Here is a 72,089-nt window from a genome sequence, read left to right as displayed (position 1 = left end):
GAGGAGGGAGGAATTCTGGGCATGGAGCTCTGTGACTGGGAAGAGGGAACTGGAGTGGTGACGCTACTTGGCAAACGTTTGCTGTGAGCTCTGTGTAGTTTACCTCATTTCATCCCCAGAGCAATCTCACGAGCAAGGAAGGACCAGGACTGGAAAGGTGGCGACATGACTTCTCATTTGTGGCTCACCACTTGCCACTTTGCTAAGTGTCTGTGCCTCCAAATTTTCTCATGTGCAAAATGGGGCTAGTGACGCTTACATCTGGTGTGCTTCTAGGGAGTTGGTGCAGGTCCCCTTTGGAATCTCACACATTCATTAAGATAATAAAGACAGGGCTTCCCTGGTGGCGCAGTGGTTGAGAGTCCACCTGCTGATGCAGGGAACACGGGTTTGTGCCCCGGTCCGGGAAGATCCCACATGCCGCAGAGCGTCTGAGCCCGTGAGCCATGGCCACTGAGCCTGTGCATCCGGAGCCTGTGCTCTGCAACGGGAGAGGCCGCAGTGGTGAGAGGCCCGTGTACCGCAAAAAAAAAAAAAGATAATAAAGACAAAGGACTGTAGAAAAAAAATTTAAATATCATGTGAAGTAAACACACACATAGACATAAATGTGCCATGTCACTGCTAGATATAATTGGTCCAACTCCAGATGGGAATGGTCATGGCAAGGCCCTGCAAACATGGGTAACTATTTATCTATTTCTCCCCTTTATAAGTTTCTTCAGGTGGATGGCTCAAGACAACAAATTTAGCATATTTTATACTCTCTCACTTTTGATAGCCCATTACAATTATGTGAAAGGAATAATAAAAGAAATTAGCTTCCTTGCAAACTATTCTATATAGAATGGATAAACAACAAGGCCCTACTGTGTAGCACAGGGAACTATATGCAATATCCTGTAATAAACTATAATGTAAAAAGAATATGAAAAAGAATATATATATATAGGTATAACTGAATCACTTTGATACAGAGCAGAAACTAACACAACATTGTAAACCAACTATACTCCAAAAAAAAAAAAAAGAAATTAGCTTCCAAAGTGAAGAAGCTTTAAGGGGGTCCTTCAGCATGTATGAGATTTCAAGAATCCCAGGAAGTTGGATGGGGTGTGAAGCATGTTGAGGGGAGGAAATAGGGAGACGGAAGCTCCAGTCCAGAGAAGCTCAGGGGGAGGCTGGCGGGGGGGTGGCCATGGTGGGGTGGGTAGGATGGAGAGGGTGTGTCTAGGTCTTCCAGAGACACAGAGGTTTAGGCTCAGAGTCAGCAGGCTGGAGGGTGGGAGTTAGAAGTGGGGTGGAGACACGGAGATTTGTGGAAAGTCTATTTGGGGTAGGAGCAGCTCCTCCCCCTCCTGATCTCAATCACCCCACAGAACTTTGGCCCAGGGACAAAAAACATGTGGCTGTATTTAGGAATATTAAGAAACCGTGTAGGGCTTCCCTGGTGGTGCAGTGGTTGAGAGTCCGCCTGCCGATGCAGGGGACACGGGATCGTGCCCCGGTCTGGGAAGATCCCACGTGCCGCAGAGCGACTAGGCCCATGCCATGGCCGCTGTGCTCCGCAATGGGAGAGGCCACAGCAGTGAGAGGCCCGCGTACCGAAAAAAAAAAAAAAAAAACGTGTAAGTGAACCAAGGCTGCTAGTGTGGGAAGGAGTTTTTTTTCAGTAAAACCCTCCTCTCTCTGGGATTTTGGGGACCCATAGCCTGTCAGGAAGCTCCTTTTCCACACACCCTAAAACAGAGACCACATAATTCAGAATCACAGATCTCACAGCCAGATTTTTCCTCCCCAAAGAAAAGCTGATCAGGAAGCAGATAGATTCAGCAATAGAAGAGGAAGTTCTTAACAACCCTTTGGAATAATCAGCCTGGTCTTTCATTTTTAAATGTTGATAGACAACTGTATATGACAACCAAGTCACATATAAGAGCCATAACATGGAAGAAAAAGGCCAAGTTGAAAAAAAGAAAAAAACTAAGCTCAGCTAAAGAAACAGAAATAAATAAGAAAATAATTTAAAACAAAGGAACAAGGCAGAATCTTAATATGTTCAGAGATTTGGGAAAATATTAAAACCATAAGATAAGAGTAGTGTGCTATGAAAAGGAAAAACAAATAATAAGCAAGAATTCTCAAAAATTAACAGTATAATGGCCAAAGTGAAAATTCAGTTAAAGAATTGAAAGTTAAAGCTAACGAAATTCTCCTAGACTCAGGGCAAAACAAGAGAGAAAAGATGAGCCATGACTTAGGAGGTCCAACTAGTGTGAATTTCTCAAAGACAGAACAGGGAAGATGGAAGGGAGAAAATTACACGTAAATTACATGAAGGAGATAAAGAAAGAGGAAATAGTCCAGAGCTAAAAAAGGAATATAGGCCTTCAGACTGGAAGGCTGAATTTAAAAAATGCATATATCTCTATTTTATATAATTTCAGAGCAACAATGATGAAGAGAACATTTTTAAAAGCTTTCAGAGACCAGTGGGTGTGGGGTGAGCCATAGGGGCACCTTCTACAGAAGAGTAAAATCAGAAAGGCATCAGAACTCACATCAATAGGACAGGATGCTAAAACACAACAAAGCGGTGCTTTCAAAGTTCAGGGGGTGGAGATGCCCTTGAACCTTTACTCTTACTCCTGGCTGAAAGAGCAATTGACTACGAGAGAAGAATAAAGACATCGAATAAAGACATCTCTGGATACATACAGACTCAAAACATTGAGTTCTTAAAAACAGAAGAAAGTTCTTGGAAGATAAAATTTGCCAGACAAAGGAGAACGCCATGACGGAGGAGCCCTAGGATCCAGGCGATGGTGGGTGTGGCTGGAGGGCAGGGAGGTTCCAGGCTTTCCTTTCCTTCTGGGGGTTCATGAACTTCAGGAGGGGTAACGCAGTAGGAGAAAAGATGCCTGAATAGCTGGATACACCTTAAAATGTCATGAAAATGCATACATACCTTCTCCACAAGGAAAAAAAAAATGTTGGCTGAAACCCCAGGGAAACAAACAAAAATCTGTACAAATAAGTCATGGTCCAAATATGAAGCCAACTAAAATATGGCATCATTTGGGGTCATTTATGGAAGATGAGAAAAGATCATTCATTTTGCCACAAGTCTGGGGACATTCTCTTTTGAAAAATGCTGGGACCAAGATGTTGGACCCCAAGCACAGGAGGCATAGATCATCCACACCATAGGGCTCTGCAGTGGAAATGATTCTGTGGCTACCACATGAAGGCATTGTTAATTGGTATTCTGGTTCAGAGTAAGCCTATAGGAAAAAAGTAACATAGAAAACAACTGGGGTCAGGACACAGACTGCAGTTTTTGATAACATTTTGCAAGTGCATGTCAATCGGTGATGGAGGTAGAGGGGAAGGATGCTGGTATTTTTGATTGACACAGATGGCATGGGGGTGTGGATGGCATTTGATGACACAGGAGCACACCCTACACATTTCCTTAAAAGTTGCAAAGGCAATCAACCAAGAGAAAACCAAACATAATGATACAACTATTCGATTTTCGGAGAAAGAGGGGAAAGGAAATGGGGGTGGTGCCACAGTGCTAACCTACCATTGTTCTCAGGACCCTAGAGTGACAATGATGAAAGGCATGGGCTCACAGAGAATTTTGAGCATGGACTGGGTTAAGGGCCTCACTCCACCTGCCTCATGTGGGTGCCTTCTTTGGCTGAACCTAAATGTACACTCTGCTGATAAGCCCTCACAAGCAGTGCCCTTCCTCTGGGCATGAGTAAGGGGAGGATGGATCTGGGGTGGGCGTAAATAAAGAGTAACTGGCATGAAAAGTCAATATGCGTTGTCTGAAGTTGGCGAGTGAAAAACTGAGATAATTAATGTTTTATCTAGGAAAATGAACTCACCCACTGCAGACCTCCTATTAGCGATGGTGAAAGAGCCTTTTGAGAGCAGGCCTGTGCGTGGGGGAGTATATGGTGGGAGAGGGCTGCTTTTCAAACAAAAGCCCTCTGTAGTAGTATTTGAATTATTATTATTATTTTAATTTTTGAAGAACACTTGGGAAAACATAAAATATCAAAAAAACTTCAGCTGGCTGAGAAAATGGGCTTGACTTAGCAAGATGAAATTTAGCAGCAATTAATCTGAGTCTCTGAACTTGTTTCAGTAAAATGCACAAGGAGGCATAACTTAGCTCAGTCTCCCAGCTTCTCCTCTGCATGATTTAAGGGGAGGGGTCACCGGGGGGGGTTCACTATTGGGGAGGGGATTGCCATGGGGGTGGGTCTCAATCTCTGTGATCTCCTTGAAGGACTGGTCCTGAGCCTCCCCACCCCCCAAGCAACTCCAGGTGAGGCTCTAAGTAGAAATGGTAACCCACCTTCTCCCAATGGACCATCCAGATGAATACCATTGTGCATTCCTGCTTTACTTGAGTCATCACCCAAAGTTCAAGCTTCCCAATGTCTTCATCCCATCCAGCTCTTAATGTGACTCTGTTGCCCATTCCTTGTGATTCTCCAACGCCTTCCACCAGCGCTCCAAAACTCACAGTCCTACCAGCCAACTTCCCTGTATGCTGTAAATTTTTGTTAAATGTTATCTTTATTTTCTTGCTTCTTCAGGATCCAGCCTTTCTTTAAGGACATTTCTCCCTCTTTAGTCCTCTCAAGTCAAGATTTTTTTTTAATATTGTTTGCTTATATATCTACGTGTATGTCTATGCCTATATCTGTATCTATATCATCTACATCTATATCTCTATAGATCACATCTATACTTGGGAAGATGACTTTCCAAAGTGCCCATTTCCATTGTCACTAGCAGTGTATGGAGTTCTTGACACTCTACATCTTGAACACTTGGTATTTTGAATCTTTTAAATTTAGTTTTCCAGTTTGGTGTGTAAGACTATTTCATTGTGGTCTTCACTGACATCAGTCAATCAATCAATCAGATAAGATGATCAATAAAACTGAGCACCCTAAGAAGCTGGAAGGGGCTCATGGGCAATTAGATGGGCTGCTGGAACTGGGCTTGCCATCTATTTCTGGCATGGACTTAGTGACATTGGATTAGATACTTCCTCTCTTTGATCTGTAGCTTTCTCATATGTAATGTGGGCATAACAACTCCTACCTGACATATCTGTAGTGAGAATTAAAAACAATACATACATATATAAAGTGGCAGGGAAATACTAAGTACTCAATAAATAAGGATGCTTTTTCTTATTATCTTTACTCATTGGGTGGTAAAAGCCACCAAAACATAAAAAATCAGGAAGAGCTCCAGGGGACTGTGAGAAGGCAGCAGGGGCCTTGAGAGTTAAGTTTTGAATGACCCCCTGTGATAGCTTGTACTATTATCCAACAAATATTTACTTTTCCCTTCCCCAGCGTGAACCCAGTGTACTGCCCTGCCCTATGGGTATTGGGCTGGCTGTGAGATTTGTTTTGGCCAATGGAATGTAAGTGGACATGACCTCAGCCACATCCCAGCAGAGGCTTGGAATGTGTGCGCATAGTTTGACTTGGCCTCTGGTCCTCCAGCCCTCCACCATGAATGAGCATGCCCCGGGCAGCTGCTGCTTCTTCAGTCTGAGCCGCGCTTCTGGAAGCCTCACTGGCTCTTCCTATGCAGTTCTGATGCCTTGATTCAGCTGTGTACGACAGTTGAGAATTGCTGGCTGTGATGGCAGTCTGAAATGTATCAGGATTTCATTGTCTATGGCAATAATAAAAAAAAAATAAACAGAATAGATTTTCCTTACAGATAGAAATTAATATGACAGTGGACAGATCATGTTCCTTGATAAGTATATTTATCCTCGAAGCTGTTAGTGCTTGTTTTCTCAGAAACACAAAACAATAGATAAAAACGATCTGTCTGTTTTGAGAAGAGAGAAAGCAGCTAAAGTCAGTGGCACCGTTTTAGTTGTAGTTTTCTCTGTACTGGTGAAGCTTAAAGAGTAGAAATAAATTCCACAAAACTGGAATTTTAAAGGGTGGAAATAAGCAAGATGAGAATATAGAAATATTTGTAGAACAGTAAACTTTAGACATCATCTAGTGACACCTTCTCATATACATATAATAAGGAAAGGGTTAATAGTAGACCCTGCCATCCACCCATCTACTTGCCTATTCATCTATCCATCCATGGGTCCAACAATTCATGTATTCAACAGCCATTCACTGACTGTCCATTGTGTGCCAGACACTGATAGGTGTGGAGGATACAGAGAGGAATCAGATAAAGAGGGGCCTCGAAGAAAAACAGAGACAAACAGTGGAGAGAAACACTTGACCGGAAATTCCCACATGGTGCTCTAGATTCTGCCTAGATATCTGGGCAGGGCTCTTTCTTTGGGAGGCTGGAGCAGAGTGGACAGTGTTTCTACATGATGTCCAGACTCTTTGAGGTTAAGTCTTGTGGTTCTTCCCCAAGCCCCACAGCAGTTGGCACTGTGGAGCCCACAGAGATGGAAGGTGATTGAAGATACTTGGTGTGAATGTAGTGGAATCTTCTCCCATAGGTAACAAATTTTACGTGACTAGCACAGCCCTGTTGCTTTAGCCCTCTGTTTCCATGTTATGACCCTTGACCCACCCGGGCAACACATTCTGATTTATACCTCGTCTCCTTCATTCAGTCATTCTTTTTTTTAAAAAATTTTGCCTCTTCTATGTAGCATGTGAGGCAAAACAAGCACTATATTCCTTTTTGTTTTTTTAAGCTTTAATTTCCTACTTGAACTATCATTCAGACTGGGATATATCTATTACCTCTACGTCATTTGGAGAATTATATGAGTTAATACACATAAAGTACTAAGAACAGAAACTTAGCTAATATATCTTTGTGTGCTTTTATGAAAATTTCTGAATGACAGTCTTAACCATGGGATTGCTGAATCAAAGAATAAATAAATCTGAAACACAGAGAGAGACCTGCCTATTAACAATTTTCATTCCCAAGTCCTTAGGATATGAAAGTCCCATTTTTGCCATCATAGATCAATGATGTATTAATTTGTAACTTAATGCAATGTATAAAAAATAGCATTTTATTGCTATTTTAATTTTGCATTTTCTTGACTAAAAACAAGCCTGCACATCTCCAGATATATTCTTGTATTTGTGTTCTCTTTGTGAATTGTCTTTTAGATCCTTTGTCCATTTTTCCTTGGTGGTGATTCTCTCTATTCTTATTGATTTGTTAGAACTCTTTATATATTGTTAATAATGATTATATCTTGATCTGGGGATTACATGAGGGTATATGCATGTAAACACCCATAAGGATGTACTCTTAAGATTTGTGCACTTTACTGTATGTTAGCTATAATCCAGTTAAACACTTTAAAGATAGAAAATCAGACAATAGAAACAGACACACAGAAAATTCAAGTATTGGGCTTATTAGACATGAACTCTATAATTATACATTCAAGGAATCAGCTAAAGTGGAGATTTTTATCAGGAAACTACAAAGAAGATTATATGAACATTACAGAAATAAAAATACAACAACCTATATTAAAGAACCCAACAGATGAGTTTCACAGCAAACTGGACAAACAACAGAATTAGTAAGCTGGAAATCAGGTCAGTAGAAAATGAAGAGACTGAAGCATGGAGAGAAAAAAAGATGCAAAATACAGAAAAAGAATATGAGCCATGTGGAGCATGGTGAAAATATGGAGCACAGAATTATAATTGGAGTCCCAGAGAAAGAAGAGAATTAAATGGTAAAGAAGATATGCTTGAAAAGTCATGGCTGATAATTTTCCCCAAATGACAAAAGACATCAAGTCACAATTTCAAAAAGTGCTATAAAACTTAAGTAACATAAGTGCAGAAATAAACCTATGTTTAAATCTATCACAGAAAGACTGGTAAGAACAAAAGACAGAGAATCCTAAAGGCAGCTAGAGGAAAAGGACATGTTACCTTCAAAGGAGCAACAATTAGACTGAAAACTGACATTTTTTTTTCTTTTGGCAGTAGGATTAAACTGGATTTTCTTTTTGTCTGTGTACATTTTAAATATCAGCAGAAAATAATATAAAGCTACTATATAGGGGAAAATCCAGGTATAGAGGCTAGAACTATATTTCAGTGATATGGCTCTTCATGGAAATGATTTTCCAAATCATCTCAACTTTGCAAATTGTCTGTAGATTAATTTATATGCCACATAAGGAAAACCATTAAAAAGTCCACAAATAGCAAATGCTGGAGAGGGTGTGGAGAAAAGGGAACCCTCCTATACTGTTGGTGGGGATGTAAGTTGGTGCAGCCACTATGGAAACAGTATGGAGTTTCCTTAAAAAACTAAAAATAGAACTACCACATGACTCAGCAATCCCACTCCTGGGCAATATCCAAAGGAAACCACACATTGAAAAGATGCATGTACCCCTGTGTTCATAGCAGCATTATTCACAATAACCAAGACATGGAATCAATCTAAATGTCCATCAACAGATGAATGGATAAAGAAGAAGTGGTACCTATATACAATGGAATATTGCCCTGCCATAAAAATGAATGAAATAATGCCATTTGCAGTAACATGGATGGATTTAGAGGTTGTCATACTAAGTGAAGTATGGCAGAAAGAGAAAGACAAATACCCTATGATATCACTTATATGTGGAATCTAAAATATGACACAGGAGGACCTTCAAGATGGTAGAGAAGTAAGGTGTGGAAATCACTTTCCTCCACAAAAATACACCAAAAATACATCTACATGTGGAACAACTTCTACAGAACACCTACTGAACGCTGGCAGAAGACCTCAGACTTCCCAAAAGGCAAGAAAATCCCCACGTACCTGGGTAGGGCAAAAGAAAAAAGAATAAACAGAGACAAAAGGATAGGGATGGGACCTGTACCTCTGGGAGGGAGCTGTGAAGGAGGAAAAGTTTCCACATACTAGGAAGCCCCTTCACTAGCAGAGAAGGGGGGGTGGGTTGGGGGGAAGCTTCAGAGCCACAGAGGAGAGCGCAGCAACAAGGGTGCAGAGGGCAAAGTGGAGAGATTCCTGCACAGAGGATCGGAGCTGCCAGGCACTCACCAGACTGAGAGGCTTGTCTGCTCACCTGCCGGGGTAGGTGGGGCTGGGAGCTGAGGCTTGGGCTTTGGAGGTCAGATCCCAGGGAGAGGACTGGGGTTGCCTATGTGAACACAGCCTGAAGGGGGCCAGTGCACCACATCTAGCTGGGACAGAGTCTGGGAAAAAGTCTCGACCTGCCTAAGAGGCAAGAGATCATTGTTTTGGGAGTGCATGAGGAGAGGGGATTCAGAGCACCACCTAAATGAGCTCCAGAGATGGGCGTGAGCTGCAGCTATCAGCCTGGACCCCAGAGATGGGCATGAATTGCTAAGGCTGCTGCTGCAGCCACCAAGAAACCTGTATGCAAGCACAGGTCACTATCCACACCCTGCGGGAGCCTGTGCAGCCCTCCACTGCCAAGGTCCCATGATCCAGGGACAAGTTCCCTGGGAGAACACACAGTGTGCCTCAGGCTGTTGCAATGTCACTCTGGCCTCTGCCACCGCATGCTTGTCCTGCATTCCAATTATAACTGCTGTACCCGCCCCCCCCCCACCATGAATGAGCCAGAGCCCACTAATAAGCTAATGATTTAACCCTGTACTGTCTGGGTAGGAACAGATGCTTGAGGGCGACCTACAAGCAGAGACGGGGCCAAAACCAAAGCTGAAACCCAGGAACTGTGCGAACAAAGAAGAGAAAGGGAAATTTCTCCGTGCAGCCTCAGAAGCAGCAGATTAAATCCCCACAATCAACTTGATGTACCCTGCGTCTGTGGAATACCTGAATATACAATGAATCATCCTAAAATTGACACAGTGGACTTTAGGAGCAACTGTAGACATGGGGTTTGCTGTCTGTGACTGATTTGTTTCTGATTTTTATGTTTAACTTAGTATAGTTTTTAGCACTTGTTATCATTTGTTGATTTGTTTACTGGTTTGGTTGCTCTCTTCTTTTTAAATTATTATTAGTATTTTCTTTTTTTTATTTTAATAACTTTTAAAATTGATTATTGTTCTTTTTTTTGCTTTCTGTTTTTCTCCCTCTACTTCTGAGCCATGTGGCTGACAGGTTGGACAGGCCTGGTGTCAGGCCTGAGTCTCTGAGGTGGGAGAGCTGAGTTAGGACACTGGACCACCAGAGACCTCCCAGCCCCATGTAATATCAATTGCTGAGAGCTCTCCCAGAGATCTCTATCTCAACGCTAAGACCCAGCTTCACCCAACAGCCAGCAAGCTTCAGTGCTGGACACTGAATCAACTAGCAAGACAGGAACACAACCCCACCCATTAGCAAAGAAGCTACCTAAAATCATACTAAGTTCACAGACACCCCAAAACACACCTCCAGATGTGGCCTTTCCCACCAGAAATACAATATCCAGCCCAACCCACCAGAATACAGGCACCAGTCCTCTCCACCAGGAAACCTACACAAGTCACTGAACCAACCTCACCCACTGGGGGCAGACACCAAAAACAACAGGAACTATGAACCTGCAGCCTGTGGAAAGGAGACCCCAAACACTGTAAGTTAAGCAAAATGAGAAGACAAAGAAACACACAGCAGATGAAGGAGCAAGGTACAAACCCACCAGACCAAACAAATGAAGAGGAAATAGGCAGTGTACCTGAAAAAGAATTCAGAATAATGATAGTAAAGATGATCCAAAATCTTGGAAATAGAAGGGAGAAAACACAAGAAACGTTTAACAAGGACCTAGAAAAACTAAAGAGCAAACAAACAAAGATGAATGACACAATAAATGAAATTTAAAATTCTCTAGAAGGAATCAATAGCAGAATAACTGAGGCAGAAGAACGGATAAGTGACCTGGAAAATAAAATAGTGGAAATAACTACCACAGAGCAGAATAAAGAAAAAAGAATCAAAAGAATTGAGGACAGTCTCAGAGACGTGTGGGACAACATTAAATGCACCAACATTCAAATTATGTGGGTCCCAGAAGAAGAAGAGAAAAAGAAAGGGTCTGAGAAAATATTTGAAGAGATGATAGGTGAAATTTCCCTAACAAAGGAAAGGAAATAGTCAATCAATTCCAGGAAGCACAGAGAGTCCCATACAGGATAAATCCAGGAGAAATATGCCAAGACACATATTAATCAAACTATCAAAAATTAAATACAAAAAAATATTAAAAGCAGTGAGGGAAAAACAAGAAATAACATACAAGGGGATCCACATAAGGTTAACAGCTGATCTTTCAGCAGAAACTCTGCAAGCCAGAAGGGAGTGGCAGGACATATTTAAAGTGATAAAAGGGAAAAAATCTACAATCAAGATTACTCTACCCAGGAGGATCTCATTCAGATTCGACAGAGAAATTAAAACTTTTACAGATAAGCAAAAGCTATGAGATTTCAGCACCACCAAACGAGCTCTACAACAAATGCCAAAGTAACTTCTCTAGGCAGGAGACACAACAGAAGGAAAAGGCTTACAATAACACACCCAAAACAATTAAGAAAATGGTAATAGGAACATACATATCTTTAACTACCTTAAATGTAAATGGATTATGTGCTCCAACCAAAAGACATAGACTGGCTGAATGGATACAAAAACAAGACCCGTACACATGCTATCTACAAGAGACCTACTTCAGACATAGGGACACATACAGACTGAAAGTGAGGGGATGGAAAAATATATTCCATGCAAATGAAAATCAAAAGAAAGCTGGAGTAGCAGTTCTCATAACAGAAAAAATAGACTTTAAAATAAAGTCTATTACAAGAGACAAAGAAGGACACTGCATAATGATCAAGTGATCAATCCAAGAAGAAGATATAACAATTGTCAAAATTTATGCTCCCAACATAGGAGTACCTCAATACATAAGGCAATTGTTAACAGCCAAAAAAGGGGAAATTGACAGTAACACAATCATACTAGGGGATTTTAACACCCCACTTTCCCCAATGGACAGACCATCCAGAATGAAAATAAATAAGGAAACACAAGCTTTAAATGATACATTAAAAGAGATGGTTATTGATATTTATAAGACATTCCATACAAAAACAGCAGATTACACTTTCTTCTCAAGTGCTCATGGAACCTTCGCACAGATAGATCATATCTTGGGTCACAAATCAAGCCTTGGTAAATTTAAGAAAATTGAAATTGTATCAAGTATGTTTTCCAACCACAGTACTATGAGACTAGATATCAATTACAGAAAGAAAACCTGTAAAAAATACAAACACATGGAGGCTAAACAATACACTACCAAATAACCAAGAGATCACTGAAGAATTCAAAGAGGAAATCAAAAAAAATACCTAGAAACGAATGACAATGAAAACACAATGACCCAAAACCTATGGGATGCAGCAAAAGCACTTCTAAGAGGAAGTTTATAGCAATACAGTTCTACCTCGAGAAACAAGAAACATCTCAAATAAACAACGTAACCTTACATCTAAAGCAATTAGAGAAAGAAGAGAAGAAAACCCCTAAAGTTAGCAGAAGGAAAGAAATCATAAAAATCAGATCAGAAATAAATGAAAAAGAAATGAAGGAAGCAATAGCAAAAATCAATAAAACTAAAAGCTGGCTCTTTGAGAACATAAACAAAATTGATAAACTCATCAGACTCATCAAGAAAAAAAGGGAGAAGACTCAAATCAATAGAATTAGAAATGAAAAAGGAGAAGTAAGAACTGACACAGCAGAAATACACAGGATCATGAGAGAGTACTACAAGCAACTATATGCCAAATATTGGACAACCTGGAAGAAATGGACAAATTCTTAGAAAAGCAGAACCTTCCAAGACTGAATCAGGAAGAAACAGAAAATATAAACAGGCACTGTGATTAAAAAATCTTCCAACAAACAAAAGCCCAGGACCAGATGGCTTCACGGGTGAATTCTATCAAACATTTAGAGAAGAGGTAACACCTATCCTTCTCAAACTCTTCCAAAACATAGCAGAGAGAGGAACACTTCCAACTTACTCTATGAGACCACAATCACCCTTATACCAAAATCTGATAAAGATGCCACAAAAAAGAAAACTACAGGCCAATATCACTGATGAACATAGATGCAAAAATCCTCAACAAAATACTAGCAAACAGAATCCAACAGCACATTAAAAGGGTCATACACCATGATCAAGTGGGATTTATCCCAAAAATGAAAGGATTCTTCAATAAACACAAATCAATAAATGTGATAAACCTTATTAACAACTTGGAGGAGAAAAGCCATATGATCATCTCAACAGATGCAGAAAAAGCTTTTGACAAAATTCAACACCCATTTATGATGAAAACCCTCCAGAAAGTAGGCATAGAGGGAACTTACCTCAACATAATAAAGGTCATATATGACAAACCCAAAGCCAACATTGTTCTCAATGGTGAAAAACTGAAACCATTTCCTCTAAGATCAGGAGCAAGACAAGGTTGCCCTCTCTCAAAACTATTATTCAACATAATTTTGGAAGTTTTAGCCATAACAATCGAGAAGAAAAAGAAATAAAAGGAATCCAAATTGGAAAAGAAGAAGTAAAACTGTCACTGTTTGCAGGTGACATGATACTATACATAGAGAATCCTAAAGATGCTACCAGAAAACTGCTAGGGCTAATCAATGAATTTGGTAAAGTTGCAGGATACAAAATTAATGCACAGAAATCTCTTGCATTCCTATACAGTAATGATGAAAAATCTGAAAGAGAAATTAAGGACACATTCCCATTTACCACTGCAAGAAAAAGAATAAAATACCTAGGAATAAACCTACTTAAGGAGACAAAATACCTGTATGCAGAAAACTATAAGACACTGATGAAAGAAATTAAATATGATACAAACAGCTGGAGATATATACCATGTTCTTGGATTGGAAAAATCAATACTGGGAAAATGACTCTACTACCCAAAGCAATCTACAGATCCAATGCAATCCCTATCAAACTACCACTTGCATTTTTCACAGAACTAGAACAAAAAAACCACAATTTGTATGGAATCATAAAAGACCCCGAATACACAAAGCAATCTTGAGGAAGAAAAATGGAGCTGGAGCAATCAGGCTCCCTGACTTCAGACTATACTACAAAGCTACAGTAATCAAGACAGTGTTGTACTGGCACAGAAACAGAAATATAGATCAATGGAACAGTATAGAAAGCCCAGAGATAAACCCACGCACATATGGTCACCTTATTTTTGTTAAAGGAGGCAAGGATATACAGTGGAGAAATGACAGCCTCTTCATTGAGAGGTGCTGGGAAAACTGGACAGCTACACATAAAAGAAAGAAGTTAGAACACTCCCTAACACCATACACAAATTAAACTGAAATTGGATTAAAGATCTAAATGTAAGTCCAGACACTATAAAACTCTTAGAGGAAAACATAGGCAGAACACACTATGACATAAATCACAGGAAGATCCTGTTTGACCCACCTCCTAGAGAAATGGAAATAAAAACAAAAATAAACAAATAGGACCTAATGAAGCTTAAAAGCTTTTTCACAGCAAAGGAAACCATAAACAAGATGAAAATAAAAACTGTCAGAATGGGAGAAAATATTTGCAAATGAAGCAACTGACAAAGGATTAATCTCCAAAATATATAACCAGCTCATGCCACTCAATATCAAATAAACAAACAACCCAATCCAAAAACGGGCAGAAGACCTAAATAGACATTTCTCCAAAGAAGATATACAGATCTCCAGCAAACACATGAAAGAATGACCAACATCACTAATCCTTATAGAAATGCAAGTCAGAACTACAATGAGGTATCACCTCACACCAGTCAGAATGGTCATCATCAAATATCTAGAAACAATAAATGCTGGAGAGGGTGTGGAGAAAAGGGAACCCTCTTGCACTGTTGGTGGGAATGTAAATTGATACAGCCACTATGGATAACAGTATGAAGGTTCCTTAAAAATCTAAAAATAGACCTACCATATGACCCAGCAATCTCACTGCTGGGCATATACCCCCAGAAAACCATAATTCAAAATGATACGTGCACCCCAATGTTCATTGCAGCACTATTTACAATAGCCAGGACATGGAAGTAACCTAAGTGTCCATCAGCAGATGAATGGATAAAGAGGATGTGGCACATACGTACAATGGAATATTACTCAGCCATAGAAAAGAAATGAAGCTGAACTATTGGTAGTGAGATGGATGGACCTAGAGTCTGTCATACAGAGTGAAGTAAGTCAGAAAGAGAAAAACAAATATCGTATGCTAACACATATACATGGAATCTGAAAAAAAAAAAGTTCTGATGAACCTAGGAGCAGGACAGGGGCAGGACAGTAATAAAGATGCAGAAGTAGAGAATGGACTTGAGGACACAGAGCGGGAGAAGGATAAGCTGGGACGAAGTGAGAGTGTGGCATGGACATATATACACTACCAAATGTAAAATAGATAGATAGTAGGAAGCAGTGCATAACACAGAGAGATCTGCTTGGTGCTTTGTGACCACCTAGAGGGGTAGGATAGGGTGGGTGGGAGGGAGACGCAAGAGGGAGAGGATATGGAGATATAGATATATACGTATAGCTGATTTACTTTGTTATACAGCAGAAACTAATACAACACTGTAAAGCAATTATACTCTAATAAAAATGTTAAAATAAAAATATGACACAAATGAACATATGTCCGTAATAGAAACAGACCCACATAGAGAACAGACTTATGGTTGCCAGGGGGGAGGGTGGTGGTGGAGGCTTGAATTGGGAGTTTAGGATTAGCAGATGCAAACTACTTTATATATAATGGATAAACAACAAGGTCCTACTGTGTAGCACAGGGAACTATATTTAATCTCCAGGAATTAAAGCAGAATGGAAAAGAATATGAAAAAGAATATTTATATATATGTATAACTGAATCACTTTGCTGTACAGCAGAAATTAACACAGCATTATAAATCAACTATACTTCAATAATAAAATTAATTTTTAAAAAAGTTCCAAATGGCCTCCAAGACATTAAATTGAATAGGGGCATTCAAAACTTCAAAAAAAAATTTAAAAAAAAGAAAATCAGGCCTCCTTTTTGTTTTAAAAAGCATATATATCTAATCAGCCATGCTAGTTTTGATTCAGAGGAACTGATGGCTGATCCTCTTCCAGGAAGAGTGAAGACACCTGTAAGTCTGACAGCAGCTCAAGGGAACACAAGGAGAATAAGTGCTGAGCTTCAAAGGCAACTATTTTGAAGGGAAAAAATAACTTATTTGGACATATATGTTATAATGTGAGACAACTTATTTTAAAAAAACTAATAGACTTTGTTTTTTAGAGCAGTTATACATTTACAGAAAAATTAAGCTGATAGTACAGAGAGTTCTATAAACACTTCCCCCTACACACAGTTTCCCCTATTATTCACCTCTTGCATTAGTGTGGTACATTTATTATAATCAAACGAATATTGATACATTTTTATTAACTAAAGTCCATAGTTTAAGTAAGGGTTCACAATTTGTGTTGTACAGTTCTATGGGTTTTGACAAATGAATAATGTTACTTATCAATCATTACATTATCACACAGAAAAGTTTCACTGCCCTAAAAATCCCCTGTTCTCGACCCATTCATCATCCATGAACCCTTGACAGCTACTCATCTTTTTTGTCTCAGTAGTTTTGCCTTTTACAGAATGTCATGTGCTTGGAATCACACAGCGGGTAGCTTTTCCAGATTGGCTTATTTCTCTTAGCAATATGCATTTAAGCTTCCATTATGTCTTTTCATGGCTTGAGAGATCATATCTTCTTGTTGCTGAATAATATTTTATTGTGTAGATGTGCCAGAATATCCATTCACCTATTGAAGAATATCTTAGTTACTTACATTTGTGTGGTTATAAGTTTTTCAGCTCAAATGGCAAATACCTAGCAGAGCTAGATGATATGGTTAGACTGTATTTAGTTCTGTAAGAAACTTCTAAACTGTCTTCCATACTGCCTGTATGATTTTGCATCCCCAGAAACAGAGGATGAGAATGCCTTTGCTCCACTTTTTTTTTTTTACGCGCAGGCTCAGCGGCCATGGCTCACGGGCCCAGGCGCTCCGCGGCATGTGGGATCTTCCCGGACCGGGGCACGAACCCGTGTCCCCTGCAACGGCAGGCAGACTCTCAACCACTGCGCCACCAGGGAAGCCCTGCTCCACTTTTTTAACAAGCACTTTTTCTGGTGCTTGTCAATTTTTTTTTTAAATTTTAGTAATCTTGAAAGGTGTGTAGTAATATTCCACTGTTGTTTTAATTTACAATTCACTAATGACACACGATGTCGAGCATCTTTTCATATGCATATTTGCTACCTCTATATTTTCATTGATGAAATGTCATCAGCTTGTTTGCTCAGTTTTTAACTGAGCTGTTTCTTTTATTATTGCTGAGTTTTAAGAGTTCTTTGTATTTTGGATACAAGTCCTTTATCAAACATGTTTTGCAAAGATTTTTCTCCCAGTTTGTGGCTTATCTTTTTGTTCCTAGTGTCTTTCACGGAGCATAAGTTTTTAATTTTAATAAAGTCCAACTTAGCAATTTTTTCTTTCATGAGTCATGACTTTGCTGTTGTATCTAAAAACTCATTCCAAAACAAGGAAACTGAATTTCTCCTATGTTATCTTCTAGAAGTTTTATGGTTTTTTGTTTTAAATACCTGATATGTTTTAAATAGGTCTATGATCCATTTTGAGGGTTTTTTTTTTTTTTTGCATATGGATGTCCAATGGTTCCAGCACCACTTGTTGAATAGACTATCTTTTCTCCACTGAATTGTCTTTGCTCTTTTGACAAAGATCAATGACTATATTTGCGTGGTTCTATTTCTCTGCTCTTTATTCTGTTCCATTGATCAATCTGTCTATTTTTCACCAATGCACACCGTTTTGCTTACTGTATCGCTATTGTAAGTCCTGAAGTTGGGCAGTGTCAGTTCTTCAGTTTGTTCTTTTCCTTCAGTATTGTGTTGGCTATTCTGAGTCTTTTGTCTCTCCTTATAAATTTTAGAATCATTTGGTCAATATCTACAAAATAACTTGCTGGGATTTTTATTGGGACCGCATTGAATTTATAGATCAAGTTGGGAAGAATTAGCATTCTAACAATATCAAGTCTTCTTATCCATGGACATAAAATATCTTTCCGTTTATGTAGATTTTCTTTGATTTCTTTCATCAGAGTTTTGTAGTTTTCCTCATTAAGATTGTGTACAGATTTTTACACGTATACCTAAATATGTTACTTTCAGAGGCTAATATAAATGGTATTGTGTTTTTAATTTCAAATTCCAACTATTCAATACCGATATATAGGAAAGAAATTGACTTTTGTATATTGACCATGTATCTGCAAACTTACTATCTTCCCTTAGTTTTGGGAGTTTTTGGTTGATTTGGGGGATTTTCTACATAAGAAAGATGGAAAAAGTTTGGAACCTCTGAGATGGCCAATTAATCCTGAAACTTATCCTATCAATGGACTTCCTGTTTTATAAGCTAATAAGTTTCTTTACTCAACAAGCTATTTTATTGGGTTTTCCCATTACTTAGCAGCAATAGCATAATCACTGATACTAGTCAAAGAGAGTAGTTTTCATTCTATGTGACCATTTTATTTAGTAAAAGCACTTTTTCTTTCAGATATTTGGAGGGGAGACTTCCTTTATCCTGAGAAACCACTTTGAGCTGTCTTTGAAGAGAAGGCAAGGGCAGGGATTTCAACTGGCCACTTGAGCTTTGAGTCCTGACACCTTGACCCTTATTTGGGCCTTTCCTCATTTCTGCCTTCTCCATCCTGCAAAATTCTCCTCCTTTCTCAGATCCTCAGTCAGGTTCTTCGCCTCGTAAAGTTTTTCCTTATGACTGCAGGGGCCAACAAACTGTTCTTATGAAGTCACTGGCAGAATTATTGTTACAGTAGACAAGATAACCTCGATGAATAAACTTGGACATCATTTTCTTATGATTTCGCACATATTTTTCTGTTTTCAGGGCTGGATACACTCCAAATGCTCTTAGCTGCAATTAACATAATACACAACTAAGTCATACAGAGGTTTCCTGTTTATTTAAGAAGGCTGGGGGCAGTCAAGTGACAGTAAACCTCTCAATAATGTTATGAAAGAGCCAAGCCCTTTCTTTTCTTTTTGCTCCACCATCCTTTGCATATTTGCTTTTTGTTTTTTATTTATTTTTTAAATTAACTTTTATTGGAGTATAGTTGATTTACTATGTTGTATTAGTTTCTGCTGTACAGCAAAAATTAAGCCAGTTATCCATATACCTATATCCACTCTTTTTTAGATTCTTTTCCCATATAGGCCATTACAGAGTATTGAGTAGAGTTCTTTGTGTTATACAGTAGCTTCTTATTAGTTATCTATTTTATATATAGTAGTATGTATATGTCAATCCCAATCTCTCAGCTTATGCCTCCCCACCCTTGCTTTTTGTTTTCATGCTTGTTGCCTCATGACAAGCTGACAATGGCTGCTCTGGTTAACCTCTGTACTTCCTTTATTAGAAGTCTAGAAGAAAGGTGGTTCTGGGTTGGGTGATGTCATCACAAACGCAAGTTATGCTCTACTATCTGCTCTGCCCTTTCAGCATGTTGGCCTTTGACCTTAAGCTTGTCCCCTTATGGTTGAAAGATGGCTACAGCAGCTCCAAGTTTCTCAGGTCACATACCAGAAATGTTCAAAAGCCAGAGAAAAGAATGCTCCTCCCAGATATCTCTTTTGGAATATGAAACATTTTCCTAGAAGCCCTATATAAGACATTTCTTGGTATATCTTTGTCTAGAAATTCTTGACTAATCAGAGGAATGGATTTGTATGGACTGGATAAGAGGAATGAATTTGTATGGACTGGATCAGATTAATAAAATATCACTCCTTTCTGCTGGAAAGAGACCTCACTTTCCTTGAAGTATATGGTCACCTGTTAGTAAAAGTAATAAGGAGAGGAATAGGCAAAAAAAAAAAAATCCACCATAGAAACCTTTCCTTATCCAAGGAAATATTGAGCAAGGAGGGGCAATGAAGTTGCACAGGCCTGATTTTGTAAAGATTTTAAAAATGAAAATATTCAAACAAATATTGAAATACAGTAAATACCTGCATATTCACCTTATAGAAATCAATCTATCTTTAACATTTTATTATACTTGTATTAGGATTTTCTACATAAGCATGTTGTCTATAAATAAGGGCAGTTTTACTATTTTCTTTCCAACTAAATGGCTCATTTCTTTTTATTGCCTTATAGTACTGGCTAGGATCTTCAGTAAAGTGTTAAATGATATAATGAGAACTGACATCTTTGCTTTCTTCCTGATGTTAGGCAGAAAGCACTGAGTCTTTTGCAGTTGAGTATGATGTTAGCTGTTGGTTTTTAGAAGTTCTTAAAGTTAGAAGTTCTCCTTTCGTTAGTCATAGTCTTTTTAGTTTTCCTCAGCAATGAAAGTTGAGTTTGGTCAATTTTTTTCTGCACCTATTTAAATAAGCATATGGATCTTCCCCCTTTATTCCACTACTCTTATGTTCATGGTAAATTGGGTCTCAGGTGTCTCCAGATTCCTGCTCACAGGAAGGCAAACCAATACAGGAAAGGGCGCTTGCAATGAAGTGGCAGCCACCCACTTCTGTTGGTGAGCCCCTGATCATATGCTCACACTCAGCTACAGGGAAGCCTGGGAAAAGTGGTCCCTTGCTAGATAGCCATATTCCCAGCTGTAACTCAATTAGTACACAAGAAGGGAGAGCAGAATCTGGTAGATATGAGGCAAGAAGCCATCTAGCTTCTGTTTAAACCTCTCTAGTGATGGGAAACTTACTAATGAAGAAAGCAACCAACTTCCTCCCAACAAAATTCTGAAAATGAAATTTGCCCTTTGGGTAAGTCCAAATCTGTCTGCTTATAGCCCTCCCTCCCCCCAATTCTTCTACATGTAGCACCACCGATAGAAGAAGGCTTATGTTATTTACACCGAATAGGCTCTATATCATTTCATTTTAAAACAAGTGAAGATACATGCACCCCAATGTTTATAGCAGCACTATTTACAATGGCAAGACATGGAAGCAAGCTAAATGTCCAGCGACAGATGAATGGATAAAGAAGATGTAGTATATATACACAATGGAATACTACTCAGCCATAAAAACAAATGAAACAATGCCATTTGCAGCAACATGGATGAACCTAGACGTTATCATACTAAGTGAAGTAAGCCAGAAAGAGAAAGACAAATACCATATGATATGGCTTACATGTGGAATCTAAAAAAAAGATACAAATGAACTTATTTACAAAACAGAAATAGACCCACAGACACAGAAAACAAACTTATGGTTACCCAAGGGAAAAGGGGAGAGGGATAAATTAAGAGTTTGGGATTAACATATATATACTACTATATATGAAATAGATAGCCAACAAGGACCTACTTTATAGCACAGGAAACCATACTCAGTATTTTGTAATAACTATAAGGGAAAAGAATCTGAAACAGAATATATATATGTATCACTGTGTTATATACCTGAAACTAACACAACATGGTAAATCAACTATAGTTCAATAAAAAAGAGAAGACAAAATAGCATAAAACAAGTGATGATGTGAGGCCTCCACTCACAAGGCCTCAGGAGCCTTCTGTTGCCTGTCTAAATTAGCCCAAACTCTTCGGCCTTGTGGGTGTGGTCTCCATATCAGAAAGAGAAGAATCCACAGAGCAAGACACCCTGTGACACTGTGTTATCATCCCAAGAGCAGGTGTAGCAGTGAACTTGACTACTGACCAGGGTCTAGGTCCTGGGGTTTACACCTGTCTTGGGAAATTCTGCCTTCTTCAATCACATCAGCTTTGTCCTCTGGCTGATTTCCACTGGATCCTATGATGGATGCAGCAGTTCCAGGACAAATATACAGGATACCCTCCACTCAGCAATATCCCTTTGCCATTTTGCTATGTTTCCTGAAATGCCAGCCTTCAGCTTTCATTCCTTTGGGTTAAGGCGTGGCTTCTTAACATGCAAATCAAAATTTAGATTGGACTAATACATTTTCGTATTGATTAATAGCTGGAGAAATTAGACAAGCACAGTAATATTAAGTAATTTTCAGTAATTATAACCTCAGTATGATTCATTTTCTTTAAATGAGGAAAGTATAGTTTAGAGAAGTTAAGTGGCTTGACTAATGCCACTTGGCAATTTGATAGCAGAGCTGCGTAATCAGTGCTTCTTAACTTTAAATGCTGTGTGTGTACGTGCATATTCGTTCATTTGTATTTTCCTTTAGGTGTGTGTTTAATTTCACAGCTTGAAAAAGTGTTAAAATCAGGCCATGCAAACATATTTTTGTTGGATGCAGGGAATGCCCTGTGGCTAAACAGTGACCTCCTAAAGTTTGCTTCTGAAGCTCTGAGGTCAGATAGACCTCAAGTTTAATCCTGCTTCCTTTATTTACTGATCTTTGAAAAGTGGTTTAGTCTCTCTCAGCCTGTTTCCCCATCTGGAAAACACGGATACTTTGTAAGCCAGGTTTCCTCAATCTCGACATTACTGACATTTTGGACTGGATCGTTCTTTGTTGTGGAGGTGGCGGTGGAGGCCGTCCTGTGTATGATGTTTAGCAGCATCTCTGGTCTCTATCTATTAAATACTGGTAGCACACAACCCCACAATTTGTCACCCCAATTTGTGACAACCAAATATTGCCAGGCATTGCCAGCTGTCCCCTGGGGTGTAAAATCTTCTCAGTTGAGAAAGACCACAGCAAGCATCAACTAACACATGTTCCAAGACCTCATGCAGTGCCTGGTTCAGGGCAACTGTTCAATGGTGTCAGCACTGCTACCTTCCTGACCCCCATGCCCTTCACCTTCAGGACCAATTCCATCTACCATCACTCCTTCATGACAAGGAGAGCCTCTGTACTCTTGTCTGTGGAAAGAGAGATTTGCTGGGTTTGGAACAGACAATGAATCAGCTTCCCGATTTTGCTTCTTAGTCACCCAAATGGGTTTAAATTGGAAAGCAAAACTGATGGTATCATTCTCAAAGCTGCCTGAAACACTGCCTTTTCCTTCACATTTTCAGTGGACTTGTTCTCAAATTGTAGGCTCAGCTAAAAAGTAACATTTATTATGCCTTATAGCTGTGGTTTTATTTGTGGGGGAAGGCACTGAAATTTTTTTAACTCAGAAGCAAATGTATGTTTAAATTGTGGGTTTTGGGTGCAACCAGCAGATTTGGGATATATAGCAGAGCAAATCAGACCAGTAAAGGGCCACTGGTTGCTGCCTGTGGAACAAAAAGGGCCCAGAGAAAATGGGCAGAAGACCTAAATAGACATTTCTCCATAGAAGACTTACAGATGGCCAACAAACACATGAAAAGATGCTCAACATCTCTAATTATTAGAGAAAAGCAAATGAAAACTACAATGACGTGTCACCTCACACTGGTCAGAATGGCCATCATCAAAAAATCCACAAGCAATAAATGCTAGAGAGGGTGTGGAGAAAAAGGAACCCTCCTACACTGTTGGTGGGAATGTAAATTGATACTGCTGCTATGGAGAACAGTATTGGAGAGTCCTTAAAAAACTAAAAATAAGACTACCATATGGCCCAGCAATCCCACTCCTGGGCATATACCTGGAGAAAACCATAACTCAAAACAATACATACACCCCAATGTTCATTGCAGTGCTATTTACAATAGCCAGGACATGGAAGCCAGCTAAATGTCCATCAACAGAAGAATGGATAAAGAAGATGTGGTACACATATACAATGGAATATTACTCAGCCATAAAAAAGAATGAAACTGTGCAATTTGCAAAGACATGGATAGACCTAGAGACTGTCACACAGAGTGAAGTCAGAAAGAGAAAAACAAATATCGTGTAAAACCCGCTTATATGTAGAATCTAGAAAAATGATATAGATGAACTTATTTGCAAAGTAGAAATAGAGACACAGACATAGAGAACAGACTTATGAATACCAAGGTGGGAAGGGGGGTGGGACGAATTGGGAGAATGGGATTGACATATATACACTACTATGTATAAAATAAATAACTAATGAGAACCTACTGTATAGCACAGGGAACTCTACTCAGTGCTCTGTGGTGACCTAAATGGGAAGGAAATCCAAAAATGAGGGGATATATGTACACGTACAGCTGATTCACCTTGCTGTACAGCAGAAACTGATACATTGTAAAACAACTATACTCCAATAAAAATTAATTTAAAAAAAAGAAGAAAGAGCCCAGTGTGGAAGGATTTCAGAGCCTCTGCTAGCAATGCAATTCCTGAGAAGTGAGAAAAATGAAAGATAAACCTTCATGTGCAGGCATTGGTTTTGGTTTTTAATGGTGGAGTGGGAGAAAGGCCCATCCTCATGAGTGACTGAATGGATGCACCCCTCCAGAAGTGAGTGGTGCAGGTGGTCAGAGATATCGTGGTTCAGTGGGGCTCTCAGGGCTTGGGACAACCGGGACAGCCTGCCTGGAAAATGGGTCCAGGGCCTGGGCAGGCATCTGGCTCTGGTCATCAAAGCAGAGGCATAGCTCCAGGCTCATCCAGCACATTCCACCCAGGCAAAGGCAGATCCAGGGTGTGATTTAGAAACCATGGCTGTGAGGTTAAAACTAGAAGCCATTTGGGAGGAAAAGCCCCACACAGCAGGTGCTTGGTTCCAACGTGGACAGCTGTGTTTTTCTTAAGCTTTCCTGGAGACTCTGATGGGTGCTCTCTTTAGCTGCATGTGAATCTCAGAAGCATCATCAACTTGGGAGGTCTGTGTAGTGAACACATACTGGGTGCTGGATTCAGCCAGCAGAAACCTTTGGTGTCAACTACACCATCATGCTTCAAATATGTAATTCTAGCCTTTTTTTAAAGGTTAACATTTAAAAATTTTATTTTTATTAAAGTATAGATGATTTACAATGTGTCAGTTTCAGGTGTACAACACAGTGATTTATATATATATTCTTCTTCAGATTCTTTTCTCTTATAGGTTATTACAACATAGTGAGTATAGTTCCCTGTGCTATATACAGTAGGGCCTTGTTGATTATCTATTTTATATATAATCGTATGTATGTGTTAATCCCAGCCTCCTAATTTATCCCATCCCCCCTTTCCCCTTTGGTAACCATAAGTTTGTTTTCTATTTCTGTTGTTCTATTTCTGTTTTGTAATTCCGGCCTTAAAATGCCTAGGAGGTAGATATTTTTGTACTCATATTACAGATAAGAAAACTGAGTCTCACAAAGGTCAATGGTCATAAACTATAAATAGTAGATTCAAACTCAGTTCTGTTTGACTCCAAAATCTATGCTTTTTTCCCTCCACCCTGCAAAGACTGTGATCAGGCTGTCTGTTCTGGTGAGTAAGACCAGATATAACTAAATTTCAGGGAGGGAGTGGTCTGTTCCACATGGGTAACAGAAGTAGGACATAGATACACCCACACCCCCAGTGCCTCTCCATTCTGATCCTGCTCAGAATCCCCTCTGAGGACCCCCAAAGCCGCAGTTTACACTTTAAGCATCAGCCGTAATAAATTCCTGCAACTCCCAAACCTCAGAGCTGGCTGGCTGCACATAAATTACCTGGCGAGCCTGTTAAAATGGAGATTCTAGGACCCTACCCTGGAGTGTTTGCCCCAGTGTGGGCATGGGGACAGGGCACCTCTGGACAACCGTATCTAGGAAAAGCTCTCGGATAGCTCTGATGTGCCACCAGGTCCCACTTGCTACATTTCGCCTCTGTCCGGGACTCCTTCCAACACTCCCAGCTGATCCCTTCTCATGCTCAGGACAGCTCACCCCTCCAGCTGACTCACCATATTGATCTCAGTGTCCTCACCCTGTGATTTCTCAGGCCACCACCTCAAATTTCAGTTTCCATCTCAGCAGGTGATGAACTGGACATTGAAATCATCTGTCACCGTGTCAATCTCTGCTACTTTCTAGGACAGCAGCTCTTCATGGGGGTGATTCTGCCCCTCATGGGACATTTGACAATTTCTGGAGACATTTGGTTGTCACATCTGGGAGAGGTGTGCTACTGGCATCCAGTGGGTGGAGACCAGGGATGCTGCAGAACTTCCCACAATGCACAGGACAGCCCTTCAACAGAGAACGATCTGGACCCAAATGCCAATGGTGCTTAGGTGGAGAAGCTCTGTGATCAAATCTCTCTTCTCTGTTGACTAGCTGTGCATCCCAAGCAAATTTCTTACATTCTTCTCTATGGCTGGCTTCTTCTTCTGTGACATGGATTCTTAGAGAGCCCCGACTTCATGGCAGTGGGAAGGAAATGAGTTAATACAAGCAGAGTGCTTAGAACAATGCCTGGCAAGCAGGGGGTCAGTGACAGTTTGCTGGACCCACAGTGCAGGCCTCAGGTGGAGTTTAAGGCCTTCAAGTCCCTCTGATCATACTCCATGCAGCATCCACTCTGCTGGACTCCAGTCCTGCTGCCTGGCTCTGTACCACCCACCAAGGATCCTCTTTCCTCTGCCCCACAAATTTGCATTTCAAACCCACCTGGCCAGTTGAACTTGGCCTTCTGTGGGTTTAACCTTGACCCACTGGTTAGGTCCCCTCCAGAGGGCCTGCCCGATGGGGGCGAAGCAGGAAGGTGCTCCATCCCTTCAGAGCCTCAGCGGGTTATTTAGGTGATCTGGGCACCTCCTCCCCACCCCAGGCCTGCTTGGAGGCAGTGTTCCTGAAACCCCCTGGGTGCCGTGGGTACCCTCCAAGCTCTTCAATTATGCCCTGAGGCCTTCCTGCTCAGTCCCTTTGCTATACCTGTAACCAAGCAGGACCCTAGGAGGTCTTCCCAGAATACACCCCTTCCATGCCCTCCACTTGCTTTTTCTCTGTAGAAAAACTTTAGTCAAAGAACACATTTAATCAGAGAAGTGAGAAAATGCAGAAAGAAAGGAAAACAGTCAAGCAAGACAAAATAATAATACTTTAGCCATTAAACAAAGTCAAGGACCTTTAGTTCTTCCTCGAGGACTATGGATAATATTCTGAGCCATGTCCTCTGAGATGTTTTGCAGATACTGAAATCCCCACCAGGTGGGAGAAGTTAACTGCATGCTGCCCCCAAGCACGTAGACCCCAGACCGGTTGGAACCAGAAGGTTAATGATGCTGACTCCCGATGACCTCATCACCAACCAATCAGAAGAATGTTCACGAACTGATCAGGCCCCCCTGCTCCTTGAACCATTATTATAAGACTTTCCTGTTCCCTCCAAGGTGGGACACACAGTCTTGAGGGCACTAGCCTGCAGTGGCCCCATTTGCCTGGAAAAGCAATAAAGCTATTTCTTTCTACTTCACCCAAACCTCTGTCTCCAAGATTTAATCCAGTAACGGTGAACAGAGACCAAATTTCGGCAACATACCCTGGAGATACAAGGCAAAAGAAGACATACCTGATGTTTGCCCAGAGGAAACTCACAGACAAGACGAACACATTGGTCAAACAGGAGGCCTCCTCAGCTAGTCAAACATCTAGGATCTGGTCCTGCAATTCTGGGGCCGAAGGTTTGGCTGGGCAGGAGGTTGCCATCTCATGGTCACTGCTACAGTAGTGGGCATAGCACCAGCCTTCCCCACAAATACCTCACTCACCACAACCCCGGTGATGGTTACTGTTGCCCTCCTGAGTTTTCCCGCTGGGAAGCTGAGGCTCGGGGAGGTCAAGTCCCTTGCCCAAGGAAGTGGAACCCAGCAGAGCCTTGCTCTTTGTACATGTGACATTAATCAGTGCCCTCCTCCCCCCCCCCCCCCGCCCCACTGCCATACCCTTTCTGGCTCTTGTGCTTGTGCATTTCCCCAAGGAGGAAATGATCCTGGTTCTTCCCAGATCCTGCCTGTCCTTCTCTGTGCCTGGTGATAACCTGGAGGCCATCCATGTGTGTATAAGCAAGACATCTGCCCCCATCCGGCCGGCCTCAACCACGCCAGCCTGCTCGCTTTGCTTGGAAGGAGGTCTGGTCCTCATCACCAGATTGATTCCCTCCACCCACCGATGCTGTTGACTGACTGGTTTATACACTGCTCCCCACCTTGCAAATCATTGCCTGGTATTGTCCTCAGTGCTGTCAAAACTGCTTGTCCGACTAGGAAGGCTGGAGGAGCCAGGCCATAAAATTAAATGAAATTACCGCAGAAGCTAGGGTGTTCGTGACAATGAGGTGGAATTATAACTGGGAGGATGGCAAGGGAGGTTTATGATGCCCCCCCATGCCTGCCTGCAAAGTCATTATTCAAAAGGCTCTTGTTTGCCCTGATGTCCAGGCTTCACATCGTCCTTGACAACTTAGGAAGACTTGCTGGCCTCCATGCTCAGGTTAACAGAATTGGAACATTGGAACTGTCTCTGGTTCAGCTGGTTCAACCCTCTCATTTGTTGGGTGGGGAAATTGAGACTCAGAGAGGTATTGGGGTCTCAGAATACTTTAGTGATGGAACCAGTATTCAAACTCAGATCCTTTGGCTCATAGCCTGGTGCCCCCTTTCCTATAATTTTGGAATACTTTTTGATATAAAAAATTGTATCCATACATCACTGTGAATTTGTATTTAAACACAAAGTTAGGTGTCCAGACACATGGACACCAGCCAACACCTCCAGGCTTTTCTCATTTCTCCTGTGGAAAGGCACTGGTTAACAAGTGGGCAGTTTTCAGGCAAAGTCACAGTTGGTTTGGAAAATGGTTAGGCCATTCCATTGCAGGAAATAAAAAGAAAACCAAAGCCCCAAACGGAAAACCTAATCACTCTCCTAATTTTGAGGGCACACTTGCCTTTGGGACCTGGGATGGATGTTCTCATTCCCTTGCCCACCTCTCCTCTGCCTTCAAGAAGCCCCTTTCATGTTCATCGGTTCCCCACCCCCTCCAGGGACTCTACTAGTCATTCTTTGAACCTGCCTTCCAGGGTTTTGTGGTGTCAAGAGGGAGACAGACAAGTGTGATATGAGCTGTGACAGAAGGAGGCACAAGGCAGGGTCACCTCCTCCCTTTCCTTCTATGACTGTACTTCAGAGACAGGCTCAGCACCATTGAAACAACTAGAGAATTACTAAATTATTCATTTGAGCACCTTGCAGATGCCTTTCTGTGACCTTCTGACCCAGTTTTTCAGGCAAAAAATAGTACCACAGACAGGTGGTGACCACATGAGTGAGGATAAACTACATGCCCCAAATATAGCAGCTCCTTTGCTTCAAAGGCTCACATAACATAGGTGCCCTGGTCTCACAGGACTTGTCTTTACAAGGGGCTTTTTCAGATTTTAGAAAACCTCTAAAATCACCAGGTTTTCATTGCTGCAGTTATGACTATGAATAACTTTAAAAAAATACTTTTAGGAGAGAAAGGGAATCATAGCTTTTCTCTTAAGAATGGTTGTGTTTTGGAGGAGCAATAATTCTTTTTAGAATTACATTATGTGAATGGCAGTCCCTATTCTGCCTCCTACTATCTGGGAAAGCTAGACATGCTTGAACCTCTCCAGGCTTCACACTCCACATATATGAATGAGGATATTTTCCACTCAGCCATGTATCACAGAGATTTTTCTCTATCAATACATTGGTGGTGGTGGGATGAATTGGGAGATTGGGATTGACATATATATATATATATACACTAATATGTATAAAATAGATAACTAATAATAACCTGCTGTATAAAAAATAAATTTCAAAAAAATACATTATCTACCTTATTCATTTTAATGACTATGTACTATATTTTCAATGACTGATGCACCATAATTTACTTAACTATTCTCATATTGATAATTGTTTCTCATTTTTTCTTATCCAAAACAATTCTGTAATAAAGTAGCTTGTCTATAAATTTATGTAAAGTTTAGAGAGAAGTTTTCTGGAATAGATTTGAAGTCATTGAATTGGGGGTTAAATGGCAGGCACATTTCATATTTTAATAGTTTCTACAAATTGTCCACCCCAAATGCTGTATCTAATTTACACTTCCTCTGCTTATTTAATTCCCTCACAGCGTTGCAAGTTATATATTACCAAGTCCATTTTAAAGATGAGGAACTGGGGTGAGAGAGGGTAATCTCTCTGGGTCCATCAGCCTTCATGACCCATGCAAAGAAGGGCTCACTCATGATGGAAAGAGAGAAAACAGCAGAGATCCTTCAAAGAGCACATTAGGATTGGAAGAGTAACATCATGGGGTACATGGAGGGCCACAACCAGACAAGTCTTTTTCCTTTTATTAAATATTAGATACAAAATAATATTTGTGAAATATGTATAATAAATAAAAAAATAATAAATCCCAGTAAATCCAAACACAGTATAAGAAAGAGAACATCACCAGGATCTTTGAAGCCCAGTGAGTACCCCTCCCTTATCCTATCTTTTCTTCCGCAGAGGTAACCCCTATACAGAATTCATGTTTATCATCGTCTTGCATTTCTTCACAGTTTTAACAACTCTGGCTGAATCTATCACAAGGCTGCTCTATAACACTTCAGAGAATATGCAAGTATATGAGCATGTCTGCAGGCCAGCACCGCTCTGACTCGCAGCCCCAAGAATATAGTGCTAGTGTTGAGAATTTTAAACTTTTATTTAATGGAATTGTACCATATGCACTCGTCTGCAACTTGCTTTAGGCTGCTCAACACACTCTTTTGAGAGTGAGTCATCGTACACTCCTGGCTGTAGTTCATTTGTGTTCACTGCTGAACAGGATTGTGCGGGACCAATGGACCAGTCTCTATGCATTTGCCTACCTTCGGGCATTTGGCTTGTTTCTGAAGTTTTGCTATTACAGAATGCTGCTGTGAACATTTTGTAGATATTCCTTGGAGCACATGTGCACAACTGCTTCCATGCAATCCTACGAAAGGAATGTCTGTATCTTGGAAATGTACCACTTCAATTTTACTAGATAATGCCAGATTGTTACCCCACAGCAGTAGATGGATTTTTTGGAACATGTTTGCCAAAACTTGATTTTGTCAGACTTTAAAAAATTCTACCATTCTGACTGAGTGTAAAATAGCATCTCATCGTGGCTTTAATTTGAATTTTCCTGATTAATGATGGGTTGAGCATCTTTTCATGTTTTTAATAGCCATGGATGTTTTTTGGTGAAGTATTCCCTCAAGTCTTTGTACATTTCTCTTTTGAATCAACTTTTTTTTCTATTGATTTATAGTAGTTCCTTAAGTAGTTTGCATTCTAATTCTTTGTCAGTTATATATGTTGCAAATATGCTTTCCCAACTTGTGGTTTATGTTCATTTTTTACAATGAATTCTTATGGCAAAGAGAAGTTCCTAGTTTTACTATATCTACATTGGTTTTTCCTTATGATTTGCCTTTTTTAATCTTAAGAAATTTGTTCGTATCTTGCAGTCATAAAGATATTCTTCCATATGATATTCTAAAATGTTTACAGTTTCATGTTACATATTTAAATCTTTAAAGCATCTGAAATTAATTTTTATGTATTGCATGAAGTAATACTCCAATTTCTTTCTGTTTTATCTCCTCAGTTGTGTAATTAACTGTCGCAGGACAGATTATTGCAAAGTTCATGCTTTCTCCTTTATACAGCTTATTTCTCTTGTTTAGAAGCCTGTGTGTGGACTCCCTGTTCTGCCTTGTCAGTTCACTAATGCCATACTGTCTTAGTTATTATGGCTTAAAAATTATTTATTTATTTATTTTAATTGAAGTAAAGTTGATTTACAATGTTATATTATTTCAGGTGTACAACACAATTTGATATTTTTATAGATTACACTCCATTTAAATTTATAAAATATTGGCTCTATTGCCTGTGCTGTACAATATATTCTTGTATCTTATTCATTTTATACACAGTAGTTTGTACCTCTTACTCCCCTGCCCCTCTCTTGTCCCTCCCCCGCTTCCCTCTCCCCACTGGTAACCACGAGTATGAGTCTGTTTCTGTTTCATTACGCTTGTTTGTTTCATTTTTTAGATTCCACATATAGTTAATAACATACAGTATTTGTCTTTCTTTGCTGAGAAGGACTCCCTACCTGGTTTCTTCTTCAGGAGTATCTTGGCTATCTTTGCTCCTTAAGGCTTCCGTATATATTTTAGAAGTTGTTGTCAAGTACCCCATAATAGCTTTGAGGATATGGGTTAGATTTGCACTGAAGTGTGTATCATTCTTAAAATAACTGATATCTTTAAGTTGTTTAGTCTTCTGATCCATAAATATGATATATTTCTACATTTATTTGGATCTTTATATATTTTAGTATAGTTTTAGAATTTTCTTTACAAAAAGCTTAAAATCTCGTGCTACATTTATTCCTAGGTACTTTATAATTTCAAGACATTTAAATAGTATCTTTAATTATAATTTTAAAATGTTTGCTGCTGTTTTATATAAATAATTTTAAAATCAGACTACTTTGCTAAATATATTTTTAAATTCTAATAATTCATATGTCTACTTTAACAATCACATTATTTATTTATTTCCTCCTTCTCTCCCTTCTTTCCTTCTTTCTTTCTTGTTTTTATACTTTTTATTCTATGTTTTTTCTTATTATATGGTAAATCACTGGTAAATGTTGACTAGAAATGGTCATAACAGGGATCCTTCCTTTTCCTATTCATAAAGGAAATGCTGAAAGCATTTTTAAATTTATTATGATGCCTGTTTTAAGGTGCTTGTAGATTTTTTTTACCAGTTTAAGAAAGTCCGCCTTTACTTTTAACTTGCTAAGAATTTTTTAAACATGAATGGAATTTTCTTTTCATCAAGCAAAAATTCTTTGATTGTTCTCTTTTAAACTGTTAATGTAGAACTTATTTAAAATGATTTCTAATACTCAATTACCTACATCCCTATTGGAAGAATGCATTATCTTTTCCATATATTTTGGATTCAGTTGGCTAACATTTATTTGATTTTTTTTTTGCATTTAAGTTCATGAGATGGCCCTATAATTTTGTTTTTTCATAAAATGAGTTGTAGAGTATTTCCACTGTTTTATCCTCTATGCTGTTTGTTTAAGATTGGAATTATTGTCTCTTAAGAGTTAGAACTAATAGGGAAAACCACCTGAGACATATGTAATATTTTCTTTGTAGAAAGATTTCTAAATGTTTATTTAATTCTTTTAATATTAGTGGGATTATTTACATTTTCTGTTTCTTCTGGTGTTGATTTTTATGTTATATTTTAAAGTAATTTGTCCATTTGATGTAAGTTTTCAAATTTATTGGTATAAAGTTATTCATGAAATATTTTTACTTTGTGCAGCAGCTGAAATTACATCCATTTATTGTTTCTAATACTGATTATTTCTTTTCATTAGTCTTACAAAGGATTTTTCAGTTTTTATTGGACTACCTTCTGCTCTATATTTCCTTCCTTTCATTTTTGTTGTGACCTCTCAAGTTACATTTTATGCTCATTAAATTTAATCCTTTCAGTTTTCTAACATAAATTGTTAGGCTATGCATTTTCCTCTAAATGCTGCTTTAAGTAAGTTCCATAATTTTGTTAAACTGTGGTTTCATTATTGCTCAACACTATGTATTTTAACATAATTATGACTTATTTGATTCTTAAATTATTTAAACTGTGATATCACCTCACACCAGTCAAAATGGCCATCATCAAAAATTCTACAAACAATAAATGCTGGAGAGGATGTAGAGAAAAGGGAACCCTCCTACACTGTTGGTGTGAATGTAAATTGGTACAGCCACTATGGAGAATAGTATGGAGGTTCCTTAAAAAACTAAAAATAGAACTACCATATGATCCAGCAATGACACTCCTGGGCATATATTTGAGAAAATCATCATTCAAAAGGGTACATACACCCCAATGTTTGTTACAATGCTGTTTACAATAACCAAGACATGGAAGCAACATAAATGTCCATTCACAGAGGAATGGATAATGAAGATGTGGCACATATATACAATAGAATATTACTCAGTCATTAAAAAGAATGAAATGATGCCACTTTCAGCAACATGGATGGAACTGGAGATCATGATACTAAATGAAGTAAGACAGAGAGAGAAAGAGAAATATCATATGATATCGTACATGAGTGGAATCTAAAAAGAAATGGTACAAATGAACTTACAAAACAGAAACAGACTCACAGAATTAGAGAACAAAGTTATGGTTACCAGGGAGAAGGGTGGGGGGAAGGGATAGTTAGGGAGTTTGGGACTGACATGTACACACTGCTATATTTAAAATGGATAACCAACAAGGACCTGCTGTATAGCTCAGGGAACTCTGTTCAATATTATGTAACAACATAAATGTGAAAAAAACTTAAATAAGAATAGATACATGTATATGTATAACTGAATCACTTTGCTGTACACCTGAAACTATCACAACATTGTTAATCAACTATACTCCAATATAAAATAAAAAGTTAAAAAAAACACTAAAAAAAAAAGAAAGAATGAAATAATGCCATTTGCAGTAACATGGATTGACCTGGAGATTATCATACTAAGTAAAATAAGTCAGACAAAGACAAATATCATATGATATAGCTTATATGTGGAATCTAAAAAAAATGATAAAAATGAACGTATTTACAAAACAGAAACAGACTCACAGACTTAGAGAAAAAACTAATGATTACCGGGGGGAAATGTAGGGGGCAGGGATAGATTGAGAGTTTGGGATTGACATGTACACACTGCTATATTTAAAATAGATAACCAACAAAGACCTACTGTATAGCACAGGGAACTCTGCTCAATATTCTATGATAACCTAAATGGAAAATAATTTTTAAAAGAATAGATATTAATACACATATATGTATAACTGAATCACTTTGCTGTATACCTGAAACTAACACATTGTTAATCAACTATATAACTGATTCACTTTGTTATAAAGCAGAAACTAACATACCATCATAAAGCAACTATACTCCAATAAAGATGTTAAAAAAATAAAATAAAATAAACTATACTCCAATATAAAATAAAAATTACAAAAAAAGAACCCATTCTTTGAATATCTTTCTTTAGCTTATAAGACACTTAAAACATTTTAATTTGTTTTCTTGATAAATTCTTAAGTGTATACCTGGTGATAAACTCAAAGATTATCATTATTATTTTTAAACATCTTTATTGGAGTATAATTGCTTTACAATGGTGTGTTAGTTTCTGCTGTATAACAAAGTGAATCAGCTATGCATATACATATATCCCCATATCTCCTCCCTCTTGCGTCTCCCTCCCACCCTCCCTATCCCACCCCTCTAGTTGATCACAAAGCACCGAGCTGATCTCCCTGTGCTATGCAGCTACTTCCCACTAACTACTTATTTTACATTTGGTAGTGTATATATGTCCATGCCTCTCTCTCACTTTGTCCCAGCTTACCCTTCCCCTTCCCCTTGTCCTCAAGTCCATTCTCTACATCTGTGTCTTTATTCCTGTCCTACCCCTAGGTTCTTCAGAGCCATATATATATTTGGTATTTGTTTTTCTCTTTCTGACTTCCTTCACTCTGTATGGGATTTTTGTTTTATAAAAATAAACTATGTTAAAAATGATTTTTGTTTATATTTCTGTTATTCATTCTAATGAATTACATTCTGTTATTCATTTATTTATAATTTATAAGAATATAAGAATATATGAGAAATTCATATTTCTAAGAATATTAAGAATTTTTATATTTTGTTTATAATATCTAACCAATTGCATTAGTTTTTTCAAGTTTGAATTATGACCCTATTGATCAACTTTTTAAAGTGCTACATATGTGCCTAAGAAATATTTGTATTTTCTACTGGTTGTGTTAATGTGCTAGCTATGTGTGTTTAATTGTTTGCTGGTTGCATTGCTCAAATTTTATGTGTGAATAGTGATGGGTTTTCCTGATATATCTATCATTAGCTGTGAAAATTGTGTTAAAATCTCTCACTATGATGTTGTTATTGCTGTTGATGATGATTTTTTCCTTTTAGTCCTTTTAATTTCTGCTCATTATGTTGTTATGTGCAACAACTTTAAAATTATTATATCTTCCTTGAGAACTATACCTTTAATTGTTTAACAGTAATTCTCTGTTAATGCTTTATGCTTTAAGGTCTATTTTTTCTGTTATTAATATAGTTATTTACTTGTATTGGTTAGTATTTATACTTGTCTGGTAATTTCCTGTATTTGTTTACTATTATTCTAATACTATGACTTAGAAATGTTAAATGTTTCTTACAAATAGCATAAGGCTAGCTTTTGTTTATTTGCCTTGTCTGACAATCTTTGTCTTTCAATTCTTGAATTTAGTTCTTTTACATTTTTTTTTTTTTTGTGGTATGCGGGCCTCTCACTGTTGTGGCCTCTCCCGTTGTGGAGCACAGGCTCCAGACACGCAGGCTCAGCAGCCATGGCTCATGGGCCTAGCCACTCTGCAATATGTGGGATCTTCCTGGACCGGGACATGAACCCGTGTCCCCTGCATTGGCAGGCGGACTCTCAACCACTGCACCACCAGGGAAGCCCCAGTTCTTTTACATTTATTCTAATTATTATTCTAATTCCATTTATTTCTATCATCTTTTTGTGTATTTATACTTTTTGTGTATTATACATTTCTTATGCTTTTCTTCTTCTCCTTTTCCCTCTTCTTTTTGATTGTTTGAGCATATTTTCTCATTGCACCTTTTCATCTCCACTATTTTGGAACTGATTAATTCTATTTTTGTTCAGTTTATGGTTAATTTAGAAAATTTAAGATGCTTAGCCTTCTCCTGAAAAATATAAGAACTGCATAATAAATTAACTGTGATCTCACTCTTTCCTTCTGATATACTATTGTGGGTGTTTTAGATCTATTTTATTTTCCCTCAAGTGTTGATAAACAATATTATTTTTGTCTTATATAGTCAATATGTGAACAAATCTACCTCCATATTTACCATTTTCTTTGCTCTTCATTTATTCTTGCGTCTCAGACATTCTGTGTGATTGCTTTTACTTTGCCTATAAGATAAACGGTACAATATCATAAGTGAAGGTCTTTTGGGTACAGTGCTCAGTTTTTGTTTGTATGTTTTCCTTTGTTCTTTTTTAACTTCATCTCCTTCAGAAAGATATTTTCACTAGGTCAACCATTATTTTCTCTAGTACATTTAAGATATTATTCCACTGTGTCCTGAGTTTCATTTGTCATTCCTTTATTGATTATCTGTCTTTGTGAAGATTTTTAAGACAGTCTCTCTTTCCCCTTGGTATTGTGTGGTTTTACAATGACTTTTTAGGTGTGGATTTTATTTTTAATTTTCATCCTTCTTGAGATATACTTGCTTTTATAAATAGTAATGGCTTTTATTAGTTTCAAAGTTTTTCATTCATTATTTCTTCAAATATCTTATATCCCCATGTCTGACTTCACTCTTTCTGTGCTTCCAATTAGACTTGTATTGGGTTGGCCAAAAAGTTCATTCAGGATTTTCCATAAGACGTTACAGAAAAACCTGAACGAACTTTTTGGCCAACCCAATATTATAATACTCCATGTCTTCTAAGCCTCCTTTGTTATTTCTTGACTTTGTGTTTCTATACTGCATTATAGGATATCTTTAGATCTAGCTTTTGTTTTATTAAGTATCTCTTCAGCTTTGGAAATTTTTCTGTGAAAATCATCCATTGGGCTCTTTATTTAAATTGCTATACAGTTTTGGCATCCTATTTTTGTCAAAATGGCTTGGATATTTTAATAGTCTTATCAATACCCTGTTTTTATTAAATTAAATCCATTAAAAATACATATTTTGTATTCTTGCTGGTAACTGTGATTAAGAAGTTGATGAGAATGGGTTGCCTCCAGTTATTACTGCTAATGCTCACTTAGGATGTCTGTTTTCCTTGTGTGTGATGTGTATCTCATTTATTTATTTTTTGCATTTGTGAAATCAGAATCCTTGGAAATTCATCTGTGGGGATTCTGTGAAGCTTGTGTTGAATATTGGCTTCGATCGGTTATCTGGGGTTGATACTTTAAACTGAGTTTCAGCTTGAGATTTTTTCAGACCTCCCAGCTCGTGTGAATTTATGCTGCAATTTGAGTGAGAACAGCATTTTCTTAACAATATGCCCAGGATAGATATTTACCCCTTTACTCAGTGCCATAATGCAGGACAGATGTGTTTCACTGTTTCCCCCCTAGTGGGTGTGGGTGTGTGTAAGTGGGAGTGAGTTAGCATGTAGGTTTATTTCTTGTTCACTCTTACACTGAAGAATGATCGAGTCTCATAAGTTACATATGTGCCTAAGAAAGATTTGCTTTCTCTACTGATTGTGTTATTGTGCTAGCTTTGCGCATTTAGTTGGGTTTGCTAACTGCACACTCAATGCACCTCTGGCTCCAGCTTCATGGAATTAGACCTACCTCTCACCTGGGCAGACCCTGAGCTTTGCATCTTGATCCCTGAGCCCTGTGGTGTCACAAATGAACACTGAATGTCCTCGAGGAGAAGGGTGTTTTCTATGTTTGACTTAACTCTATAGATTCCAGATTTACTTTGGCTTTTAATTTGAAGTACTCTTACTTCTGTGCCAGGTAGTCAACATATTAAAAAATAAACTTTCAATGCTTTGTCCAGCATTTTTAGTGTCTTTTTTCTCCCCATTTGGAGGGGTCATCAGTGCTCCTGTTCTGTCAGAGTATCTAATGTGCAAGACACTATGAAAATCATAATGAGTGAACCCAAAGAACATCTGATACCTGATCTCAGAGAGCTTATGGTCTAGCTAATAAGTAATGGGAAACATACCTGAAGCAGTTAGAGAACATGATAAGATGGGCTGAAATTAATTTCTGAGCCTGCGCAAGTGAATGTGATCACTATGAGGGTTTGGAGGAGAGGCGGGAATCTCCTCCAGAGATTAAGCTGGAGGAAATGAGCTTAAAGCATGTGGAGGATCTCTATAGACAGAATGGCAAGAAGAGGGAGAATGTTCCTTGTATGGGCAAAGGCACTATGGAAGCCATTAGGGTGGAAAATTCATGATACAACATGGCTTTGGCAGTGGGTTGTTGAGCAGTAGTGCTGGATGTAAGCTGCTGATGGATATAAGCCTAAATAAAAGGCCAGAGTGGGATTGTGGATACAGTTGAAGTCCAGGCAGAAGAGCCTTGGGGTTGTCTTGCAGGCCACCAGGAGGGGTTCTGGAGTAGGAAAGCCACACGAAGGATGGATCAGAGCTGACAGCACACTCTGCTGGCCCATGGGTCAAATCTAGCCAGCAGGTGTCCTGCAAGCGTTGGACCATGTTCTGCTTGAAACATTGGATTGCTTGTCCAATCAACAGGCTTCACGTTAAAAATCCAGGTGCTGTCTTCTGTAGAATAGTGGGAGCCAGGGCTTGCAGGCTTGTGGGCAGCACCTGGCTGGGTAGACCAGCACCTGCCCCTTTGAATGTGGCAGGTGTTCCTCCAGTCTCTCTGGTCCCTACCCTCCTGATTACTGGGCAAGTGTTAGCTTTTCATGACTCTTGTCCTTACCATCAATTTGGAAGTGTAAATATTTCTTATGTGCGTATCCCTATGATGTAAAGATGAACGGCAGACTGAGAGGGCCAAGTGTTTCAGGAAAAGTGAGAGAGAAGATATTTCCTTACCCAAGTGAAGACTATTCCTATTCATTTAACACACACAAAGAATGTCTAGGTCTAAAGATTTCATCTTCAACAAGGTTCTGGGGAGAAATCAGTGTGACTTGTTACATGCACTCCTTTGCATTGGCTCCTCCTGAGTGAGAAGGTGAGGGCCTGGAAAGGTGAGCAGAAGGGCTGTCAGTCCCTCAGCTGTGGCCTGTCAGCCCATGGAAGAGCAGTGTCTATCCTTGAGGACCAGACAGAAGGACTAGTGGCTGGTAAACACAAAAGATGATTCCCCAGCAGATGGGATGAAATTGTCCTGTGGGAATACCCACCTCACAGGGCCCTCACCTCTGGGTAAGCCAGCAGGCCAGAGAGGGTGAGGGTTGCCCAAGGCCCAGCTGTCCACTCCTGAGTCTCCCTCTACCTCACAGTACTGGACTTCTCAGGACAGCTGATTAGAAGAAAGGGCTGTCCACTTTTGGAGGTGGGGTACCTGGGGAAGGGGGATTCTGGGAATTGTTGTGTGGACGATTCCCTGAAAGGGTAAAAGAAGACACAGTTGCAGCTGGCTTGTCTCTTGAAGGTGCCCCCAGGCTAGATATGGGATTCTTATTAGGAACATGAGGTTCAGGTGAAGTTTTTCCTCCACTTTGCAAACTTCCTGTGAGATTACTTTGAAATTAACCATTCACAGAGGAGCTTCTCTTAATCCCAACAGGAATGGCAGCAATGACTGCTCTCTGCAAAAGGAAGGTGTTTCTAAAGGGGAGGAGAGGAAGGGGGCACCTGTTCCTTGAGTCCCACATGTTCCGTTTAATCTATGAGCAGCCCTGGGGGTGGCTACTGCTGTCATCCCATTGGCCAGACAAGGGATCTTAGAACGGGGCAGGACTCGGCGTGCACAGCTCACCTAGATGGGACCTCTCTGACCCCTAATGCTTCCTCTCTCCCCTTCCCCACCCTGCCTGCCAAGGGATCTGCAGACCAAGCTCAGGGTTTGAAAAATTGTTAGACATTTTGGCTTGCTATGATGAGGCACGACTGAGTCAGTTTTTTAAACTGTGGAAGAACTGCCTGAAACTACTGAAGAATTGCCCTTTTCTTTCATTTCCCAAATGCAATTTTTCTTGGAGCTATGTGGGCACACATTGAAATATGGATGTTTACCTTTTAGAACACTGGAGGAGAGGAGAGAGGGAGAGTGAAAGGTATGACTGAAAATGAACTATATTTGATGGAGGACTCATCACTGTCACTGGCCTTTTTTATTTGGAGACTCTTCTGATTTATAAATGTGTTATTCAGCAGCCCAGGAAAAGCCTAATGATTGGGCCACTGCAAGCTTATGCGACACATTTCACAAAGAACAATTGTCTTTAACTGTGAATGCAAATGTCAAAGGAGTTCATACTTAGCTGTTTACAATAGCCACACTCTTTATTAGTGACAGTCTCAGGAAATCCAAAGAAGTGAGATCTCCACCTCCGTGTTTGTTTATTTATTTTGTGGAATGAGAGGTCAATCCCAAAGGAAAATTAATTCTTCCAGAGGCTCAGAAGACTAGGGCAACTAAAATGTCTCCTGTTTGTTTTCTAGTTTCTAATGTCACAGTCTTTCTCCAGTCCATATTCTCAGGTAGAACTGGAAAAACCAGTACCTCCACAATTACTGGGACTGGCTGGCTTTACCTTCCCCAGGGCCAAGAAAACACTCCCTGCCTTAGCTGGCAAGGAATGGGGTGGGGGGGGGCGGGGGGGAAGGGAGTTTGCATTTATTGCATTTAAGGGACTTCAAATCACTGCCCAGAGCTCTGTACAAAGTTCATCTCTTTCAATTTTTGCAATTTCGTTCAAAGTCTGAAGCTTTTGAAAGAATCTCCCTGTGGTTTAAATTTACATTTCCCTGATGACTAATGATATGTGCTTATTAGATATCAGAATATCTTCTTTTCTTTTTTTAAATTAATTTTTATTGTAGTATTGTTGCTTTACAATGTTACGTTAGTTTCTGCTGCACAGCAAAGTGAATCAGCTATACGTATATCCCATCCTGTTTGGATTTCCTTCCCATTTAGGTCACCACAGAGCATTGAGTAAAGTTCCCTGTGCTATACAGCAGGTTCTCATTAGTTATCTATTTTATACAGAGTGGTGTATATATGTCAAAGAATGTCTTATTTTTTTAAGCATCTGTTCAACTCAGATATTTTTGCTCATTTTTATTAGGTTGTTTCTCTTTCTATTATTGTTAAGGGCTTTCATATATTCTATATTCAAGCCCATTGTCAATTATTTGTTTTACAAATACTCCCTCCCAATTTGTGACCTGCCTTTTCATTTTCTTAACTATATGTTCTGAATAACAAAATTTTTAGTTTTAATGAAGTTCAATATATGGATTTTTTCTCTTGTGCATTGTTTTAGTGTCATCTCTAAAAAGCCCTTGTTTGCTCCAAGAAGGTATTCTCCTATGTTTTTTAGATGCTTTAGACTTTTAACATTTGTATTTAGGTCTATGATACTTCTTGAATAAATTTTTGCGTATAGTGTGAGGTAGGGGTCAAGATTAATCTTCTGTATATGAATATATAGTTGTTCCAGTACTCTGACACCTTTCTTGAAAATTCAATAATCATATGTATGTGTGTGTGTATGTATGTATGTGTGTTCCAGGCTCTCTCCTATTCCATTGATAGTATTGGCTATCCTTGTATCAATACCACAACTGTCATATTATTGTATTTTTTAAAAAGTTTTGAATTCAAGAAGTGTGTATTCTCCTACTTTGTCCTTTTTTTTCAAGATTGTTTGTCTTATAAGTCTTTTAAGTTTTCATATAAGTTTTGGAATCAGCTTTTCCTTTTCTATAGAATAGCCTATAAGGATTTCAATTGGGATTGCACTGAATCTATTGGTTTGTGGAGAACTGACATCTTCACAATATTCAGTCTTCTAATCCACAGCCATATTGTGCCTTTCATTTATTTAGGTCTTCTTTAACATTCCTCACCAATGCTGTGTCTTTTTCAGTGTAGAGCTCTTGTACTTCTTTTGGCAAATTCATTCATAAGTATTTTGTGTTTTTGATGCAAGTGTAAATGGCAGATTTTAAAATTTCATTTTCCATCATGTAACAGTGTAGAGCAGTCAGGGTTCAATCAAAGGAGCAGAATCACTATATGGAAAGTAATGTAGAAAGAGATGTTAATTAAAGTTATTAGATCTTATACAATTACAGTAGGTTGTTAAGCAGTCTGTTGAGCTCTGGGCACTGTGTTTGGTACAGGGTTTCAGGTATGTACAAGGTAGTTGGGAAAGGATGATAGGCATGAATGGGAGAAACTGAGGACAAACCAGAACCTGTAATAACAAAATGGAACTCTGTCTCCCTCTCATCACTTCTGCTATGGACTGAATTTTGTCCTCCCCAAATTCATACATTGAAACCCTCACTCCCATTGTGACTATATTTGGAGAGAGGTCTTTTACAAGATAATTAAGATTAAATGAGGTCATAAATGTGAGGGTCCTATTTCAATATGATTGGTGGCCTTATAAAATCAGGAAGAGAGATGTCTTTCTCCGTGCTATGTAAGAACACAATGAGAAGGCAGCTGTCTACAAACCAGAGAGTCCTCACCAGGAAATGATCATGCTGGCACCCTGATCTTAAACATCTTAGCCTCTGGAACTGTGAGAAATAAATTTCTGTTGGTGAAGCCACCCAGTCTATGGTATTTTGTTACGGCATCCCCAGCAGACTAGGACAACCTCCAATCTTTATGATGCAAGTGACTTGCAAGATAACTGATGTCCTTTACCATGCAACTGCTCACCCAATTGGCCCAGGATTTTTAGAAGCTTAATAAATATATTGGGCGAGAGCTGGAGGATTTGCCCACCCAGCTGCTGCTCTCTCCAATGAGTAGGCCAAAAAATAAAGAGCAACATGTGCAAGCTGTAACAACCTTGTCCTATGTTATAATTCTGCCTGTAAAAGTGATAACTCTTTCACTTCCATCTTCAGAATATCAGATAAAATCCTCTCACGGCCACTCTAATTACCTTAGCTAGTTTGACATAGTGTGAAGTCAACACACATTGTTTGCTGCTAGTAGGTAGAAATACAATTTAGATTTTTACGTTGACCCTTTACCCTAAAGCTTTTGTAAGTTGACTTACTTGAGTTTCTAGTTTATGTTGATTCTTTTGGAGTTTTACATGCACAACCATCCTGTCTGTTAATAAGGAAAGTTTCACTTCTTCTTTTCGATAAGTATGCCCTTTATTTGTTTATCTTACTATATTTCACTAGGTAGGACCCCCAGTACAATATTGGATAGAAGTGGTGGGAACAAATGCCCTTATTTGTTCCTGAACATATAGGAGCATTATTTGGTTTTTACCATCAAGTATAATGTTAGCTGTAGGCTTTGCATTGACGTTCTTTATCAGATTAAGAAAGTTCCCTTTCATTTCTATTGCTTGTAATGGTTATCATGAAAAATTGTTGAATTTTATTAAATAATTTTTCCATTTACTAAAATAATTATATTTTCTCATTTATTCTGTTAATGTAACAAATAGCATTGATTAATTTTAGAATGTTAAATTGACCTAACATTCCTAGGATAACCCCTAATTAATCATATTATGTTATTCTTCTTACATACTGTTGGATATTTTTTGCTATTATTTTATTAGAGATTTTTGTATTTTTGTGTATGAGTCTCATTGGTAATCACTTTTTATTACTGCTGGTGGTGGTGTAATATCTGTGTCAGGTGTTGTGAGTTTATGCTGTTCTTATAGATTTGGGAAGTGTTCCTTTTTCCTCTGTTTTCTGAAAGTGTCAGTGTAAAATTGCTATTATTTCTTCCCTAAATGTTTGATCTAATTTTACCAATGAAACCACCTGGGTCTGGACATTTTCATTACAAATTTAATGTCTCAATACATATGTCTATTTACATTTTGATATATATGTTATATATCTGTACATTTGACCCTTGAACAACATGGGGATTAAAGGCATGCTGACCTCCTGCACAGCTGAAAATCTGCATAGAATATTTGACTCCCCAACTTGTAACTACTAATAGCCTACCATTGTCTGGAAGCCTTACAAATAACATAAACAGTCGATTAACATATTGTTAATCCACTGTTCTTACAATAAAGAATATGTATTCTTAAAATAAAGTAATCTAGAGGAAAGAAACTGTTGTTAGAAAAATCATAAGAAAGAGAAAATATCAATACATTTACAGTACTGTACAGTATTTACTGATACTGAATAGTTTACACCATCATTTTACCAGATGAATCATCTATCTGTCAGTACCTACATCAGTACTGTCTAATATGATACAAAACACTGTAGATGTTATACGTATCACTAACACTAGACATCAAAAATGAAAATTAATGTGAAAAAGAAATTCATATTTATTTACAGGTATAGTAATTCATGCCATGATAACAAAGAAGCAGCAAAATGATTTCTTCATGGTGGCCTAACCTATACACTAATGAATGAATCATTATAAAAATTTTATGGCATACAGTACTACAATCATATTCATCGTGTAGTATTGGAAATATTGTTCAATTTTTTTAAAAAAACACTTACCTGTGATGTTAGGCCGATAAACAGTTTCCCCAATTATGAGGGAGAGAGGCATAGAGTACGGTAATGGAATTCTTTGAAACAAAGTTATATAACAGTAAGAAAACTAACAATTTATTAACTTTATATTAAATATCACTCACCTTATGCCTATGTAAGGATAAGCTAGTATCTACATATATTTTATGCATTCTTTTCTTAATTTTTTGATATTTCTAGGCTATGCTATTTGTCTGCAAGTTTTTTCAAATTGTTGCAAACCTCCAAAGACTTTTCCAATAGATTTACTAAAAAGAATTCTCATATACGTGAATCTATGCCGTTCAAACCCATGTTGTTCAAGGGTCTACTGTATATAAATGTCATAAAAGTCATATCTGTCTACGTATGTTTATGTTATAGAAGTCCTAAATATGTCTATTTAAATATATTATTTCTCCTTTTGTCAGGTAAGTTTTGCTTTTCAAAAAATGTTAAATGTACTAGAATAGAGTTAACCATAATATTCCTTTATTACGTTTTTAATGTATTTGTCATATGTAGTGAAATCCTTTTTCCCTTCCTGAAATTTATAATTTGTGCTTTTTCTTTTCTTTATTTCTGGATAATTCTTGTAAGGTTTCTATCAATTTTATTAATTATGTAAAGAACCTTTCAAAAGGTTCATTACTTTTTCTATTATTTGCCTCTTATCTATTTGATTGATTTATTTTGTGTCCTTTATTCAATACTTATTTATTTATTTTTGATAAATAAAAAATTTATATATTTAAGGTGCACAATATATGTATATGTTGTGAAATGATTACCACAATTATACTAATTAATATATCCATGACCTCACCTAATTACCTCTTGTGTGTGTGTTGTGAGAACACTTGAGATCAACTTTGTAGCCAATTTCAAGTACACATTATTATTACGTATAGTCACCATGCTGTGCTTTAGGTCACTAGGATTTATTTATATTATAACTGAAACTTTGTACCGTTTGATAACTACTTCTCCTTTCTCTCCAGGCTCCAACCACTATTCTACTCTCTGTCACTATAAGTTCAACTTTAAAGCAATTTTGACTGTCATCTACATACATATGGGTTTATTTACAGTCATTATGCCTGGCATTTGCAGCATGTGTTAGATCTATAAATTGATGTATTTCACCAAATTTGGACTTAAAAAAAACATATTATTACATCATTTAACTTTCTTTCCCAATCTCTTCTCTCCTTCCAGAACTTAATTGTATGTGTTAGACTACTTGATGCTGTCCCAAAGTCTGTGAGGCTTTGTTCGTTTTTGTTCAATTGTTGCTCCTCTCTTTTTAAAAATTTTTTGGCCACACAGCATGCATGTGGGATCTTAGTTCCCCCACCAGGGGTGGAACCTGTGTCCCCTGCAGTGGAAGCTTGGGACCCTAACCACAGGACAACAACGGAATTCCCATCCTACTGTCTTAATGCAGCTTTATATGTAGCCTTCAAGCAGGTACCGAGAGTCCTTCAAACTGGTTTTACTTTTTACAAATTGTTTTCACCACTCTAGTCCCTTTACTTTATCGTATACATTATAGAATAACTTTTGTAAAATTTCTAAAAGAGCATGCTTGAATTTTGATTGGAGTTGGGTTGTATATGCAGCTCAGTTTGGAGAGATTTAACTTCTTAACAATATTAAGTCTTCTAATCCATGAACAAGATATATATCACCATTTAATTAAGGTAACTGATTTCTTTTATCAGAATTTTGCAGTTTTTACCACAAAGATACTACACTTCTTTTCATATATTTTAATATTTTTTTAAATTTTATTTTTTCTACATCAGGCTCTTATCTATTTTATACATATAAGTGTATATATGTCAATCACAATCTCCAAATTCATCCCACCACCATCCCCACCCCCCCGCAAACACTCTCCCCCCTTGGTATCCATACATTTGTTCTCTACATCTGTGTCTCTATTTCTGCCTTGCAAACCGGTTCATCTGTACCATTTTTCTAGATTCCACATATATGTGTTAATATACGATATTTGTTTTCCTCTTTCTGACTTACTTCACTATGTATGACAGTCTCTAGGTCAATCCACGTCTCTACAAATGCCTAAATTTCATTCCTTCTTATGGCTGTATAATATTCCATTATATATATGTACCACATCTTCTTTATCCGTTTGCCTATTAGTGGGCATTTAGGGTATTTTCATGACCTAGCTATTGTAAATAGTGCTGCAGTGAACATTGGGGTGCATGTATCTTTTCGAATTATGGTTTTCTCTGTGTATATGCTCAGTAGTGGGATTGATGGGTCACATGGTAATTTTATTTTTAGTTTTTTAAGGAACCTCCATACTGTTCTCCATAGTGGCTGTGTCAATTTACATTCCCACCAACAGTGCAAGAGGGTTCCCTTTTCTCCACACCCTCTCCAGCATTTATTGTTTGTAGATTTTCTAATGATGCCCATTCTAACTAGTGTGAGGTGATACCTCATTGTGGTTTTGATTTGCATTTCTCTAATAATTAGTGATGTTGAGCAGCTTTTCATGTGCCGCTTGGCCACCTGAATGTCTTCTTTGGAGAAATGTCTATTTAGGTCTTTTGCCTATTTTTTGATTGGGTTGTTTGTTTTTTTAATATTGAGCTGCATGAGCTCTTTATATATTTTGGAAATTAATCCTTTGTCCATTGATTTGTTTGAAAATATTTTCTCCCATTCTGAGGGCTGTCTTTTCATCTTGTTTATAGTTTCCTTTGCTGTGATAAAGCTTTGAAGTTTCATTAGGTTCCATTTGTTTATTTTTGTTTCCATTACTCTAGGATGTGGATCAAAAAAGATCTTGCTGTGATTTATATCAGTGTTCTTCCTATGTTTCCCTCTAAGAGTTTTATAGTGTCCAGTCTTACATTTAGGTTTCCAATATATTTTTAGTTTATTTTTGTGTATGGTGTTATGGAGTGTTCTAATTTCATTCTTTTACATGTAGCTGTCCAGTTTTCCCAGCACCACTTATTGAAGAGACTGTCTTTTCTCCATTTTATATCCTTGCCTCCTTTGTCATAGATTGGTTGACCATAGGTGTGTGGGTTTATCTCTGGACTTTCTATCCTGTTCCATTGATCTATATTTCTGTTTTTGTGCCGGTACCATATTGTTTTGATTACTGTAGCTTTGTAGTATAGTCTGAAGTCAGAGCATCTGCTTCCTCCAGCTCCGTTTTCTTCCCTCAAGATTGCTTTGGCTATTTGGGATCTTTTGTGTCTCCATACCAATTTTAAGATTTTTTGATCTAGTTCTGTCAAAAATGCCATTGGTAATTTGATCAGGATTGCAGTGAATCTGTAGATTGCTTTGAGTAGTATAGTCATTTTCACAGTATTGTTTCTTCCAATCCAAGAACATGGTATATCTCTCCATCTGTTTGCATAATCTTTGATTTCTTTCATCAGTGTCTTATAGTTTTCAGAGTACAGGTTTGTATCTCCTTAGGTAGGTTTATTCCTAGGTATTTTATTCTTTTTCTTGCAATGGTGAATGGAATTATTTCCTTAACTTCTCTTTCTGATCTTTCATTGTTAGTGTATAGGAATGCAAGAGGTTTCTGTGCATTCATTTTGTATCTTGTGACTTTACCAAATTCATTGATTAGCTCTAGTTCTTTTCTGGTGGTATCTCTAGGATTATCTATGTATAGTATCATGTCATCTGCAAACAGTGACTGTTTTACTTCTTTTCCAATTTGTATTCCTTTTATTTCTTTTTCTTCTCTGATTGCTGTGGCTAGGACTTCCAAAACTATGTTGAATAATAGTTGCGAGAGTGGACATCCTTGTCTTGTTCCTGATCTTAGAGGAAATGGTTTCAGTTTCTCACCATTGAGAATGATGCTTGTTGTGGGTTTGTCATATATGACCTTTATTATGTTGAGGTAGTTTCCCTCTATGTCTACTTTCTGGAGAATTTTTATCAAAAATTGGTGTTGAATTTTGTCATAAGCAGTTTCTGCATCTATTGAGATGACCATATGGCCTTTTATTATTTAATTTGTTAATATGGTGTATCACATTGATTAATTTGCATATACTGAAGAATCCTTGCATCACTGGGATAAATCCCACTTGATCATGGTGTATGGTGCTTTTGATGTGTTGTTGGATTCTGTTTGCTGGTATTCTGTTGAGGATTTTTGCATCTATATTTATCAGTGACGTTGGTCTGTAATTTTCTTTTTTTTAATATCTTTGTCTGATTTTGGTTTCAGGGTGGTGGTGGCCTTGTAGAATGAGTACGGGAGTGTTCTTTCCTATGCAATTTTTTGGAAGAGTTTGAGAAGGATGGGTGTTAGCTCTTCTCTAAATGTTTGATCGAATTCACCTGTGAAGCCATCTGGTCTTGGACTTTTGTTTGTTGGAATATTTTTAATCACAGTTTCAATTTCATTACTTGTGATTGGTCTATTCATATTTTCTATTTCTTCCTGGTTTAGTCTTAGAAGGTTATACCTTCCTAAGAATTTGTCCACTTCTTCCAGGTTGTCCATTTTGTTGGCATAGAGTTGCTTGTAGTAGTCTCTTACGATGCTTTGTATTTTTGTGGCGTCCATTGTAACTTCTTTTTCACTTTTAATTTTATTGATTTGAGTCCTCTCCCTCTTTTTCTTGATGAGTCTGGCTAGTGGTTTATCAATTTTGTTTACCTTCTCAAAGAACCAACTCTTAGTTTCATTGATCTTTGCTATAGTTTTCTTGTTTCTATTTATTTATTTCTTCTCTAATCTTTATGACTTCTTTCCTCCTAATAACTTTGGGTTTTGTTTGTTCTTCTTTCTGTAGTTCCTTTAGGTGTAAGTTTAGATTGTTTATTTGAGATTTTTCTTGTTTCTTGAGGTAGGATTGTATTGTTATAAACTTCACTCTTAGAACTGCTTTTGCTGCATCCCATAGGTTTTGGATTGTTGTGTTTTCATTTTCATTTGTCTGTAGGTATTTTTTGATTTCCTCTTTGATTTCTTCGGTGATCTCCTTGTTATTTAGTAAAGTATTGTTTAGCCTCCAAGTGTTTGTGTTTTTTACATTTTTTTGCCTGCAATTTATTTCTAATTTCATAGTGTTGTGGCTGGAAAGATGCTTGATATGATTTCAATTTTCTTAAATTTTCTAACGCTTGATTTGTGACCCATGTGGTGATCTATCCTGGAGAATGTTACATGTGCACTTGAGAAGAAAGTGTAATTTGCTGTTTTCTGATGTAATGTCCTATAAATATCAATTAAATATATTTGGTCTATTGTGTCATTTAAAGCTTCTGTTTCTTTATTAATTTTCTTTCTGAGTGATCTGTCCATTGATGTGAGTAAGGTGTTAAAGTCCCCCACTATTATTGTGTTACTGTCTATTTCCTCTTTTATAGCTGTTAGCAGTTGCCTTATGTATTGAGTGATCCTATGTTGGGTGCATATATATTTATCATTGTTATATCTTCTTCTTGGGTTGATACCTTGATCATCATGTAGTGTCCTTCCTTGTCTCTTGTAACATTCTTTATTTTAAAGTCTATTTTATCTGGTATGGTATTGTTACTCTGTGTTTCGTTTGATTTCCATCTGCATGGAATATCTTTTTCCATCCCCTCACTTTCAGTCTGTATGTGTTCCAATGTCTGAAGTGGGTCTCTTGTAGACAGCATATATACTGGTCTTGTTTTTGTATGCATTCAGCAAGTCTGTGTTTTCTGGTTGGAGCATTTAATACATTCACATTCAAGGTAATTATCAATATGTATGTTCCTATTACCATTTTCTTAATTGTTTTGGGTTTGTTTTTGTAGTTCCTTTTCTTCTCTTGTGTTTCCCACTTAGAGAATTTCCTTTAGCATTTGTTGTAGAGTTGGTTTGGTGGTGCTGAATTCTCTTAGTTTTTGTCTGTAAAGCTTTTGATTTCTCTGTTGAATCTGAATGAGGTCTTTGCTGGGTACAGTAATCTTGGTTGTAGGTTCTTCCTTTTCATCACTTTAAATATGTACTGCCACTCCCTTCTGGCTTGTAGAGTTTCTGCTGCAAAATCAACTGTTAACCTTATGGGAGTTCCCTTGTATGTTATTTGTCATTTTTCTATTGTTGCTTTTAATAATTTTTCTTTGTCTTTAATTTTTGTCAATATGATAACCATGCGTCTCAGCATGTTTCTCCTTGGGTTTCTCTGGCCTTGGTCTCTCTGCCCTTCCTGGCTTGGGTGGCTATTTCCTTTCCCATGTTAGGGAAGTTTTCAACTACAATCTCTTCAAATATTTTCTTGGGTCTTTTCTCTCTTTCTTCTCCTTATGGGACCTCTATAATGTGAATCTTGGTGCATTTAATGTTGTCCCAGAAGTCTCTTAGGCTGCCTTCATTTCTTTTAATTCTTTTTTCTTTATTCTGTTCTGTGGCAGTGAATTCCACCATTATGTCTTCCAGGTCACTTATCTGTTCTTCTGCCTCAGTTATTCTGCTATTGATTCCTTCTAGTGTATTTTTCATTTCAGTTGTTGTATTGTTTATCTGTTTTTGTTTGTTCTTTCATTCTTCTAGATGTTTGTTCTTTAATTCTTCTACGTCTTTGTTAAACATTTCTTGCATCTTCTCCATCTTTGCCTCCATTCTTTTTACAAGGTTCTGGATCATCTTTCCTAAGAATATTCTGAATTCTTTTTCTGGAAGGTTGCCTAACTCCTCTTCATTTAATTGTTTTTCTGGGGTTTTATCTTATTCCTTCACCTGGTATATAGTCCTCTGACTTTTCATTTTGTCTATCTTTCTGTGAGTGTGGTTTTTGTTCCATAGGCTTTAAGACTGTGGTTCTTCTACACTTTTTCATATTTTTGAAAGTGTTATGCTTCAAGTATTTCATATTTTTGGCAGTGTTAAAAATAACTGGTTATTCTAGGAATTACAGTATATATATTCTAATCTTCTCAAGATTAAATAATTTAAAGGTTAAAAAAATTCTGTTTCCAATTTTTCCTGGATAGGACTTAGAAATATAATCAATTTTTGTATATTGACCTTGTTTCCAGAAACTTATCTAAATTCACTTATTACTTCTAGTACTATTTTGAAAATTAGTTGCCATTTTCTATGTGGACAATAATTTGTGATTAATGTTTTAGTTCTTTGTTTACAACTTATGCTGTTTATTTTCTTGTCATATTGTACTTGATAAGCTAGCAATTATGATGTTGAATAGGAGTTATAAGCACAGATATTGTCCTCTTTTTCACGATATTATTGGGAAAGCATTCACTTCATCATGTTTTGTTTCTTCAATGTCAGCAAGGGAGAGAGAGATTCCGGCAAGATGAGTGCTATAGTATTATGTAGTGAAATCACATACATCCTTTTATCATTGCCATATTCTGTTGGGTAGAAGGAAGTCACAGGTCCTGTCCACACTCAAGAGAAAATTATCCCACAAAGATATGAACAATAAGAGATGGCATCAGGGGGCCAACTTAATAGCATATCTGCTGCAGCAACAGTTGCTTTGGGGGTTATAGTTAGCATCTTTTACTTATAACTGTTTACCTATAAGTAATATTATATATGCTACTTCACGTATAGTATAAGAAATTTGTAACAGTATACTTCTGTGTTCCTCTCTAGCCTTTGTGCTGTTGCTGTCATAAATTTTACTTCTACATATTTCATAAATCCCACAATAATTTGCAATTATTTTTTCTTTAAACAATCAATTATGCTTTAAAGATATTTTTAAATGAGAAAAAGTCTTTTTTTTTTTTAACCTACATATTTATCATCTCTGGAGCTCTTCATTCTTTTACATAAGTCAAGTATTCCATCTGGTATTATTTTTCTTCTGCCTGAAGGATTTCCTTTAACATTTTTTATAATGCAGGTTAGCTAATGATGAATTCTTTTAGCTTTTGTATATCTTTAAAAGCCTTTATATAACCTTTGTTTTTGAAAGATATTTCTGCTGAGTTTAGTATAGTAGGTTGATTTTTTTGTTCTTTCTATACTTTAAAGATGTTGCTCCACTGTCTACTGGTGTTTGTTTTTACCAATGAGGAGACTTCTGTCATTTTTGCCTTTGTTTTTCTGTATTTAAAGAAACTTTTTTCTCTGCATGCTAAGATATTCCCTCTATCACTGGCTTTTAAAAATTCAATTATGATATACTCTAGTGCAGTTTTTGTTTCATATTTCTTGTGTTGTGTCTACTTGAACTTCTAGGATCTGTGGGAATTTGGGACAATTATATCTTCAAATGTAATTTTTGTCTCTGTCCTCTCTCCTCTTTTTCAGGGATAGATTATACATATATTAGGCTGCTTGAAATTGTTTCACAGTTCACTGATGCACATTTCAGTTCTTTTTTTAGCTTTATTCCCCTGTTTTTAAAAATTTTATATAATTTCTATATTTATGTTTTCAAGCTCATTAATCTTTCTTCTGTAATGTATAATCTGTTTTTAATCCCATCCATAATATTTTTCTTCACCAATATTTTTCATATCTAGTTTGAGTTGGGTCTTTATAGATGTTCCATATCCCTGCTTAACATATGCACCCTTTCTCTTCCTTCTGAAAATCATATGGAGTATAGCTATAATCAATGATTTAATATCCTTGTCTACTAATTGTATCATCTGTGCCACTTCTTGATCTTGTCCTACTAATGGGATTTTCTCTTCCGCTTAGCATATGAACATGAAATCGCTTTGTTTCTTTCCAACAGCTGTTCCTCACTGTACTGTTGCAGGAAGATTAGATTGTAGTGTTATCAGTGACCTAAAAGAGCAGTGGGAACACAAGGGAAATGAAGGCAGTCCATCAGAAAGATCAAGGAAGGTTTCCCAGAGTAACAAAACCCCTGAACTCAGTTACCAACTCAGAGTAAGTATTGGCAAAGGGGAAAAAAGAGGCAAAGGAAGTTCCTGTGGGCAAAGCACATATGCAAGAGCACAGAAATGAGAAATGGATGCATTAAAGGGATCTCAGGGAGCTCCCTGTGGCTGAGTTATGGGCAGGGAGTGGAGAGAGGAAACAGTAGATTAGTACCTGGAGCCAGCATGTGGTGGGACCTGTGCGTGGCTGGAGAGCTTGAGCTTTACTGACATAGCAAGACTTTGGAAGACTTTAAAAATTGTGCTAACATACATTAATCATAAAATGCACTATCTTAACCACTTTTAAGTGTACAGTTCAGAGACATTTAGTACATTCACATCATTGTGCAACCATCACCACCATCTATCTTCAGAAAATTTAAATTTCCCAAACTGAAACTCTGTACCCATTAAACATTGACTCCCCATTTCTCCCTTCCCTCAGCCCCCCAGTAGCCACTATTCTAACTTCTGTTTCTTTGAATTTGAGTATTCTAGGTATCTAATATAATTGGATTCACACACTATTTGCCATTTTGTGATTGACTTATTTCACTTAATGTAATGTCTTCAAGATTCTTCCACATTGTAGAAGGTGTCAGTGCTTCTTTTCTTTTAAGCTGCATTTATTCCACTGTATGTATATCACATGTTGTTTATCATTCATACGTTGATGGATATTGGGTTGCTTTCACCGTTTGGTTATTGTGATTAATGTTGTTATGAACATGGGTGCACAAATGGTGTGGTACAGTCAATGCTTTCAATTGTTTGGGTATATACCCAGAAGTGGAATTGCTGAGTCATATGGTAATTCTGTTTAATTATTTAAGGAATGCCATTTTTGACAGTAGCCACATCAATTTACATTCCCACCAGCAATGCAAAGGAGTTCTGAGTTCTTCACATACTTGCCAAAACTTATTTTCTGTTTTTTTTTTTAATCTTAGTTCAATTTTTTGTATAGTAGCTAGCCTAATGTGTGTAAAGTGGTATCTCACTTTGGTTTTGATTTGCATTTCTCTAATGATTAGTGGTGTTAAACATATTTTCATGTGTTTGTTGACCATTTGTATATCTCCTCTCAAGAAATGTCTATTCAAGTCCTTTGCTCATTTTGAAATCAGGTTGGTTGCTTTTGTGATGCTGAGTTGTAGGAGTCCTTTATATATTCTTGATAGTAATCCTTTATCAGATATATGATTTGCAAATATTTTCTCCCACTCTATGGGTTGCCTTTTCACTCTGTTGGTAGTTTCCTTTGATGCACAAAAGTTTTAAATTTGAATACAATTTATCTATTTTTTCTTTTGTTGCCTGTGCTTTTGGTGTCATATCAAAGAAACCATTCTCAAATTCAATGACATGAAGCTTTTCCCATTTTCTTCTAAGAGTTTTATCATTTTAGGTATTACATTTAGGTATTTGATCTATTTTGAGTTAACTTTTGTATATGGTGTTAAGTGTTCAATTTCATTCATTTTAATGTGTATATCCAGTTTTCCCAACATCATTTGTTGAAAAGACTGTCCTTTCCCCATTGAATTGTCTCTTTCCTCATTGAATTGTCCCTTCCCCGTAGGATGATTTCAGCACCCTTGTCAAAAGTTATTTGGTCATATATGTGAGGGCTTATTTCTTGGCTCTCTGTTCTATTCCACTGGTTTATATGTTTTTCTTTAGGCTGGTACCACACTGTTTTGGTTACTGTAGTTTTGTAATAAGTTTTTAAGTCAAGAAGTCTGAGATCTTACATTGTTCTTTTTTGAGATTGTTTTGACTATTGCAGGTCTCTTGAGATTCTATATGAATTTTATGATGGATTTTTCTATTTCTGCAAAAATTGGGGTTTTTAGGGATTGCATTGAATCTGTAGATAGTTGTGGGTAGTACTGACATATTAACAATATTAAGTCTTGTAATTCATGAACATAGGATATCCTTCCATTTGCTAGTGTCTTCTTTAACTTTTTTCAGCAGTGTTTTGTAGTTTTCACTGTACAAATCTCTTGCCTCCTTAAGTTTATTACTACATATTTTATTCTTTTTGATGCTCTTTTAAATGGAATTATTTTCTTAATTTCCTTTTTGGATTATTTATTGTTAGTGTATAGAAAAAATGATTTTTGTGTGCTCATTTTGTATCCAACAACTGTGCTGAATTCTTTTATCAGTTCTGACAGTGTGTGTGTTTGTTTATGTGTGTGTGTGTGTGTGTGTGTGTGTGTGTGTGTGTAATCTGTAGAGTTTTCTACATATAAGGTCATGCGGTCTGTGAAAAGTGATAGTTTTACTCTTTCCTTAACAATTTGGATGCCTTTTATTTCTTTTTGTTGCCTATTTGCTCTGTCTAGAACTTTTAATACTATGTTGAATAGAAGTGGCAAAAGTGATCATTCTTGTCTTGTTCTAAATTTGGTAAGCTTTAAGCAGGTGATTGGCAAGATCCTATCCAAGTTGTCTGATGATCACTTTGGCTGCTGAATGGAGGATGGCTGGAAAGGCCAAGACTGGAGGCAAAAACATTAATGAAGGAGCTTTCCTGTAGTCCATGTAAGGGAACAAACTTGCTTAGAGGCAGTGAGGTGAGGCAACAATAGTGACACCCAGTGCCTAGTGATCCTACACAGATGTGAGAGGCTCTAATGGCCAATGAACCATCCATTGCCAAAGCTAGAGGACAGTTCAGTGTAGGATGATACTGCATTCCTCTCCACATTCTCATTCAGAAGGGGTCAAATTAAAATCAAAACCAAAGACTCTCAGCATGTGTGTTTGGAAGGTGCTTGCTAAGTCAAATATTCTAGCCTATGGTCACTTCACAAGCAGTGTAGATTACATGGCAGACATGAAAGGCAGTAAGGGAAGCAAACCACTCCATCCAGACTACATCCCTTCCTTTCTCACACTCCCCACGCTAACACCTTCTACAGAAAAGTGTAGAACCTTTCTATCCTAGGGTTACCAGAAGCAAGTGGTGAATAGTCATTCTTCAGTGTCCCAAGCTGGGAATAGGAGTTTCTGGCACTGGTCATGTGTCAGTGGAAGGGAACCATGTAGCATATATGTTGAAAATGAACATCTTGCATCAAGAGCCAGGACCAGCAACAGAATATCTTGGGTTCTGGATACTCAAATGATTACTTCTAAAACAGAGCAAGACCGTCAAAAATATATATCACTTTGTGCCATTCTGGATACTGGAATCTTTACTGCAATAATCAAGTAGTCCAGGGAATGAGAATTGAATCCAGGTCTTTCAAACTTGAAAGCCCACACTCTATTCTTTGTGGTTCTGGAATCTTCTGACTGTACTACTTTGTTCTGTTTCCTGCTCTGTCTGCATGGTATACAATCAGTAGCAAATTTTCTCAGACTCTGTCTACAGTTGCTCAATGTTCACCTGAAAATTGATATTTCTTTTTAGACATAAGTTTTATACCAGCCAGTATACTTAGAAATGCTCCACACAAATTACATCTCTTAGGAAAAGCTTTTTTTAAAAAATTAATTAATTAATTTGTGGCTGTGTTGAGTCCTCGATGGCTGCATTGGGTCTTCGTTGCTGTGCGTGGGCTTTCTCTAGTTGTGCCAAGCAAGGGCTACTCTTCATTGTGGTGCACGGGCTTCTCATTACAGTGGCTTCTCTTGTTGCAGAGCATGGGCTCTAGGCACGTGGGCTTCAGTAGTTGTGGCACGTGGGCTCAGTAGTTGTGGTTTGCGGGCTCTAGAACATAGTTTCAGTAGTTGTGGCGCATGGGCTTAGTTGCTCTGGGGCATGATGTGGGATCTTATTTCCCTGACCAGGGCTCGAACTCATGTCCCTTGCACTGGCAGGTGGATTCTTAACCACTGCACCACCAGGGAAGTCCCAGCAGACGGATTCTTAACCACTGCACCAGGGAGGCCCAGGAAAGGCTTTTTTAAAAATTGTGGGTACTGTAGTCAAATAGGTATTTTCACTCCAAGTGCAGCGTGTTTTCTGGCCATCTTCTTTTGTTCTTTCTCCATTACGTGGCCATGGGAGAATTAATTTCTTCTCCACTAGATAGGAGAAGAATCTCCCTTTTGGGGCCCAGAGTGACTCCTGGGAGTAGTATGGATGTTATGGTGCTGCCTATACAGTACCATCAGACATGGAGCCAGTTGGCTACAGTGGAAGGTGTGACTGCATTTTGCTCCTGCTGTCAAGAGAGCTGCACCAGAGCTGCTCATTCAGAAGCATGTTTTGAAGTCTTAGCTCTCTCAGGGGTAGAGAACTGGAAGGAGGTTGAAGAAGTCCAAAAGTCAGAAGACTCAGGAAAACTGAAACCTTGGCCAAAATTGAGAATGAGGATGATGGTAAGAGGAGCTGAATATTCTTACTGTGGGATCATCCTCAGATCCAGGCTAGCCAAAAATCAAACCCAAGGGAGATGGCATGGACCCTAAAAGTGAGGGTAGTAATGGGTGGCAATTCTCAGAAAGGAGTTACAGTCATGGGGACTTTGTAAGTACCAGTGAGCATGCTCTAACTGTAGTGGAGAATTTATGTGCAAATAATATGCTCCCAAGTGATACCCACTCTGGGAGCTCTGTTGATTATAGCACTTGGCCTTTGAAAAGCTTCATGAGAAGGAAACATGTTTAGAAAAGGTGACTTATTATTCTAATTTAACATTTACATGCCTTTGCCATGCTTATTTTAAAGAAATTAATTCTGATTTATAAATGTTTATTTGATTGATTTTGGTTTTTAGGGGCTAAAAAGCGAAAAGTAGAAATGGCCTGTGAAGGCCCTGGTGACCACCAGACACCATCAGATTCCTTCTGGCCCTGGTCATTAAGGCATTAAGACCAACAGGGGCTGGGAGGGAACAGTTTCAAGTTAAAAGGAATGATGCAAGGATGGCAGAGGGAGGAAGCCGGGCTCATAAACCCAGGAAGATGAGACAGGTTAGGGTTAGAATCCAGGAGGACAAGCAGGGACCAGGAAACCAGACTAGAAGCCTAGAAACCCAGGAAAATGGATCAGAGGTGAAGGCAGACATGAAGAGTTCATTAGAAAGTTCATTGTTTAGGCTGGTGGTTCTCAATCCTGGCCACACATGACAATCACCTGGGAAGTGATCTGCCCTTCATCACCTCTCAGATTTTTTTCAGGTTTTTCCAGTAGGACTTTTATGTCCATACTCCAATGGAGACTTTCCTGCCAAGGGCAATAATATGTCGATATTCAATTTCCTAAATTTAAACAATATTTTTTTCATTCAACTTATCTAACTTCCAACAGAAGCCTATGCAGTCAATCCTCCTCCTCTAAACTTTTTCTTCTCTTGGCTTCCATAACACCATTCTTGACACTATATATATATATATATAGTGGCTCATTTTTGAGCTTCTCTTTTGAACCTCTCAGTATTGGGATGTTCCAGGAGCCCATCTCTGTCCTTCTCCCTTCCTCTCTTCTCTTGTCTTCCCCATCTCACCACCCCTCTCCTCTTCTCCCTTCTCTTTTTCCCCTCTTCTTTTACTTCCCTTCTCTTTATTTTTCTCCTCTTTCTAAATATCTATACTCATATCCTGTGTGACCTATCAATGCCCATGGCTTTAAATACCACCCATACACTTAGGAGATCTGAATCAGTCAGGATAGACTAGATTCTGTAGTATTAACAATTTCCAATTTCATCACTGTAACATACGTAAGGTCTGTTTCTTGCTTGTGCTACAGATCCAACTTATGTCAGCAGGAGTTTTTCCTCATTGTAGTCCTTCTGGTTGGAGTCATTATCTTGATAGAAGCTCCCATTCTCACGGCAGCTGTGAAAGGGGTGAATGGCTCATTGTCTCCTCTGAAGTGTTCTGCTCTGAAAGTGCGATGGGTACTGTTACTGTTCCATTTTCCAGATGAGAAACTGAGTCATCAAGAGGCTAAAGTGAGAGGTGAATGCGGACTGTATATCCAGAGGTTTATTGTGATCACTCATTTATGAATGAGCACTAAGGCTCAGTGAGGTTGGGCACTTGCAGAGGGCCACATAGTTCTCAAGTGCTTATGAGGAACTCTAGTCTGCTGGGCATCAAAGCCCTCGTCTGCCATCTCATCATGCCACCTGTCAGTGGAAATCCATTCTCACTTGTGAAGGAATCATTGTCATCTCCTAAGAGTGTCAAGTTTTACTCGAAGGAATAACTTACTAACAATAGCTAACATGCACTTGTGTCTTACAGGATTTAGCTTACTTGACAACAGCTGTATGTAAACAGCACTGTGGAGTAGTTGTGATTATTCCCATTTTAGAGTGAGGATTGAGAGCTGGAGAAGGGAGGCTTCCTCTAAGGCCACCTAACAAGGGGAGGTGGAGCAGGGGTCTGAGGCTGGATAGGTGACCCCTCACCTTATCACATGACCTCAGATAATTCATTCAAAACGTGCTTTTCCACCAAGACATGGAAATGACCTCAATGTCCATTGACAGATGAATGGATAAAGAAGATATGGTATATGTATACAATGGAATACTACTCAGCCATAAAAAAGAACAAAATAATGCCCTTTGCAGCAACATGGGTACAGCTAGAGATTATCATACTAAGTGAAGTAAGTCAGACAGAGAAATACAAATATCATATGATATCACTTATATGTGAAATCTAAAAAGTGACACAAATATGAAGCAGAAACAGACTCATAGACATAGAGAACAGACTTGTGGTTGCCGAGAGGGAGGGAGTTGGTGGAGATATGGATTGGGAGTTTGGGGTTAGCATATGTAAACTATTATATATGGAATTGCTAAACAACAAGGTCCTACTGTAAAGCACAGGGAACTATATTCAATATCCTATGATAAACCATAAAGGAAAAGAATAGTAAAAAATAGGTGTATATATGTGTACAACTGAATCACTTTGCTGTACAGCAGAAATTAATGCAACACTGTAAATCAACTATTCTTCAATACAAAATTTAAAAAATAAATAAGATAAAACAAAAAAAAGTGTGCTTTTCCAACCAGGTACACATTAGCTGTTGAGATCCACCTCCTGCCTCAACATCAGTGGATACCTTATAGTCAGTGTGTGAGATGGGCCAGTCCTGAAAGTTTGGCAGGCATAGATGTAGAGGCATGGTTCTGAGAGGGAGGTCTGGGCTAGAACCGTCAGTGGTCATTTTTCACAGCCAGGGACCCCTCCCCTTAGAGTAGCACATACTTCATAGGTTCAAGGCAGGGGGATTTTGTATGCTGAGGGAACAGCTGACAACTTTCCTAGTCTGGAGAAATTAGGCCTCCTGGGCTTCCTGTTGCCCGTGGGTTGGTTCACCTCCTGAGTGGCCTCATTCCCTGCAACCCCCCACCCAACATGTGTCCTCTGTGCTTCGTCACTCTGGGACTACCTGGCCCCTCCCCCTCCTTTCCCTAATTTCATCACCAGTCGTTGCCATGGCATCCTGGTTTTGCTCATCCTAAAGTGTAACCCTATTTCCATCTTTTTGACACAGCCATTGTCCCATTTTCTTCCCTCTACGTGGCTTTGCCTTCGAATCTGCACAGCACAGGAAAAGAGGACATGGTTTGGGGTCAGACAGATTTGGGTTGGAACCTTGATTTTGTCACCTAGCAGGTGAGTGACCTTGTATGTGTCACTTCAATTCTCCAGCCCCAGTCTCTGCATCCATACAATCGGGTAGTCACATCTACCCTGCAGAAGGCAAGACTATGTATAAAGGCAACACAGAGTCTCTGGTGCAAGTGGCTGGTTCACAAATGTAGGAATGGCAGTCTTTTAGTCCGCTGTTTATTGAGAAATTACTATGTGGCAAAAACACACTCGCATATGCACATAAATGGATACGTACATACATATTAAATGCATTTAGTAAGGCTGCATATGCACACATGCCACTGCCCAGATGGGTGATGCATAACATGTCCCTTCTTTATCTTAGCTAAGTTTCCTTCTTGAGGTCCAAACCTGGCCAGCTAGTAAGAAAACAAACTTGCCAATTAAAAAATTACCCAAACTTCTTTTTGGTTTCATGTCCTTTTGGTTTAAGTGTATTGCTTTAGGTCAATGCTAAGACCCTCAGTATCCATTCTTCCCTTTCTCTGTCTCAAGACAGGGGTCAGTGTGTAGGAAGAGCTTACTGTGAGCTCGTGGTGGTGGGAGGGAGCATGCATTTTCTTGGAGCTCTTGCTATGTTCTCTTTGTGCTAACCATTCCTTCCCCTCTGGGTCACTGATCCTACGGTGGGTATTTGCCATTGCTTGGTTGGTGACTTCAGGTAGACCTCAGTGCTCCCAGAGCCACCTATACTCCTGAGACCTGGCCTTGTCTCTCCTTGGGAACCCTTCATCCAGATAAGCTGCCTCGTGACCCACCTTCCACATGCCTGCTCCGGATGGTAACAGAATTACCACCCCATGTGGTAAAGGGGAAAGGGAATAGAAAGTAAAAAGCTTTCTGGAGAACCCTTGTTTCAGGGTGGGATGAGTTAAAAGAGTTTGAGGCCCTTATATATTTTTAAAAAGTTTATTGAGAGAAGCCAGCACAACTCCCTTCAACTAAAGAGATTCTAAAAATAATAAAGGCCTTTTTATCCAATAGGGTCATGTAAATTTTTTATTCCATTTGGAATAAAGCAAGCCTGTGAATTCCCAGCCCTTTTTAATCTGTCACTCGTGTATAATATGTCAAAGGGCTGGCGCCAAAAATGCGGATTACATATGAGTGAGTTGGAAGACTTTTTCTGACATAAGTATGCCTTAGATTACATACTGTTCATTTGGTTTTTAAAATGTGGAGTTCTATTTTTTTGTGGTTGTCAAATATGTCTTGGAAAGCTGTAAAATTTCTCAGTAAGGATCAGAAGTTTTCTGCTGAACAAAGTCGACGCTACTCTTTTGGTGCTCCGTGTACTGCTGTTTGGAGATCAGTGAGGTTTATTTGTGTTTCATTAATCATTATTGCTTGAGGTTGAATAATAATCATCACAGAGATAATAAATATCGCGTGCCAGTCTGATTTCTTTGCTTAAGAGTTGCCAAGAGGTGGATGGGCATCGCAAACTGAAACCTGACGTCTGGGTACACCGTGCCTGGGGTGGAGGAGGTGGAATCTACATGCTGTGATTTCAGAGGCTCATGGAGATGAGGTATGCTCACACTACAGGGATAATTGAGGTTTGAATTGTCTTTTCATGGGACACACTGAGCAGGAAGTAAGGGAAAGTAAACTCCCTCACACAGGGTTAACACAGAGCAGCATTTATATTGTATCTACTAAGAACAAGGCAATGGACCGTAGGTTCTGATTCCTGTGTCCTTTTATCCCCACAGGGATGCTGTGAGGCTGCGGTGCCACTGTGGGTCCCGGACGACTGAGACTCTGACAGGTGAGCTCAGGGACCCCGGATCAGGCAGAGGGTGAGTGGCTGAGCTGCCCTGGGCGCCCAGGTCTCTCTCAGTCCCTTCAGGCAGGGCTCATAGCACCACTCAGGAAAGGCTTACTGTTGCATTTTTACAGTGAGGTTTACAGAAGTGAAAAAAGCTGTCCAATGTCTCCAGGTGTATTTCCTTTTTTGGCATTTCCCCAACTCAGTAAGTGACAGGGCTTGGATTTCACCTAGTTCTGCAAAGTAGAGCAAAATTTGTCTTCAGGCAAAATCTGTCCCAGACTGTCAATATGTAAAACAGGGATAAAAACAACATTAGTATATAATCATTTTGTAAATCTGTATTATAACATTTACTAGAAAAATTAATCAATGAGAACAATTAGGGTATCTTGACAATCACAAACATTTAAAACCTGTTTAAAATGTAACTAATAGTTTTACATCAACTTCAGCATCCAATTTATTTCTTAGTTTCATGGTATTTGAAAATCTCAAATTTAAAAATATGACCAGTTGAAAATGCTAAATTCTTTCTACAAGGTCCAGGTCCTCAGCTGACTCAGGGGAAGGTTGACAGGGGGCTCCAGGTCACAGCCAGGTGTGCTGAGCTGCACATAAGCCCTGGACAGGACCCTGGGTGGTGTCTGGGCAGGAAGCCTTCCCGGTTCACCTCTGGGCCCTGGTTTTGGAGTCCCCTCCCTGGCCACACTCACCTGGAGACTGTACTGGCCCTCGTTGGCGGTGTGGCACACCGGCCCCCCACTCAGGGAGACAGATGGGTGTCCCCATCGACCAGCTCCTCTCTAATCTCTGGGGTGGGGCTCTGCAATGACAGTGACCGACAGCCAGCCTAGCCTGGAGGTATCAGAGCCCTGCTTGGCCATTATTGTTTCTTCTGCCCACGTGAGCTTCTGCTCCCAGATCGGGCTCAGACCTGTGTCTGCTTAGATATACACCTGGGAAGAAAGAGATACACCTGGAGGGATTGGGACAAACCCCGGGCAAAAGGGTACCGCCTCAGCTCTCCACATCCCACCCAGCCAGCTTTGGGGTATGGACATGACTGGTTCACCCGGCTCTGACCCCACATCAACCTGCTCTTGCTTGAAGCAGACCCACCCCACATGACCCCGCCTTCCACACAAACAGAGAGGGGACATAGGGCTACCTGCGTGGGATCAGAGTGGTGGCCTGGCCTGTCCTGGGCTTCCTTGTGTCACCTTTGGATCCCTCCAGGCAAATGACCAAAGGTGTCTGGGGTGAGAACTGACCCAACATCTGCAGCATCAGAAAAGGCTGTCACTGCGGGCTTTCCTGAGGCCACAGGATATCAAGACATCAGGACACAGAAGAATATGTCCATTCAAGCGTCTCCACCCCAGTGAGCTGGGTAGGGGACTTCTCTAGAATGTGCTGCATGAATGGTTACCTGGGTTCCAAGTTCTGTTGGGCTCTATTGCCAGGCAAGTGAGGTCACTTCCTGGGGTCGCTTTACCCGGCTTCCTCCTCACACAAAGCTCCCCAAGGGCCCCTATGGGCTGCTGACTGCTCAACCCTCACCCCATGCCGTGTCCATGCACAGTGACACCAGTGGGGAGTCCTGGGTTCATCTTCCCAACACACAAGAAAAGAATAGGCATGGGCCCGCGCCCATCTTATCCTTCTCCACCCAACCAGCCCCATCATGTCAGAAAAATATGTCCCTCTTCCTGTCAGAAGACAAACACCAGGTAAAAGACTTAGATGTAAAGCAGACCAGAATATTGTTTTGAGCTACAGACACTTAAAAAAAAATGGCAGAAATGAAGCAAACAAAGCCCCCAAACAACAGGTGCAAGAAGGGTGGGCTCACCCTTCCCCTTTTCCTTCCTGGAAGCAAGAGATGACATATCCATCACCCACTGCCCCCCTGTGGAAGACGTCCTCCCTCTGCAGGAAGGAGAGTAACATTGTTATTGTCAAGGGCAGAGAGGGAAGAACGGGAGGATTCTGTACTGACCTTGCTCAACAGCATTCTCATCCTCCTTTGCCCCCCTGCATAGTGTAATTCCTTTTCCACATCTGCCTCTCTTTGTTCAACACAACAGAAAAGCATTTAGGCTTTGCCACTTCTCTGGGTCTCTCTTCACTTCCTTAGGAACCTTCCCCATGTCATATAAAACTTAGGGAAAATAAATGTGGATGCTTCTCTCCTGTGAATCTGTCTCGTGTCCATTTAATTCTCATGACCAGTCATCAACTCTAAGAGGGTAAGGTTTTGCCTTGGCAATGTCTTCCTTGCTGTATACTCAATTTCTACTTCCTTCCTTGGCTTGATTCCTCAGTATGCTGACATGTTCTCAGCTACCGGCTTCAGAAGCTCTGTGAACATGGGCTGTGTCTTTCAAAATGAAACACATTCTTTCCATACCGTCCAGCCTTCAAACTCCTTGGTATCAGTGGACCCAAATGAGCGGAATGCTACGTCCACAGAAACCTGCACACAGCCGTTTACTGCAGCTTTATTCATAACTGCCAGAAATTGGAAGCAACCAAGATGTCCTTCAGGTGAATACACACATAGACTGGGCTACATCCATGCAACAGAATATTCTTTGGCACAAAAGAAATGAAGGGGATATGGAGCTATGAGGAGATAGGTGGGCCACCTTAAATGCATATCACTGAAAGAAGCCAGTCTGGAAAGGTGGCATAGCTTAGGGTACCAATGATATATGACATTTGGAAAAAGGTAAACCATGGAGAGAGTGAAAAGATCAGTGGGTTGCCAGGGGTTTGCAGTGGAGTTGAGGGGTGTGGGGGGTGATAAATAGGCTGAGCACAGAGGATTTTTAGTGAAACTATTCAGTATGATACATTCATGATGAGATACATTTGTCAAAACCCATAGAATGTACACCACCAGGAGTGAACCCTAACGTAAACTCTGGACTCAGGTGATCATGAGGTGTCTACATAAATTCATCAGTAGTGACCAGCACACAGAATGTTGATAGGATAGTTGGGGACTGGGGGGACCTGGGCGCCTGTGTGGTGGGGCTGGGGCTGACAGCAACAGGAGAGCCAGGCGCATGTGGGACCTCTTGGTATTCTGCTCAGTTCTGCTGTGAACTCAAACCTGTTTTAAAAATGGTAAAGCCTATTTAAACCAAGAAACAAACAGACCTTCCAGTAGCATGCCATGGCTGGTCCTCTTCGAGTCCTCCACGTGTCTGGGCCACTTGAGAGCCAAACTTCAGTGGACAATGTCCTTTCAACATGCACCCTTTCAAAGTTTCATCTGACACCCGCTCTTTATCTCATTTGACACTTTTCTTTTTCTTTTTTTTTTTTCAGTACGCGGGCCTCTCACTGTTGTGGCCTCTCCCATTGTGGAGCACAGGCTCGGGACGCGCAGGCTCAGCGGCCAGGGCTCACGGGCCCAGCCGCTCCACAACATGTGGGATCTTCCTGGACAGGGGCATGAACCCGTGTCCCCTGAATAGGCAGGCGGACTCCCAACCACTGCGCCACCAGGGAAGCCCGACACTTTTCTTTTTTAAGATAGTCTTTTTTTTCTTCTTTTTTAAAAATTGAAGTATAATTGACTGGTAATATGATATTGATTTTCTGGTATACCACATAGTGATTCTACATTTTTATACATTACAAAATGACCACCAAGATAAGTCTAGTTACCATGCAACACCATACAAAAGTATTACAGTATTATGGACTCTATTCCCTATGCTGTACATTACATCCCCACAACATCTGTTTTATAACTAGAAGTTTGTACCTCTTAATCTTTCTCACCTATTGCATTCATCTCCCCAACTCCCCCCCCACCTCTGGAAATCAGCAGCTTGATCTCTGAATCTATAAGTCCACTTCTGTTTTGTTGTGTTTGTTCATTTGTTTTGATTTGTAGATTCTACATATAAGTGACATCCTAAGATATTTCTCTTTCTCTGCCTGACATGTCTCAGCATAATAGCCACTAGGTCCATCCATGTTGTTGTAAGATTTCTTTTTCCTTTATGGCTGAGTCATATTCCATTATATATATATATATATATATATATGAAAAATACATCTGAAGATATATATTCATATGTATATATGAAATCTTTATCCATTTTTCAATCTATGGACATCAGGGTGGCTTCCATATCTTGGCTATTGTCAATAAAGTTGCCATGAACATAGGGGTGCACATATCCTTTTTAATTCGTATTTTTGTTTCCTTGAGAAAGATACCTCCAAGTCTTATTCCTGCCTCATATGGTAGCTCTATTTTTATTTTTTTGAGGAACCTCCGTACTGTTTTCCATAGTGGCTGTACCGATTAACATTTCCAATAAAAGTGCACGTTCCCTTTTCTCCACATCCTTGTCAATACTTATTTGTTGTCTTTTGGATGATACCCATTCTGTCAGGTGTGAGGTGATATCTCATTCTGGTTCTGATGTGAACCTCCCTGATGATAAGTGACATTGAGCATTTTTTTCATGTGCTTGTTTGCCATCTGTATGTATTCTCTGGAAAAATGTCTGTTTAAGTCTTCTGCCCATTTTTTAATTGGGTTGTTTATTTTTTGGAGGCTGAGTTCTATGAGTTCTTGGTCTATCCTTATCAGATACATTGTTTAGATATGAACCCCTTATCAAATATATTGGTTTCTCTTGTTTGGTAGGCTGTCTTTTTGTTTTGTGGATGTCAGTGATGGGGAGTGGAAAGGAGAGAGTGGAAAAGTGGCATGAGGGCTGGGACTTGAAGGGTGACTAGTGCTTTTCAAAAATGTATATAGTGACTTTATTCATGTTGCCCCAAATTGGAGAAAACACAAATGCCCTTCAACTGTTGAATAAACAAATTATGGTCTATGTGTACAATGCCATGTTAGTCAGTTAGTTAAGAAATAAAAGCAATTAATCAATAAAAACAAAGCAACTATTAAGACATGGAACTAAATGATAAATCTCAAATGCATTTGCTGAGTGAGAGAAGCCAGATTCAAAACTACCCTCTGTGTGACTCAGTCGATATGACATTCTGAAAAAGGCAGAAACATATAGACAAAAATCAGATTAGTGATTACCACTGGGATAAGCATTGACTACAAAGAGGAGAAAGGGAACTTTGGGGGAGATTTTTTTGTCAATGAACCTTTTGGGTACTTATACAGGTATATATGGGAGGGCGGGGAGGAGGTTGAGGCAGGGGTGGGCTGGGGGCTCCTTGGGACTCCGTGGATGATGGTGGGACCCCAGCACAGGCTGATGGAACAGAAGGAGCATGTACAGCAACGCTCGTGCCCCCTCCCCCCCACAGCATCCCTTCTCCCGAGCCTTCTGTGATGCTGACTTAGATTCTTCCTGGGGGTAGGCACAGCCCCAAGTCCGGGGCAGGGTCCTGGGTGGCTGAGTCCCAGTGCAATCTGTTGCCTCAACTGCCCCTGACGGAAGCTCCCTCACCCTGCTAATACCCTGGCAGCAGAAATGGTACAGCGTGTTCTAAACACGATGAGGAAATCCCAAGATAATTGCGATAATGCATCTGGTGTGATCAGTTGCTCTGCACCTGGAATGGAAATACAGCAGGAGGCTGTTTGCAAATATGTAAAGTCTTATGAAAGGATGCCTTGTGCAGAAGTAACAGAGCAGCTTCTCTGGAAATGCTGCTGTAGCAGTAACAACGATTATTGATTACGTATAACTTCAGACACTTTGTAGCATGTAATTATCACAAGACGTTGGTGGGTATTGTTTTTACCTTTTTACATCCCAGATATCTGAGTCCAAAGAAATTAGAGTAAAGCACAAGATCATGCACCAGTAATGGACAGAGACCATCTCAGCTCATGCCCGCCTGACTCCACTATTGCTTTTAATGCTCAGTACCACCCCCAGACCAGAGCTTCTGTGTCTTGCTTGCCTATACATACTTTCTCTGTAGCCTTAGGGGTCCTGATACTGGAAAAAGCAGAGGAAATCAGGGTTCAGATGATCGATCTAGTGCTGTAGCGATCAGGGACAGTTTGGTCTGGAAAAACCTCACAGAGGCATATGCAGGGTCCCCTTCAGCGCCACGGAGGGACCTGGAGATGCGCCTGCTGGGAACTGGCTATTGGAAGCTCAGAAAACCCCAGTGTGGCCTGTGGCCTTATCCTTGATGCTTAACACAGAGAAGGGAGGCACTGAGTAGGCTGACATATGAGGCACAAAGAGAAAGGGAAGGTGCATTTAAAAGACTGAGAAAGACCCACACTGCTCACCATCGCCAATTAACTTAAGCCTTACTCCTAAAAAAACACACACACATACAGTATCTATGCCTCAATTACATCACACTTCCTACCCTGCGTTGTAGTTAATTCATTAGTGTAAGTAATGTTTATTGAGCATCTACTGTGTGCCAGACACTGTTCCAGGCACTAAGGATATAACAGTGAGCCAAACAAACAAAAATCCCTGAAACTATATTCAACTGAACAATTAGACAGGAATAACCAGTGCCACAAGGAAAGGTAAATATAAGTGACTATATAAAATGCCAAAAAGAGTTTATATTGTGATATTATGAAGAAAGGCAAATACTAACTCACAGACTGAGCAAATACAAATTGCAAACTATATACCAAGGATTTATGTGTGATATACACTTGTCAAGTTATTTCACATCACAGCACACATGGAAGTGAATAATATGAATTTAGTATCCTGGGAAAAATGAATGGGGCTGGGTGCAGCCTGAGCAATGAGGCCTGTGGGGATGATGCCTTAGTCCCCACCAGGCTACCCGAGGACCAAAGCGACATACATTTCACCATGCTTCTAATCCATCTGTAGCAAATACTACTGTGTACCATTTGGCAAGCCCTGCATAATACACCCAAAGCTCCTACAAATTGAACAACCGATATTCCAATAAAATAAGAGGAAAATATGATGAGTAGACAATTTACAGAACTCACAGAGAAGACAGCAAGGCCTCAAAATCATATAAATAGATGCTCAGCCTCACTAACAACTAGAAAAATGCAAAAAAGAAAAGAAAGCATCTTTCCTGTTGCCTGTTCCTGTGATGCTGGGGAAATGGGTACCCTTGACCTTCCTGGTGGAAATGTGAGTTTAATATTCCTGGAAAACAGTCTGGTATGTTATACTGAAATGAAAAATATGCCTATTGCAAACATGGACAGTCATTAGAACCTTGTTTGTAACGTCAAAGGACTAGAAAGAACCAAAATACCCATTGATTAAAGACTGGTAGAATAAAGACGCACCCAAGTACTGTAGTCCTGTGCAGGTGTGAAATGTCATGAAGCATCACCCTTTTACTGGAGTGGAGAGTGTGAGGATAGGATGCCAAGAGAAGAAAGCAAAGTTTAGACTCTTCTGTTTGTCCAACAGTTGAGCAGTCTTCACGCTCATGAAAGTGTCTGTAAAATCCTGGACATTGGAGGACCCTACAGAAGCCAAGTAGTTTGTGGTTCCATGTCCCTCGTTAGACCGAGAGCTCCCTGGAAGAAGGACTGGTCCTGATGAATGTCTGTGGAGTGGATGGGTTCATCCCGAGGGAGGGTGGAGTTCTGGGGAAGTTAAATATAAGCAGAGCAAATTCTGTTTTGAAAACTGGCTTGGACCAGAAGGTCAGCACAGCACAAGGGCAACAGATATGCACAAGGACAGCAGAGGAAGGAGCCTGTTTTCCAAACCACCCAGGGAAGCAGGGAGAGGAAGGTCAATGTGGGGCAATGGGGCAGGCTCCTTCCTCGCTCTGCTCAGCATTTCTCAGCATCCCTGAAGCCAGGAGGCCTGCTTCTTGGGAGAGGGTGTCTCTTATCAGGGAGATAGATGAGGGCTATGGATGGGGCAATGGGAGGGTCCTCTTCTCCTCTGCATCTATACACAGTATTTTTAAAAAATTTTATTGGACTAGATTTGATTTACAAAGTTGTGTAATATTTAGGTGTACAGCAAAGTGAATCAGTTATACATATATCCACTCTTTTTTAAGATTCTTTCCGCATATAGGCCATTACAGAGTACTGAGTAGAGTTCCCTGTGCTATACAGTAGGTCCTTATTAGTTATCTATTTTACATCTAGTAGTGTGTATATGTCAATCCCAATCTCCCAACTTATTCCTCCCCCCACTTATCCCCTGGTAACCATGTTTGTTTTCTACATCTGTGACGCTATTTCTGTTTTGTAGATAAGTTCATTTGTACCATTTTTTTAGATTCCACATATAAGCGATATCGTATGATATTTATCTTCCTGTGTCTGACTTACTTCACTCAATATGCCAATTGCACATATGGTCACCTAATCTATGACAAAGGAGGCAAGAATATAAGATGGAGAAAAGGCAGTATCTTCAGTAAGTGGTGCTGGGAAAACTGGACAGGTACATGTAAAAGCAT

The sequence above is a fragment of the Delphinapterus leucas genome, chromosome 8 (assembly GCF_059928025.1).
Source record: "Delphinapterus leucas isolate spDelLeu-1000000601 "Yukka" chromosome 8, BTC_Dleu_Yukka2, whole genome shotgun sequence".
NCBI classification, from domain to species: Eukaryota; Metazoa; Chordata; class Mammalia; order Artiodactyla; family Monodontidae; genus Delphinapterus; species Delphinapterus leucas.
Note: the sequence above shows the minus strand (reverse complement) of the source record.